Source organism: Arabidopsis lyrata (assembly GCF_000004255.2).
Source record: "Arabidopsis lyrata subsp. lyrata unplaced genomic scaffold ARALYscaffold_4, whole genome shotgun sequence".
Lineage (NCBI taxonomy): Eukaryota > Viridiplantae > Streptophyta > Magnoliopsida > Brassicales > Brassicaceae > Arabidopsis > Arabidopsis lyrata.
Window position 1 is genome coordinate 6,275,299 of NW_003302552.1, and position 70,983 is coordinate 6,346,281.

Sequence of the window (70,983 nt, forward strand, 5' to 3'; positions counted from 1 at the left end):
GAAGCTTCAAGTCCTCTCGCAGCTCGGTCCCGAGACGGACGTACTCATCCTCGGCATCCCCATACTCAGCCGTCCATTGAAGGACCTCGGCCTTCTCATCCTCCACCTTTTTCCCTTCTTCCATCTCGGCTATCAGCTCGGCATTGGCCCGTGCTTGCACCAAGTACATATAGGGCGTGGATACCTTCCCGTACTGATCCATCTTCGCCTCGATAGCCTTGACCTTCTCGGCAAACTCCCTTCTGGCTGCCCTCCGTTCCCTGACAATCTCCTTCTCCCAGAGAGCCTTTTCTTCGGTAAATAACCGATGGAGGCGTGCAATCTCGGCCTCGAGCTTTCTCTGAGTCCGCAGGATATCCTTAGAAGCTTTCAATCGCTCCACCTTCTCGGCCTTGGCTAACGCCTCAGCTTCCTGTTTAGCCGTGATCGCCTCGGAAAACCTAGCCTCGACCTCAGCTCGGGACATCTCCGATCTCTCACGAGCCAGCTCGGACTTCCGAGCTCCAAAATCATAGGCTCGAACCATGGAATTCATCGAGTGGAAGGCCTGAAATGGAACGAGAATCATTAGCAAACAAATATGGAAACGATAGTAAAACACGTCAGGGGCAGATCGATACCTTCAGAAATCCATCAGTGGTTTCACGGTAGTTTTGAGCCTCCAGCAAGGCCTCGGGAGCAAACAGTGGTGGACCCGAGCAAGAAGCAACAAAATTCGCCGAAGCAACCTTGTCCTTGTACACTGGAGTTTCACTACGACTCCTCTTCTCCTTCCTAGAAACTCCCGAGCCATCACCTCGGGGTCTTTTTCCCCTCGGTTTGGATTTCGCCTCGGCGACTGGAGCAACAACAACCAGAGCCCCTACCACCTCGGGGACACCGGTCGTAGGAGAGATATGCCCGGCCACCTCGGGCACGATCGAAGCCATATCCCGAGCTTCATCAGTCGCCTTGGCACCATCGACGACCTCAGGGCTGGCCTCGGGAGGAGTAGGAGGTCTGAAGTTTGCCTCCAAAACCGCTCTTTCCTTAGCCGCCTTCTTTTCGGCAGCTTTCCTGGCTCTCAGAGACTGCGCAACGCCCTGCATTTCAATAAGATGATCTAAACGGTGGTCGGAAGACTCTGAAGACGAACGACAAGGGGCTCCGTGCAACAATCGCAAGGCTCTCTCAATTCTATCTCGGGAGAAATGCTTCGTCCAATCGCACTTCCGAGCTATCAGTTCGTCGTGCAGATCTAGGAAGCCCTCAGGAACGTTCTCGAGAAATGACGGGTTCCGATCTGCATGAACAAAAAAGAATAAGAGTCAGTAAAGGTTGAAATAAAACAAAGTAGCGAGAACGACTTGGGGCGTAAATACCAATTTTTCTACATTTCCCAACAAATTTCCCTAAATAATCCTCATGGACACTATACTCGTCCAAAGCTACGTAGAAGAAGTGATCAGTATACTTCTCATCCTTGCTCGGGAACCCGCCTATAACCCTCCTATTCGGCCTCAAGGATATGTAAAACCTCTCTGCAGGGCCTGGTATGCGACGGACCTCCAGGAGATTCCTTAGGTGACTAAGGTCAACGATATTGACCGTCTCGATACCTCGGACTAAAATCCCCACTAGATGCCGCAGGCCTCGGGTCGTTATCTGGGATAGAGCAATCTTGTACGACCACAGAAACGCCAAAATCGGCCTCGGGATTAGAAGCCAAAGGTAGCAATGGTAGAAGAACCCCTCATAAAGGGTGAAAAACCCCTCGGGCGGATCATCTGCTCGCTCGTTCGGAGTTGGAAGGCTTAGTTCAATCCCCTCGCTAAAACCAAACCAGGCCTTGAGATCCCGAAGGGAATCCTCCGTGCATAAGGTGGAACCCGGGGGATCGGGTTTCCTAGCTTTCTTGGCTCGTTTTCTCTTCTGTTGACCCTTGGCTGCTTGAACTTTAGCTTGAAGCAACCTGGCCGCCTCGTCAGAGTCATAATGAACCTCCTCGGCCTTAATAGGAAGTAGAGGCGCCTCGGGGGCATTTTCCCAGCATGAGACTCCAGCTTCACCAACTGCCGGTGGATGGACCCCCCTCCTATTCAAAATCGCCTCGGGATCATCAGGCAAATCCTGATCCCTAGCCACATCTGCAATCGTGTCTTCTCGAGCAATGAAACGGCTCGGGTCTTCTTCCCGTGAAGCCGACTCTGCATCACTGCCACAGTACAACTCGATCTGACGGTCCGTGGTGTCCGCCTCGGGGTCACTCGAAGAACTCCAGACCATCTTTCTCTTGTAGACAGGGAGAAGAGTGTCGCCTCGGGGCAAATCACTGGAATCAGAAAGAGACATTTTCTGGCTCGGGAAATTGAAGAAGTTGATCGGAGGAACAAGGTTTGGCAGATCGGAAAAATCAACCTAGATCTAATAACGGTGGCGCTACAACGGAAGTATAACGGAAAAAATATAAAATGGAAGAGCTCAAGATCAGAGAGAGAAGAGAACGAACCTTGAAAATTTTCCTTTGCACTTGCGAAATGAGAGAATGAGTCGGAGACTTAACATTTATAGGGATTTAGGGCGCGTCGGGTACGAACGAGCTGAATAAAACACATCGTGTCCGCATCTAAGGCGCGTCGGGCACGCGCGAATTGAATAGGATACTTCACATCCGCACGAATCTCGGGAATCAGCGAAGGACCTTTTCACTTCTTGAGAAGGAATCCCAACCGTCACAGGCCAAGAGAAGATGAAACGACAGAGGAATTCGAATCGCCAAAAACTTTAAAAGGACCGGACTGTCCGAAGTAAACGGCTCGGCCCAATCGTCATAAAGCTCGTCACGCTTGGTTCTCCAAACTAACAAGCTGGGGGGCTAACTGTTGGGGTCGGATTCCATCCTTTGGCGCCGAGCCAGACTTAGAGCACCCTGGGAGTCTTTCAGTGATCACCTCGGGGCATCGCATCATCCACCTCGGGTTATCCATCTAATCAGTTTAGGGTACCCGAGCCCATCGCCTCGGGGATACCCGAACGAGACATCTCGGGGTACCCGAGCCCAGTTGCCTCGGGGGTACCCGAGCCCAGTCGCCTCGGGGTACCCGAGCCCATCGCCTCGGGGACACCCGAACAAGTCATCCTAGAGTACCCGAGCCCAGTCGCCTCGGGGTACCCGAGCCCATCGCCTCGGGGACACCCGAACAAGTCATCCTAGAGTACCCGAGCCAGTCCTTCCTGTGTACCCGAGCCGATTGCACAAGTTTCTCCGAGGCGAAGTCTTCATCATCACCCGAGGTAAAGACTTAGTAAATATTCGTCTTCAAAGTATCATTTCCAAGCAAGGCATCATTTCCGAAAAAGAAGGATCATTTCCGATAAACCCGGAAATGATAAAGAAGAATCACAAAGGATCAACTCAAATCAGGAAATCTTCCAAAAAACTCCGAAGAATAAGGAAACTATCCTAATCCGCGATATTCTACGCCGACTTCAAGATAAATAGAAATCCTCCGAGAATATCGCTGGAGAGGCGGTTTATCACCCCTACATAAAGAGACTCAAGGCTCTCGCAGAAGGCAAGCAATATCGCTCCAGAATTTACTCTACACAAAGCTCATAAGCACAAACACCTTTTCTTTTTACGATCAAACTCTTGTACGATCAAAACCATCTTTTTCTTAATAAAATCAAGAACACCATCTTTGGTTTCAATCCGTTCTGTTGTTCTTTGAGAATTCACGTTTATTGTATCCCTAAAATAAAACCTTAGACAAATTTTGATTGTGTTAGTTTCGACTTCCACAATATTTTCATAAATAATAAACAAATTGCCTTCCATTTTTATTGGTTGACAATAAAAACAGTGAAAATAGAACTAAATCTAAAAAAAATAGATGATAATAACCTTAATTTACAAAGGCCTAGTGGAACTAAACCATGTTCTTTTCAAAAGTTTTTTTAATTATTAAAAAAAAAATTCCATAACAATTCAAATATTCTCGCTTCTTCATTTCTTTTATTTTTTAAATGAAGGAAAATCATTCTAAATAAAAACTGGAAAAATGAAATTCAAAATATTTCAATTCATTTTGAGGCTTTCACTTTTATGAATAAGTTTTTTTTTTCTGTTAGAGAGTTTTAGATTTAAAGCATGAGAACTAAACTTTGTTAGATATATAGTTCACCTCAACCTCATACTTGAAATAAAGCTCTTAAAACTAAGTATAAACTAAGAATAAATTTTGAAAAAACAAAAAAAAATCTAAGCATAAATTAAGTCTCACATAATATATAAATTCCTTCTAAATTCAGGATCTCTATATACTCCCTCTGTTTTTTAAAAGTTGTCGTTTTAACTGTATTTGGACAAATTAAGAAAATGTATACAATGACTATATTAACCTCATAAAAATGACAAGTAATTATTTACAAATAATTTGTGTTCAATAAAATGAGAGTAATTTGGGTAGTTATTGGCATAAATTACATTATTACCTTAAAACGACAACTAATTTAAAACAAAAAAAGCTCTAAAACGACAACTATTCGAAAACGGAGGGAGTATGTAGTATAGTCATTTTAGAATACTTAATTTCTAAAATTTACTGCAACAACTTCACATATTAAATGATTAATTCTTAAATTCACTTAATTTTTATTTTTTTGCTATGTAGTTTTCTATTTTTTTTATTCTAACTCCCAATATATTATTATAGGAAATTTTAATTAATGACATCATTTTCTGTTAGAAATTTCTCAATTGCCCACGAGATTTATTTAGAAATATTATCCATCAGATAAAGAATAACGTAAGAGCAACTCATTAGGAGATTAATTAATGATAACTTAATTTTCATAAAATGATAGAATATATAAGCCCATATTTTCGATTAAATAACAAAAAATCTGAAAACTTAAAAAAAATTAACGCCCCATCCGAAAAGGAAAAGAATTATGCCTTATCTCTTAACCCATTTGTTTTGGGTGGGGGGTGGGGAAGGTTAACGCATTTAGTTTTCTTAGTTCCTTTTATTTTCTTTTTGCAAATAGACTAATCGTACAGTGTGCAACTCTCAAGAAAATGATCCAGAATAATAACAAATAGTATTGCACTACAAATACTAAGAAAAACAAAATTTAACATATCACATATGAATCATTTGAAAAAAAAATAAAAAAACATAACATGATTCTCTATGATCTTCAATCGGCAAAATACAAATAAACTCTCTATTTTTAAATCATATAAGAGTTTTGTTGCTCTTCTCGGATCTTAACCGAAAAAAAGATATAAAGTTTTTGCCAAATTCCAATCACATTTGATTTTTTAGAATTAATCTTATTTATTATGTGTTAATATACAATTACCTTTATGACATTTCTCATATGGTTGAGAGAAGTAACTAAATAGTCTTCCATGATATTGAGTCCGTTCAAATCATTAACTTCATTCGGACTTTCCAAGTTTCTTATCAATTAATAAATAATAGTTTTAGTAAACTTAATAAAAAAAAACTAAAACTAATAAGAAAATTAAAAAAAATGATTTATTGAATCTTCATTAGTGTTTTTCTTAATTATAACTTCAAAATTAACTTCTTCTCTTCATACAATTTCTTGAGTTCTCTCAGTTTAGTGACTTTCTTGTCATCCTAAATTTCAATAATTATAGTATTCAATAAATATTTATTAAAAGTAAACAATATATTTTTTCAAATATTTTTTAATAAATATTTTCGTACATGAATCTCTTCATCTCTGCAATAAATATAGCAAAATTAGATCTAGTATGTTGAATAATCTATAAGTATGTGTTTGAATATAAACAAAATCATACATTTCATGCAAAAATTGATCATTTCTTAGTGAAAATTGATCATTTTCAGACGAAAATTATCGCTTTTAGGCGAAAATTTATCATATTCATTATTGGTCACTTCTGGATTGTTCTTGTTCAACAATTTTATCAGCCTCTATATATACATGTAAAAAATAAATAAATAAAAAAACATTTCATAAAAAAAGAGAAAATTTACTTAGTTGTTCGTTACTAGCTTTTGTTGGCTAAATCTTCTAATATTCTGATAAGTTTTTGTTTTGGTTTTATTTTTTATATTGAAAACTAATAATATCAATCACATAAACTTAGATTTGAATATAGAACCAATAAATATGAAAATAAGTATACATGTTTTATGTTTATTGTCAAAACCGTATCCCCAACTAATCGTGAGAAAGATAATAGAGAATGATAAATCAAACTTTAATTGATAAATATAAAGTGATGAGTAAATCGAACCTTTACTGTGTAGGCTCTCCTGAATGCATACATAAAATACCAAAGTCAGCCAATGTATAAAACAAAAACCATGCCAATGTAGTTATGTAATAATAATATACAAATCTGAAAGATCACACCTTTCTTCCCGTTCTTGTAATGAAAGCATGCAATACCTATCATAGATTTTATTAAAGGACCTACAATTTCAAAAGCATAGTTTTAAGAAAATATTGGTAATTTCAATTCATAACCAACAAATTGACGATTCTATAATAACACTCACTATTGGACATGTAGCCAACTAGTGCATGTTACCATGTCACTCCTAAGTAGCTAAAAAAAAAAGTGAACCTAATTTATAATCGTTGCAAAAATATTTTATGAAAAAACAAGAATAAGTGGAAAATAGTTTAATTTTTTGAAAACTTAGGTTCAAATAATTTATACTTAGAACGAATGTGGAAAAGGGTAGGTTTATCGGTAGGAGAAACAACAATCAAAATTATTTCAAAATCACACAATAGTGCCACTTCTTTTGCCTTCTTGAAAAGACTTTTTTTTTTTACGTTTTGAGTATTTGCTACTTCTCTCTTTTATGCATTCTATTCTATTCAGTTTTATTTTCTTCCTCCCCATTTTTCTACAACTAATTTTGTTTTCCTTGAGTATTTCCCCCATTCCCCTTTATATAATAAGGTTTAGAGAAAGTTTATCTTGGGGGTAATTAAAGACGAGACTAGAGAAGAATCTTTAGATTCTTACCAAAAAAAAAGAGAAGAATCTTTAGATTAATGTGTTATTTAATAGCTATTATTATCTTTGAAAATTCTAGATTTGGTTTCATAGATTTTAATTGATGTCATTAGTATTCCACAAGACAAACAATATTTTTTTTTTCCTTGACACACAAGTAGATGGTTAATCTTAATTGGTTATGCTCATTTTGACTTTTCCAAGTTTACTTGGATTAAAATACTCATAGCAAAAATTAAATATTCATAACATTATATGATCACGTAACACAAAATAAAACAATCATAATAAGTGCAACACTATGATGATATATCTTTAAACTTTAACTAATTTTCTTAAATAAATTTTCATAAATAATAAACAGATTGCCTTGCATTTTTATTGGTTGACTATAAAAACAGTGAAAGTAGAACTAAATCTAAAAGAAATTAGATGATATTTACACATAATTTACAAAGGCCTTGTGAAACAAAACTCCGTTCTTTAAAAAAAAATTAATTATTTTTTAAAAAATATATTCCACAATAATTCAAATATTATCGCTTCTTTATTTTATTTTATTTTTTAAATGAAAAATTCATTCTAAATAAAAACTGAAATAATGAAATTCAAAATATTTAAATTCATTTTGAGGCTTTCACTTTATAATTAAGTTTTTTTTCTGTTAATGAGTTTTACATTTAAAGGATGAGAACTAAACTTTGTTAGATATATAGCTCAGCTCAACCTCATACTTTGAAATAAAGCTCTTAAAAAGAAGTATAAACTAAGGATAAACTTTGAAGAAACAAAAAAAAATCTAAGCATAAACTAAGTCTCACCTAATATAGAAATTCTTTCTAAATTAAAGATCTATATATCGTATAGTCATTTTAATATACCTAATTTCTAAAATTTACCGCAACAACTTCACATATTAAATGATTAATCCTTAAATTCACTTAATTTTTATGTCTTTGCAATGTAGTTTACTATTTTATTATTCTAACTCCCAATATATTATTATAGGAAATTTTTTTTATTGACATAATTTTCTATTAGAAATTTCTTAATTGCCCAAGAGACTTATTTAGAAAGATTATCCATCGGATAAATAATAACATAGGAGCAACCCATTAGGAGAAAAGAAGTACAATATACTAGGGTTCACTAACAAATAAAATCATAAATTTAATATCGAAAAATATAAAACATGATTAGAATGAAATTTTAATTAACGATAACCTAATTTTCATAAAATAATAGAATATATAAGCCCAAATTTTCTTTTAAATAACAACAAAAAATATGAAAACATAAAAAAAAAATTATTAACGCCCCATCCGAAAAAGAAAAGAAATATCCCTTATCTTTTAACCTATTTTTGGGAGGAAAACGGTTAATGTATGTAGTTTTCTTAGTTCCTTTTGTTTTATTTTTTTGCAAATAAAGTAATCATACAGTGTGCAACCCTCAAGAAAATGGTCGAGAAAAATCACATATAGTATTACACTACAAATGATATAAAAAAAAAGGAATTAACATATCACATATGAATCATTTGAAAAAAAAAACAAAAAAACATACCATGATTCCCTATGATCTTCAATCGACAAAATACAAATAAACTCTCCATTTTTAAATCATAGAAGAGTTTTGTTGCTCTCCTCGGATCTTAACCTAAAACAAGATATATTTGTTTTGCAAAATTCCAATCACATTTGATTTTTAGAATAAATCTTATTTATTATATGTTAATATACAATTACCTTTATGACATTTCTCATATGGTTGAGAGAAGTAACGAAATAGTCTTCCATGATATTGAGTCCGTTCAAATCATTAACTTCATTCAGACTTTCCCAGTTTCTTATCAATTAATAAATTATAGTTTTAGTTAACTTAATAGATAAAACTAAAACTAATAAGAAAATTAATAAAAATGATTTATTGAATCTTCATTAGTGTTTTTCTTAATCATTACCTCAAAATTATTGAGTTCTCTCAGTTTAGTTATCTTATTATCATCCTAAATTTCAATAATTATAGTATTAAATAAATATTTATTAACATAAAACAATATATTTCTTCAAATATTTTTTAATAAATATTTTCGTACCTGAATCTCTTCACCTCTGCAAGAAATATAGCAAAATTAGATCTAGTATATTGAATAATCTTTAAGCATGTTTTTGAATATAAACAAAATCATACCTTTCAGGCGAAAATTGATCATTTGCTATGGTCACTTCTCGATTGATCTTGTTCAGCAGTTTTATTAGCGTCTATATATACATGTAAAAAATAAATAAACAAACATTTCATAAAAAAAGAGACAAAATTTACTTAGTTGTTCGTTACTAACTTTAGTTGGTTAAATCTTCTAATATTCTGATAAGTTTTTGTTTTCGGTTTTATTATTTTATTGAAGACTAATAATGTCAATCACATAAACATAGATTTGAATATAGCACAAATAAACTACAAAAATAAGTATACATCTTTTATGCGTAAAATATTGTCAAACCATTTCCCCAACTAATCATGAGAAAGATATTAGATAGTGAAAAATCAAACTTTAAAGTGATGAGTAAATCCAACCTTTATTATGTAGGCTGTCCCGAATGCATACATAAAATACCAAAGTCAGTCTATGTATAAAACAAAAACCATGCCAATGTACTTATGTAATTATAATATAAAAATCTAAAAGATCTTGTAATGAAAGCATGCGATACCTCTCAAAATTTTTATTAAAGGACTTACAATTTCAAAAGCATAGTTTTAAGAAAATATTCGTAATTTCAATTCATAACCAACAAATTAACGATTCTATAATAACATTTCGTGTTGAACATGTAGCCAACTGGTGCATGTTACCATGTCACTCCTAAGTAGTTAAAAAAAATAGTGAACTTAAATTATAATTGTTTAAAAACTATTTTATGAAGAAAAAACAAGAACAAGTGCAAAATAATTGAGATATCCACGATAATTTAGTGCGTCATTATAAATTAATGAATTAATAATTGGCTTATGGATCTAAGTTCAGAAATTTTGTATTAACAAAAAAAACCATAAAGACAACAATAGTTTAAATTTTTGAAAAATCATGTTCAAATCATTTATATTTAGAACGAGTGTGGAAAAGAGTAAGCTTATCGGTGGGAGAAACAACAATGAAGATTATATCACAATCACACAACAATGCTACTTCTTATGCCTTCTTTAAAAACTCTTCAGTTTTATTTTCTTCCTCCCCATTTTTCCTTCAAATATATATATATTTTGGAGTGTTCTCCTCACATCCCCTTTATATTATATGGTTTAGAGGAAGTTTATCTTGAAGGTAATTAAAAATGAGACTAGAGAAGAATCTTCATAATTAGATTAATGTGTTATTTAATAGCAAAATCTTTAAAAAAATCAAGATTTGGTTTCACAGATTTTACTTGATATCATTAGTATCCCACAAGACAAACAATGTTTTTTGTTTTTTGCTGACACACAATTATAAGTTGAATCTTAATTGGTTATGCTCATTTTGACTTATCTAAATTTAGTTGGATTAAAATACACATAGCAAAAAAATTAAGTATTCATAACATTATATAATCACGTAGCATGAAATAATAGAATCATAATTACTATGATACTACGATGATATATCATTAAACATTAATTAATTTTTTAAATATTTTTTCATAAATATTAATCAGATTGCCTTCCATTTTTCTTGATTGACTATAAAAACAGTGAAAGTAGAAATAAATCTAAACAAAATTAGATGATAAGTACCCCTAATTTACAAAGGCGTTATCAAACTAAACTTCGTTCTTTTTAAGTTTGTTTAATTATGTTTTAAAAAATTAAATTCCATAACAATTCAAATATAATCGCTTCTTCATTTTCTTTTGTTTTGTGAATGAAGAAAAATCATTCTACATAAAAACTGGAAAAATGAAATTCAAAATATTTAAATTCATTTTAAGTTTTCACTTTATAAATAAAGTTTTTCTGTTAAAGAGGTTTATATTTAAAGCATGAGAACTAAACTTTGTTAGGTATATAGCTCAGCTCAACCCCATACTTTGAAATAAAACTCTTAAAAAGAAGCATAAACTAAGCATAAACTCTGAAGAAAAAAAAAAAAACTAAGCATAAACTAAGTCTCACCTAATATATAGATTCTTTCTAAATTAAGGATATATATATATATATCATATAGTCATTTTAGAATACCTAATTTCTGAAATTTGCCTCAACAACTTTACATACTAAATAATTAATCATTAAATTCACTTAATTTTTATTTTTTCTGTTATATAGTTTACTATTTTATTATTTTAACTTTCAGCATATTATTATAGGAAATTTTATGAAGTTCCATCATTTTCTGTCAGAAATTTTTCAATAATTTAGCAGTTCATTAGGAGATAAGAGGTACGACATTCTAGGGTTCACTAACTAATGAAATACAAAATTTAATATTGAAAAAATATAAAACATGATTAGAATGAAATTTTAATTAACGATAATCTAATTTCATAAAATAATAGAATACATAAGCCCATATTTCTTTTAAATAACAACAAAAATATGAAAACTTAAAAAAAAAAAATTATTAACGCCCTATCCGAAAAGAATAAAGAAATATCCCTTATCTTTTAACCCATTTTTGGTTTCCTTTTATTTTCTTTTTTACAAACAGACTAATCATACAGTGTGCAACTCTCAAGAAAATGGTCCGAAAAAATCACAAATAGTATTGCACTATAAATGGTAAAAAGAAAAATTAACATATCACATATGAATCATTTGAAAGAAAAAAGAACATAACATTATTTCCTATGATCTCCAATCTCCAAAATACATAATAAACTCTCCATTTTAAATCATATAAGAGTTTTGTTGCTCTTCTCGGATCTTAACCTGAAACAAGATATAATTGTTTTGCAAAATTCCAATCACATTTGATTTTTAGAATAAATCTTATTTATTATATGTTAATATGCAATTACCTTTATGACATTTCTGATATGGTTGAGAGAAGTAACTAAATAGTCTTCCATGATATTGAGTCCGTTCAAATCAATAACTTCATTCGGACTTTCCCAGTTTCTTATCAATTAATAAATAATAGGTTTAGCAAAACTTAATAAAAAAAAAAACTAAAATTAATTAGAAAATTAATAAAAATGATTTATTGAATCTTCATTAGTGTTTTTCTTAATCATTACCTCAAAATTAACTTCTTCTCATCATACAATTCCTTGAGTTCTCTCAGTTTAGTGACCTTATTATCATCCTAAATTTCATTAATTATAGTATTAAATAAACATTTATTAAAAGGAAACAAAATATTTTTTAAGAAATAATTTCGTACCTGAATCTCTTCACTTCTGCAATAAATATATCCAAATTAGATCTAGTATGTTGAATAATCTATAAGCATGTGTTTGAATATAAACAAAATTATACCTTTCTGGCAAAAATTGATCATTTTCAAGCGAAAATTGATCATTTTCAGGCGAAAATTGGTCACTTTCAGCAAAAGATTGATCATTTTCTATAGTCACTTCTGGATTGTTCTTGTTCAATAATTTTATCAGCGTCTATATATACATGTAAAAAATAAATAAATAAACAAACGTTTCATACAAAAAAAAAAAGAAGAGAAAATTTACTTAGTTGTTCGTTATTAGCTTTAGTTGGCTAAATTTTTTAATATTCTGATAATTTTAATTTTTGGTGTTATTTTTTATTGAAAACTAATAATATCAATCACATAAACTTAGATTTGAATATAGCACCAATAAACTATGAAAATAAGTATACATCTTTTATGCTTAAACTATTGTGAAAACCATATATCCAACTAATCGTGAGAAAGATATTGGCGTGTGAAAACTCAAACTTTAATTGATAAATGTAAAGTGATGAATAAATCAAACCTTTATTGTGTAGGCTCTCCTGAATGCATACATAAAACACCAAAGTCAGCCAATGTATAAAACCAAAACCATGCCAATGTACTTATGTAATAATAATATAAAATCTGAAAAATCACACCTTTCTTCCCGTTCTTGTAATGAAAGCATGCAATATCTCTCATAGATTTTATTGAAGGACCTACAATTTCAAAAGCATAGTTTTAAGCAAATATTGGTAATTTCAATTCATAAGCAACAAATTAACGATTCTATGATACCACTTCCTACTAGACATGTAGTCGACTAGTGCATGTTAGCATGTCACTCCTTAGTAGTTAAAAAAAAAAGTGAACCTAGATTATAATCGTTTCAAAACTATTTTATGGAAAAAACAAGATCCAGTGGAAAATAATTGAGATATCTATGATCATTTAGCGCGTTATTGTAAGTTGATGAATTAATAATTGGCTTATGGATCTAAATGTAGAAGTGATCTATTAACAAAAAAAAAAAAAACCATAAACACAACAATATATATTTTTTTTTAGAACTTCTGTTCAAATAATTTATACTTAGAACGGGTGTGGAAAAGGGTAGGCTTATCCGTCGGAGAAACAACAATCAAAATGACTTCACAATCGCATAACAATGCTACTTCTTCTGCCTTCTTGAAAAGCCCTTGTTTACGTTTTGAGTATTTGCTACTTCTCTCTTTTAGGCTTTCTATTCTATTCAATTTTATTTTCTTCCTCCCCATATTTTCTACAATTAATATTTTTTTCTTGAGTGTTCCCCCCATATCCCCTTTATATAATAAGGTTTAGAGGAAGTTTATCTTAGGGGTAATTAAGGATGAGACTAGAGAAGAATCTTAATTAGATTAATGTGTTATTTAATAGCTATTATTATCTTTGAAAGTTCTAGATTTGGTTTCATAGATTTTAATTGATGTCATTAGTATTCCACAAGACAAACAATTTTTTTTTTTTCTGCTTGACACACAAGTAGAAGGTTAATCTTAATTGTTATGCTCATTTTAACTTTTCTAAATTTAGTTGGATTAAAATATTCATAGCAAAAAAATTAAAATAATCATGATTAGTATAACACTATGATGATATATCTTTAAACTTTAATTAATTTTCATAAATAATGAACAGATTGCCTTCCATTTTTATTGGTTGACTATAAAAACAGTGTAAGTAGAACTAAATCTAAAAGAAATTAGTTGAGAATTACCCCTAATTTACAAAGGCCTTGTGAAACTAAATTCCGTTTTTTTTAAGGTTGGCTAATTATTTTTAAGAAAATTAAATTCCATAACAATTGAAATATCACCGCTTCTTCATTTTTCTTTTATCTTGTAAATGAAGAAAAGTCATTCTAAATAAAAACTGTAAAAGTGAAATTCAAAATATTGAAATTCATTTTCTTGCTTTCAATTTACAAAGAAGTATTTTTTGTTAGAGTTTTATATTTAAAGCACGAGAACTAAACTTTGTTAGATATATAGCTCAGTTCAACCACATACTTTGAAACAAAACTCTTAAAAGGAAGAATAAACTAAGCATAAACTTTGCAAAAAAAAAAAAACTAAGCATAAACTTAGTCTCACCCAATAGAAGATATAGATCAAGAAACTTAGTCTCACCCACGAATGAATGGGTACGGTAGATAATCGTACCAACCACACGAGTTTTGTCTTCAGTTCGAGAATCTTTAGATGGAAAGATCTAGAGATCAACGGCTAAAGATATTATAAGGCACTGACCAAGGTTTAGTACTCATTGTTTAACCACCAAGCCAAAATGAAAAATGTAACGCCCCGACATCTTTATCAGTGAGCACTCACATCCTTTATCGGACCCGTGGGCTCCATCCCTGTCTGGCGGTCGGTCTGCTACGTCTGGAAGGCTTTAAAGACTTTGTTTACCGATCATACAAATAACGACATGATCTTTCCACGTGTTTTGTCCTTACTCACCCGGTTCAGATAATCACTTCCCGGAAGGTCACCCATCCTGAAATTGCTCTAACCCAAGCACACTTATCTGTGGAATTCTCTCAGGACAGTTGACCGGAAAGAAAAGTGCATTTTGGTGACATAGGTGGTCAAATCAATTCTTTTAACCTTTACGCATGCCTCACCATCTTCATGAAATCGGGGTGTTATAAGAAAGATTATAGACACGAGAATATTTAGATCCTCCAAACTTAGATGTTTTGTTATATGTGAATAGTTGCATCGATCGAGAGGTTTGGCGATGGAATGGAGGATATCGCTCCAGCCATATCGATTAAATGAAAGACTTCCAAACGAGAATTGACTATATACTTTTTAGCTTACGATCCAAAAATTACTTTGCATGTCTAAGAAAGTAGTGTCCCAAGAACAATGAGGATGCATGTTGTATTTGAGAGATGTTGGTCACGAACCAAATGAGCATTAGTATCCATATGATTACATTATATTAGTATTTCACAAGACAAACAATGTATGTTTTTTGTGTGTCACACAAGTGTATGTGAGTCTTGATTTTTTTTTTTTTTTTACTTTAATCTAATCTAGGTGGATCAAAATACACATAGCCCAAAATTAAATAATCATAACATTATATGATCACCTAGCACAAAACAAAGTTACAATGTGTTTTTTTTGTGCCACACAAGTGTACTTGAGTCTTGATTATGTTCCTTTTGACTTTAAATCTAAATCTAGTTGAATCAAACTACACATAGCCCAAATGAAATAATCATAACAGTATATGATGACCTAGCACAAAACAAGGTTATTCACTTTATGGAACCGATAGAAGACTTCCACTTAACATATATGTTCGATGTGATGTTATGATATAACAACATACAAATCTTAAGGTCTGGATGTTGTAGTTGAGTAAATTTTCAAATCCTACTACATATATATTTAACACGAAGCTCTGAAAAGGAAGCATAAACTAAGTCTCACTCAATAGAAGAATTAGATCAAGAAACAATACTTGAACGAAATAAATCATAACCCACGAATGAATGAGTTGGGTAGATAATCGTAAAACAACCACTTGAGTTTTGTCTTCATTTCGAATATCTTTATATGTAAGGAGATCAATTGATAATGAAATATATAAGGCACAAACTAAGATGTAGTAGTACACACAATGTTTAGCCACCAAACAAAAGTTGAAAAAGATTATAGACAAGAGACAATTTTGATCTTCGAAACTTAGATGTTTTGTTTTACAGGAATAGTTGCATCGACTCATCGGGTAGTTTGGCGATGAATTCGAGGATGTCACTCCAGCCATATCGATTAAATGGAAGACTTCCAAACGAGAATGGACAGTATCTTTTTTAGCTTACGATCCAAAAATTACTTTGCTTGCCTAAGAAAGTAGTGTCCGAAGAACAATGAGGATGCATATTTGAAAGATGTTGGTCTCCAACCAAATGAGGATTAGGATTCAATTGATTGCATTAGCATTTCACAAGACAAACTAGGCCTGGGCAATCGGTTTTATCGGTTTGTTCGGTTCGGTTTATTCGGTTTTTCGGGTTTTTCGGTTTTTAAAATTTCTGCCGAATTGAACCGAATAAAAATTCGGTTCGGTTCGGTCGGTACTCGGTTTGTTCGGTTCGGTTATAGGCCAAAAAATCAATTCCGAAATAAACCGAAATTTTTTCCAATTCGGTTAATTCGAACCAAATTAGACCAAAATAAAGATAATGGGCTTTTAATAAGCAAAATTTTACGGTTACAAACGAGTAAAATAATGGGCCATGACTAATTACAGAGTTAAGCCCAAATAAAACTAAAACCCAAGTTCAAAAAAAAATTAGGGTTGATAGACTCGCCGCTACTCTCTTTCTCCGCTGTGACAGTGACGGCGACGAGATGGCGGTGTCATCAAACAATGCGATCTCTCCGAATAAACCCTCAACGAAAGCTATCATACCATCGTCAAAATCACATGCAGTAAGAATCCAATATCTAAAATTGAGAAAATAGGAAAAGAAAAACAAAATTGAAAATCGATTAGATCTGAAGTTTTACATGCCGTGTGTTTGGTGACGAGGAGGAGCGTAACGGCGACGCCAGCGATAAACGGCCAAAACATTTCGAATCTGAACCACAGACTCGATGTCGGAGAGAATGATTCAAAATAGCCATGGGTTAGGATGATAAGGCCAACAACGTTTCAAATCTCTCTTGAATAACACTTGCCATGGATTGATGTCGAGGCTGAGGAAGAAGAAGAGAAGAAAAGAGATGGAGAAGAAGAAGAAGAAGCTATAAAGTTAACGAAGGAATGAGAAGAGATCGAAGGAGAAAAGAAGAAAGGAGATGGACAGGAAGAAGCTATAGAAAATAGATCTAGGGTTTTTGTTTTTTATATGGGTGTCTATTAACCGAGAAAACCGATCGGTTACCGTCTGCCGAACCGAACCGAACCGAGAACCGAAGTCTAATTATAATTCTGCCGATCGGTTTAGCCTTTCCTTTCTTATCAGTGCCGAAAACCGAAAAAATCGGTTTGTTCGGTTCGGTTAATTCGGTTTATTCCGATTGCCCAGGCCTAAGACAAACAATATATATTTCTTTCTTTATGACACACAAGTGTATGTGACTCTTGATTATGTTTCTTTGACTTTTAATCTAACAGTATATATATGGTTACCAAGCACAAAACAAGATTACTTACATGTGACACTATGATTATCTATTTCTAAACTTTAACTAATTTTATGTAAATTCGTTTTCATAAATAAATAAATGATCAGATTGTCTTCTATTTTTAGCTGTTAAATATAAAGAAGTAAAAATAGCACTAAATCTAAGATAAGTTCAAAGAATAACCTAATTTTTAGAGTTCAAGGCATTTTGTTTTTTCTTTTTTGGTAGGATTTTTGAAATTACAAATAGGAAATAGGATAGAACTTATAAATCATTCCGAAACAGAAATTTAGATAGAAAATAGGAAGTCTAAGTGCCAGTCTGAGGATATATTCACACACTTGTCTAATAATAACAAGGCAGTGCATAATTTTTTTACATGAGACATTAATTTTCTAACAGCCTGCTTAACGCAACAAAACGATACCGTTTTAAAGATTCTCCTCCTAAGAAAAAAGTAATTGACACTACTCACTGTTCTGAGAAATAACTTGTCCAAACCGAAGAAACAGCTGAGCATCAGAAGCACTCATGGAAGAGCAATTGACAGAATGAGGAGTCTTGAGATTTGCATACTCATCGACGTAGCACGAACCAGCCAGCGTTGCTGAGGTGTCTGTCGCAGCAGGTGGTTGTTCCGACAACATGAAGCTGCCGAGGACACGAGTCACTTGGTGCATTGTGGGTCGATCATTAGGTTGTCTTTTGGTGCATAGAAGTGCCAGTTGGAAAACTTTCTTCACCACACCGAGATCCTTACACGTCGATGTGATGTCTGGATCTGCCATCTCCATCACTTCATTGTTCCCCGTCTTTGACATTATCTAATGTGCAAGTGAATCAATGAAAACAAGATTACAACACAAAAAACTTACCGAACCAAGCCGAAGTTCCTCAGATCGAAACTAAAACATTACAACATTTTCATGCTAAATGTCGAACCAAATCAGAAAATACTTTTAACCAAACACAAAAATTTACGGGTGTTTAATTCAGATAAACCGATTCAAGCCAAAATACTTGATCCGAAAATCGAATCCAAATCCAAACCAAACCATAAAAGAAAACACCAATGTATAACCACCAAAGCTTCTTTGGAACATAATGATATATTAGACTCAACCAAAAACCCGAAAAATTATAACAAGAAAACAGATTGGCATGCTGAGAGAAAGAGAGGCAAGAAAGGACAAACCAGATGGTGGAGATTGGATTCGTCATCGACGGCTTTCCTTCGGGTTAACAACTCAAGCAGCACTATTCCATAACTGTAGACATCGGATTTCTCAGTGAGACGTGAAGTGCGAGCATACTCGGGGTCTATGTAACCAATCGTGCCCATTACGTAAGTTGAAGTATGTGACTTTGACACACACAAGCTTTTCGCGATTCCGAAATCTGTTAAACGAGCCTCTAAGTCTTTGTCCAAGAGAATGTTGGACGACTTAACGTCTCTGTGAATGATCCTTGGACTACAGTCATGGTGTAGATAAGCTAAACCTTGTGCTGCACCATATGCTATCTTAAGCCGTGTGTCCCAATCAAGAGTCTTTTTCTTCGTAGGGCCTTTACAAACACACAAGAAAATATGTTATGTAACAGAAGAAACAAATGAAGTTTGTTTTTAGGGCAATGAGACTTACCGTGAAGAAGATCCCAGAGGCTACCATTTTCCAAATAGTCATAGAACAGGAGACTCCCCAATGGAGAGAGAGAATAGGCTTGTAGGCTCACAAGATTTCTGTGCTTGATGCTACTTAGCATCTCGAGTTCGGTCTCAAATTGTTTCATTGACTGTGGGTTGTGAGAGTAAAGCCGCTTAATTGCTACCGGTTTGCAGTTCTTCAAAACACATTTGTATACAGTGCTTGATGCTCCATGCCCAATGATGTACTTCTCACTCAGATTCTCAGTCATTCTCATGATATCCTCGTAAACGTGGAGTGCCATGTTCATATGAAGGATGACGAGCTTCGGGGTTGAATAGGTTACTGATGTCACCAAGAAGTTTAAGGATTAGCTATTGGGTTACATTAGTAGTAGTTGAAGAACATTTGTAAAGTGGTTTGGAGAGTAAACCTGGTTTGTCAAGTGATCCATCAAGAACTGGAGGAGGATTATGCGGCTGGCAAGCTGCTATTAAGACCATGAGAAGGATCACAAGTCCCCCAATAGCTATTCCAAGAATAGCTGCTCTAGAGATTGACACTGCAGACAAAACAAGGATAGAAACATAAGCTTCTATTATCTTAGGTTATGTGAATGGAAGCTTTTAGAAGAATGTAATCACCTCGTACAGTTGGACGAGAATCATGACAGGGTGAGTTTAGCCAACTACCGCAAAGACCAGGATTGCCAATGAAGCTTTATCCAAAACCAAAAAAAACAGAGATCAAACAAACATTAGCCAGCAAAACAAAATACCAAAACTAAATTATTATACCTGTCTGGTGAAAATCTTGAGAAGTTATTGTTCTTAGGGATATCGCCTACAAGGTTGTTGTGAGATACATTCCTATAAAAGTTAGTCAAGATTACAGGTTAGATTCTAAGCACAAGATGCACACAAAGAGACAAAAAGTGTTACAGAACCAATTGTATCTACTTACAATACAGTCAGGCTGAGGCAGTTGGCTAATGAACCAACATTACCAGTTAAGTTATTATTTTCCAGTCTCCTGCAAGAAATTTTAAGAAACACAACATTGGATAAATCACCAACCCAATATCTGTCGCTGGATCACACATAGTGACCACATCAATTATGTTCAGATATTTATCTTTATTTTACTATCATTTAACACAAACTATTTCTCAACAGCTTTGGAGGGGTAAGAAGAAGATTGCTTACAGCAAAACAATATTCTGCAATTGATTAAGCTCTTCTGGAATTGGGCCCGAGATATCATTATTTGAAAGATCTCTGCAACCACAAAACACAAATTCAGAACGGTAATGCGATATTTGGAAAAACTCTAACCAAGGAAATAGAAGATACTTCTTACATTTCCATGATGCTTCTTAGATTTCCAAAGTCGCCTGGAACTACACCGGTTATATGATTTCTGCTCAAGTTCCTAAAACAAGAATGCAAGATTTCACAATCCATTTTCATCTTTTACTAGAACAAAACAATGAATTGGAGGTCGTATGGATGCTCACATCTTGAGAAGATGCTCCAAATCACCAAGGGAAGAAGGAATGATGCCATTTATCTTGTTGTTGGAAAGATCCCTTCAAATATCAGAAAATTAATATCTGTGGGACAAGGCAAATAGAAAGATGTATACTTTACAGAAAACAAGAAACACTCACAATGTATCTAAGTTACCGATACGAGATAGCTCAACCGGGATTGGACCTTTGATATTGTTGTTGGACAGATTACTGGTTGAACCGATAAATCAAAAGCAATAAAAAACTTGGTAGTTAATGGCTTTAAAATCTAAAAACAAAAGCTGCAGAACTATATCATACATTAAGGTATCAGAAAGATTCTCAGCGCCAATACTTACAGGTAAGTCATGCTCTCTAGCTTTTGAAATGCTCGAGGTATGGTGCCGCTAAACTTGTTCCCGTGAACATTTCTACAGTTGCAATAATGAGACAATAATCATAAAGAAGCAAGAATTTTGAACATTCCAGTGTGCAGTTTTAAGAGAAAGAGATACGTACAAGCTATTTAGGTTTGTGCAGGAGCTCAGATGATCAGGTATAGGTCCTTCAAGATCATTGTTGGCCACATTCCTATAGGTAAATAGTTCACATCAATATAAGTACATCAAAACATGTCAAGCATAGGAAGAGCTACTTACAGATCAAACAAGTCAGTAAGCTTTCCAAGCTCCGGTGGTATATGACCCGTGAGATGATTATCGTTGAGTTCCCTGTTGAAATTGTACAAATAGTTGATAATGAAACACAACTTAGCAGTGACTGACTGCGAAAAGAGAAGTAAAGAGAAGGTTGGTCATACAGGTAATGGAGTTTTGACATGTTTCCAAGCTCAGGCGGAATTGAACCAGTCAGCTTGTTACTGTGCAAATACCTAGAGAATAGAGATAAAGCCAAAATCATAATCATTATCATTTACATGGTATGAATCACACATGGCTTCAAACTGAAAACTAAACTCTAATGAGTCATTAGACTTCCATATATAGTAATGAAAAGCCTTATGCATTGCAACCCCATTCTTTATAGACGTCAATGTTTAATTTTCCATTTGAACTTCCACACAATATATAATGAAGGAAATATCAAGGTACAGAATTACAATTTCTCGGTGAAAGTCAGATTTCCCAAAATCGGAGGAATAGGTCCACTCAACAAGTTGCCACTTAGATCTCTGAAAAAAGAAACAAACCGGAACCTTTAAGTTCATGAAAATGTTATAAGTAGCTTCGTTGATTAGAAGAAAATTACTTACAACACTGCAAGGGCTTGCATGAGACCAATCACTGATGGAATCTTCCCAGAAAGCTGATTGCCTTGCAATGATCTAAGATAATAAAATGATCTTCTTAAAAGAAAACAAAGGCTAGCCAAAATTTAAAGCAAAAGATTTTCGCAGATCACGACGATATGGTAACAGTAGAGAGGTTAGGACTAACAATGTTGCAACTTGCAGGAAGCCGATGTCAAAAGGGATCTCACCAGTTAGCTGATTGTAGGACAAGTCCCTGAGTACATAATAAGCAAATCATTAAGTAGATTTTCCCAAGTAACCAAACTAGAATAAGGATGTATAGAAGTAGAGAGAGAGGCACATACAAAACCTGGAAGGCAGTGCAATTTCCTATCGTCTCAGGGATACTACCAGTCAAACTGTTGTTTCTCACGTCACTGATTCAATACAGAAAAACAAATTCAGAAGTTTCATATTGGGGAAAGAACTCATCATACTATTCAGATGTGCAAGAAGAGTATCATAGACTTACAAATACCAAAGACCTGTCAGCTGACACAAATCTGGAGAAATGTTACCGACCAAGTTGTTTCCTCGCAACCCACTGTTCATCATATTACAACAATTATCACCAGGTAATGAAGAGACATTGACATACTTCAAAAAACATTGACACTTACAGATACTGAAGAACTTCATTCCAGTATATAAGTCTTGGTATCTCACCACTGAGTTTATTCTGTGCCAGGTCCCTGCAATCGAAATTTCACATTTTGATCATCTATATGGCTAAAAGTAGTAGACATGTAAGGATTAAAAGGAACATACAGAATTTTCAGGTTTGGAATCTGCGAAAGCGTTGAAGGGATCGGTCCTATCAATTGGTTATTCTTCAGAATCCTGTAAAAAGTAAAATCCATATTCCTCATAGTGAGTATATTTAGCAAATAACATATGAAGACTGGTGTAGAATAACTAGCTACTTACAGCTGCTCAAGTTGCTTCAACTTCGAAATCGAAAACGGTATGTCACCACTTAATTCATTGAAGGACAAGTCCCTGAATAAAAAACAACATCATCCACTGAACTTCTAAGATCAAAATTAATGGTAGTAACACTTATCATGGTTCTTACAAGTTTTGCAAAGAAGAACAGTCTCCAATCTCATCAGGAATTTGCCCAGACAAACGATTACCTCGCAGATCACTACATTAGAAAAACCAGAAGACAAAAGTCACAAATTAGAGAGTGGAATAAAGTAAGATACTTTATCTCATGCTACAGTGAATGTTGAAACAGTTACATTGACAAGAGACTCTTGAGATCTCCAATAGCAGGTGAGATTTCTCCATCAAGATTCAAATCTGACAAATTACTACAAAACATACAAACACACACAAAACAAATTACAACTTTTTCCACAAGCACACCAAAAACCCTTGTAATAAACTTAAGGATGAAACTTACAGAGCAACAACATTGAAGGTGACATTTTCACAAGTCACACCTCTCCATACACAATAGTCCGAAGAAGGTGAAGCTGTCCAGTCATAAAGAACATTGTTCACATCTTTGAATGACTTCTTAATCTCCAGCAACGTTGCTCCTTTTTTTAAAAGGATATTTTATTAACACACGCACAAACAAAAACAAATATTTGTCAGTTCTTGAGAAGAAGAAAAATAAAAGTCCTTAAAAATTCAACTTCCAAGAAAACAAAAATAAACTCAAACCCTAATTTATTCAAAGCTTCTTTGATTCTATAGAAGACCCACAAAGTTAAAAAAAAAAAAAAAAAAAACCATTACAAGTACCCAGATCTCATTTTCACCTCAAAACTCTTTAAGAAACTTCAAAAGCATATAAAAATCTCATCTTTTTAGTTTCTTCCACTTCAAAAAAATCCATTTTCTTACTCAACCAAAAGACGAAATCTTGAACTTAAAGAAACATGCATCAGTATAATAACTTACCCTCGTCAGAATTCACAGTAGCCACTAAGCTCAAACAGATAAGAAAACCCAAAAGAACAACATCTCGAAACAGAGCCATTTTCTCTCAGACACAGTCTCAAAACGACTGCGTTTTCGATACACTAAAAAAAGCTTTTAAGTCTCCATGAAGAAGAAGAAACAGAGGATAGAGAAGAAGAGAACCAAATTATGTACCGACATTAGATTTTTTTTATGATTTCTACTCAAATTTGTTTTCTTTTTTTTACTTTAACCGAGAAGAAAAAGTATTGATTTTTATCGTTCCATCACATCATTTTCTGGCGGAAATTTACAGTGGTTTCATTGAGTGCTCAGACGACAGAAATACAGAGTAAGATAGAGATGGAGAGAGAAAGAGAAAGAGAGAGTCTTTAAATGAGGTTTAAAGAGAGGAAATTGGACAAATGTAGGGACTGTTGTGTAAGAGAGGAGACGAAGGGAAGAAGAATTATTTGGGGAGGATAAAGTTAAAAACCCCATCATCTTTTATCTCTCTGCCAGAGTTCTGAAGCTTTGCAGAAGAGAGAGAGACTTAGTTTTTGCATATTTCTCTCTCTTGAGGGGTAAAATGGTCATAAATGTTGAAGAAGAAGAAGTAGAAGAACATGTTAATGGCAGTGGTGAATAAAGGAGGTCGCTTTCGTTGCCAATACTTACGAGTCTTTGTCTCTCTGTGCCTGTTTCACTGATGACCCATATCAATAAATCCATCATATGGGTACTTTCGTAATATGTCGTTTTATGTATAAACCAGAAATCACAAATAAGTATCTTGAATGATTCCCATTTTTTTTTTTGTTAAGTGTTGTTTGATTACTAAATTTAGAAGTGTTTTACTTATGCAAATGAATTTATTATTTTAAACATGTTTTGTTTGGCGTTTAAAGCAAAAGATATAAAATTTGTTTGGTTTAGATGTTAATGGGATTTCTTTGATCCTGTTGGCTTGTCACAAATGTTTATACTTCGAGGACAAGATCAATTTAACCGAATTTCGACTTAAAATGATTCGATTCATTAGTTGCAAACCAATTAGCTAGTGATGTTAAAACAGACAAATCCGTCCGTTTAGGGCTCCGTATGTTAACGTCCTACCCGTTTAATTCTATCCATTTAAGTCAGTTGAGTTTTTTTTTTTTTTTTTTGTCCATTTAGTTTAATATGAATTTGAGTTTCCTAAACGTTATTAGAAAGTTCAGAAGTAATATGATTACTTTTCCACGTTTTCAAACACAAAAATATGTCCATAATAGTGTTCTAAAAAGCGGTCTAGGCGATCGGCTAGGCCCCAACTAGACGCTACGCTCTTATGCGACGTCTAAATAACCGCTTTGATCGTCTAAAATTACATAGATTTTGTTTAATGTATTTTTTCAATTTCAATTAGAGTTTTATTTATATATATAGTTATAAATATTCATATATTGTTATAAATAAATGTTTTATCTAGTTTTTATTTATAATTTCATAATTTTTAGTTTTATATAGATATTTTATATAACTTTTATATATAATATCATATTTATAATGTTTTCTGTTATAAACGTCTAATCCGCCTAAAAAATCGCCTAGGCCCCGATTAGGCATTCTAGGCGCTAGGCATTGGGTCACCGTCCGCTTAGCGTCTAGCGCTTTCTTGAACACTCTATATGAGAGAGTTAAACAAATTTAACATATTACAACGAAAATAAAAATTACAATTAAAAAAATACAAAGTGATAACTCCTGATATGTTATGTAACCTGGAGTAACCACGTCTTTTTGGTATGATTCATGGAGTAACCTAGGTTATCTCATGGAGAAGCTTGGGGAACGGGGCTGTATTGACCTGGGGATTCCTTTATCAAGTACAGTAAAGGAAGTGCTGACTATGACCCGCAGAAGGAACCATCGACAAAATATCCTTAATCTGGTGGAAGAAGAAATTCGAAAACAAAGGTTAAATCAGAGAACAATGGACCGTGATATAGCATTGTGGAAGGGGAAAAATGGCTGCTTTCGTAAGAAGTTTATAACAGGAGAAACATGCTCGTTGCTACGTATTGCTAAGCCACCGATGGAGGGACATAAGGAGATATGGTTCTCTTACGCAACTCCTAAATATGCATTTCTTACTTGGCTGGTGTTGAAAAACAGAATCTCAACGGGGGAGAGAATGGTGAAATGGAATAGTAATGTGAATCCAAGTTGTGTTTTTTGTAATGTACAGATGGAGACAAGGGAACACCTATTCTTTACATGTCATTACTCCAAACAGATTTGGAGGACTTTGGCAAAGGGGATCCTCTTAAACAGATTCTCGGAGTGTTGGAGAGAGATATTGAAGATCCTAGCAGAAAACGTACTTGACAAAACAAAGAGCTTCTTGCTAAGGTATATTTTCCAGAACTCCATACATTCGATTTGGTGTGAACGGAATAGAAGAAGGCACGGAGAGCAGCCCTCATCGATAGAGGTACTTGTGAAGATGATAGATAAAAATGTCCGAAACCGGTTGTGCACTATCCAAGGAGGTGGCGACTTGAGATTTGAAGGTGGCATCCAAGTTTGGTTTGAATCAAGGCAATAGAGTTTACACGATAAAAAGTTCTATTCAATTTGTTTTTGAAAAAGTTAGCATTCTATATGTATAAACGTTTATTTTTCTTTTGAATATAATTTAACATTAAATTCAAAAAAAAAAAAGTGATTAAATTGATTTTTTTTTTCATCTGGTAGAAGTTTAATAAAAGAGGAACCAAGTTACAAAGTCGGCGATTAAAAACATAATCCCGAAAACTAAGCCAACGGATACAACACATCCCCGGAAACTAAGCCGACGGATAACAGGATATCCTCGGAAACTAAGCCCAAAAAGTGGGATTCTAACAACAATACTAGAAATGAACAACAATGCCAAAACAAAGAAGGCAACGAAGCACAAAGAACATGAAATACAACTCTAACTCAGAATCTAGCACAACACACATTGCCTACCATCAAACCAACAAAGAGTAAAGCTTGAAGTAGTGGCTAACCGATGGAGACAAGAAAATCTACGACACCGGACAACGGCTCCTCCTATAACAATGAAAACTACCTCACAAATTATAGAGAACTAAAGCATATTTACTAGCAAGTAGAGAACAAGAACTCAAACACAACTCCTTGGAACGGCGAATTTGAGGCAAGCGAAATAACCACGAAATGATTACGCCAAGAAAGATAACAATGCAATAGAGACCTCGATCAGGTCTTGACCGTAGAGACAAGGACCGAACCCAAAATCATCCGCATCAAACCGAAAACTGGAGGCGGTAAGAACGCGAACCGGATCAATAAACAAGCATACTTAGCTGAACAGAGAATAGGCAAGAGAACAACAAACTAGACCACAAATACAGATCCAATTCCAAGACAGCACCAAAGAAACCAACGATGAAGGCACAAAGACAAAGACCCAAAAGAGAATTGAAGAGAAAATGTAACCAACGGATACGACAATTCACAAAACGGCATGGAGACAAAACGATTCAGTACACATACACAAGGTTTGAAATTTAAGTAAGGAGACCCGTAGATCGAATAAATCCGGCGTCACCCTCCTCGAACCAAAACAAACCACGATCAGGAGATCCACCGCAAAGCTTCCATCATGAGCGAAGAGGCAGATCCGAAACAGATTCGTCCCTGCAACTTGACAAAGACCAACCCGCCATGAGTCACACCAACGCACAAATAGCAGACCATAGACCAAAGTTTCCGGTGACAAAAGGCCACTTTTAACCAGATCTGAGAATCAAAGACGGCCAAACCATCTCGCCAAAGCCACCGTGCAAACACCGCCAAGGAAACAAAGACCAGAAACAAAAACTAAGGGAAAAAGAGAAACGTGACCGACGCCGGAGCTAAGTAAGCCACCACGCGCCGGTCAAAATTCAGCCAAATACGAAAAGACGAAGGAGGCGACGATTAGGTCACGAGAGGAAAAAATAGAAAACGGTCGTACGTGATTAAATTGATTAGTTAAATAATTTTTATTAATCTATATATAATTATATTTATATTTATAATTTATAATGGATGTACTCTATATAGTTACTAATAATGTTAAAAGGGGTTAAGAGCCTGCAGACCCAAACATGCTTTTTGTAAAACTTTAGGCCTATGCCCGTTTATTTACACTATAGAATAAAGCATTTTTTGCAAAAAATCTCTCCAACTCGCCAATTTTTGCAACTTTACTCTCATTCTCCTAAAAATATGTTGGGGTCGGATCCCACACATCTTCGGTAGGATCCACTTGGATCTGTCCACGTCATTTTTACATAATAATCCTCTTGGATTTCTAGATGTTTCATTGCGAGAATCGAGCTCGACCTGTCGGAAGTTCGATTCAGTTTATTAAAGAGCTCGATCTTTACCAGTACGGAGTTCGCTCTTATTCAACATATAGTTCGCATAAAGGAAGGCCGAAGCGAGGAGAATATTATTCGAGGTTCGCGGCAGCGTCAAGACGCTGGAGTTCGGAGTCAACAAGAAAGAGTTCGGAAGATCCACGCGAAGCCCAAGATAATTCAAATTCAAGCCGTTTCGGTCAAATTGTAACCTACATGATTAATGCGGATCAATGCGATTATGAGCAGTAAATGACCGCATTGATCATGTTTTCTCTATAAAAACAACCTCAAACGCATGTGTTTGGGGGGAGAACAACCTTTTACCTCATACCATCAAGCAATACAACATACTCTTTCTTTTACAATTTCGCAAGGCTTTTTACTATTTTATTCTTGCCAAACTCTTTCGCTTTATTTAGTTTCTTGGTCACTTTCCTTTTCAAATCCTTATTTTCATTTGTTGATTTTAGAGTTTTTCTCCACAAAAATACTTAAAGACAATCGAGTGTGAATCCTACATCCACATTTTGGCGCCGTCTGTGGGGAGTTACCGCAAAACTCTTTAATCTCAGAGTCTTTCTTTTCCAAACCAAGAAACTATGGCTGATCAGCAAGCTTTGAGCAATGCAATTTCCTTGCTTACTCAGTCAACCACCGATCTGACCAATCAAATGGGTACACTCGCTAGTGCCAACGCCACTTTTAGTGAAAGGTTGAACTCAATCGAGCAAACCTTAGCGAGTGTTCAAAATACTCAAACAAATTTGTCAAACGCGCATAACGTTGTTTCAAGCCGTTTAGATAATTTGTCCTCAGCGCAAACGACAGCGTATCAGCGCAGGCTATTCCAGACTCCCACACAAAACAGATCCGGAAGCACTCAAATTCCTCCTACAGGCCGTCTTGCTAGTACTAGCAATCAGACTACCGTAGGAGATGGGTCCAATCCAACCAGGGATGAAAATCCCCAAAATCAGGGCAATCCTGCTATTGACGAAGGACTCCTTATGGAAGAACCTGATGTCATCCTCTCCGATGATTTCGCAAAGTTCGTCAAGAACTTGATGAGATTAAGTCGAAGTTTCATCAGGCGACCAGTTCGGCACCTGAGATCGATCGAGTAATCGAAGAAACTCGACGAACACCCTTCACTTCGAGAATCTCGAACCTTCGGATCAAAGATTCTCGAAAGGTCAAATTACCAACCTACGATGGTAAATGTGATCCTAAAAATCACCTCGCTGCTTTTCAGATCGCCGCTGGCAGAATTGATCTAGAACCAGACGAGGAAGATGCCGGATATTGCAAACTATTCTCTGAAAATCTATCCGGATTGGCTTTATTATGGTTCACTCAGTTGGAGCCTGAATCTATTGATTGTTTTAAGGAATTGTCCTCCGCATTCCTAAAACAGTATTCCATGTTCATGGAAAAGGCAACTTCTGATGCAGATCTATGGAATTTAACCCAAGGTTAGAACGAACCACTTCGCAAATATATCGCAAAATTCAAAGAAGTGATAGCCAAAATTCCTGGGGTATCGCACGCTGCTGCCCTTTCTGCTTTAAGGAACGGACTTTGGCATGAATCTCGATTTCGTGAAGAAATCATCGTCAATCTTCCGAGCACTATCCAAGATGCTTTATTCAGAGCTACTAATTGGATGGAGGCAGAAGAAGAAAAGCTTAGCCTCGCTAAAAAGCATCGGCCAGCAAAATTGGTCATTGGAAATCCAACTAAAAAATTTGAACCAAAAGATCAAAAACGGTTCGGAATTAATCCTGCTACTAATGTCGTAGGAAAACCCTCCCCAAACAAAGGAAGATACAATTCTTCTAATACCTGGGTTAGAGATGAGAGTGCCTATTGCGATATTCATAGAGTAAATGGGCATTCCACCAAAGATTGCAGCGTGCTCAAAAAGCACCTCACCGAACTGTGGGCGGCTGGAGAGCTCGCTAATTTCAATATCGAGGAGTTTGTGGAATCTTATCATAAAGAAAAAGAAGATTCCGAAGCGTCCAATCCTCCTGAAAAGAAACATAAGCCCAATGGGCCCGGAACTCCGAACACTCCTAAGAAAAGGATCGATGTTATAATGGGAGGATCCAAATAATGCCGAGATTCGATCAGATCAATCAAAAGGCACAAAAAATCAGCAGCAATTCAAACCGCTGTGGGTTTCCAATCAAATGAACAAACACATTCTATCTCTTTTGATAATTCGGACACTCAATGATTAACAGGACCTCATGACGATGCTCTTGTGATAACTTTAGATGTTGTGAACTTCGAAGTAACTAGGTGTCTAATTGATACTGGAAGCTCGGTAGATCTCATATTTCTAAGCACTTTGCAAAGAATGGGAATCAGTAAGGCTGACATTATCGGTCCACCGGCACCATTAGTAGCTTTCACGAGTGACACATCTATGTCCTTGGGAAACATAAAACTACCAGTGCTCGCCGCAGGGGTTCCTAAAATTGTAGAATTTATTGTTTTCGACCGTCCGGCCGCTTACAACATAATTTTCGGAACTCTGTGGATTTACCAAATGAAGGCTATACCTTCAACTTATCACCAGTGTGTGAAATTTCTGACTCCTGCAGGAATCGGAACCATTCGAGGAGATCAGGAAATGTCACGATCTTGCTACCTCATGGGACATCGTTTAAAGCTTAAATAGCAATTAATGATAAACGCAAAGCAAGAAATCACTTCGCGTTACCCAAGTGGTCTCAGTTCGAGTGAAGTTACCACAGAAATTGAAATTGATTCCGAATTTCCAGATCGAAAAGTAAAAATCGGTACTACTTTAGATTCAGAAATCAAAGATCAGTTGGTAACATTTCTAAAAGAAAATAAACATACTTTTGCCTGGTCGGCGAAAGATATGCCTGGAATTGACAAAAATATCATTACCCATGATTTAAACGTCGATCCCAGTTTTAAACCAATACAGCAAAAAAGAAGAAAACTTGGTCCAGACCGTGCTCAAGCGGTCAATGACGAAGTTGATAAGCTTTTGAAAATTGGTTCCATCAGAGAAGAGAAATACCCGGACTGGTTAGCAAACCCCGTGGTAGTAAAAAAAAAAACGGAAAGTGGAGAGTATGCGTCGATTTCACCGACATTACCAAAGCTTGCCCAAAAGATAGCTTTCCTCTCCCACATATCGATCGGCTCGTTGAGTCAACAGACGGAAACGAACTCTTAACATTTATGGATGCATTCTCTGGATATAATCAGATCATGATGAATCCCGAAGATGAAGAGAAAACATCCTTCATAACAGATAGAGGAATCTACTGTTACAAAGTTATGCCATTTGGTCTAAAAAATGCCGGTGCAACATACCAATGTTTAGTTAACAAAATGTTTTCAGAACATTTGGGCAAAACGATGGAAGTGTATATTGATGATATGCTCGTGAAATCTCTTAAGAAATATGAGCACATCACTCATCTTGAGCAGTGTTTCAAAATTCTGAATGATTTCGGAATGAAATTAAATCCTGTCAAATATTCTTCTGGTGTGCCTTCCGAAGAATTCCTAGGCTATATAGTCACGGCAAGAGGAATAGAAGCAAATCCTAATCAGATTAACGCTTTCCTTACTATGCTTTCGCCAAGAAACATTAAGGAAGTTCAACGATTGACAGGCAGAATTGCTGCATTAAATCGTTTCATATCGAAGTCTACCGATAAATGTCTCCCCTTTTATCAAATTTTGAAAGGGAACAAAAAATTTCGGTGGAATGATCAATGCGAAGCAGCATTTGGTCAACTCAAAACTTATTTGACAACACCGCCGGTTCTCTCAAAACCTGAATCGGATGAAAAACTTTACCTTTACATCTCGGTTTCTAATCATTCTGTAAGTGGGTTTTTAGTTCGAGAGGACCGAGGTGAGGAAAAGCCGATTTTCTACATAAGTAAATCTCTTACTAGTCCAAAAACGAGATATACCATGATGGAAAAATTAGTTTTAGCAGTGGTCATATCTGCTAGAAAACTCAGACCTTATTTCCAATCTCATCCGATAGAAGTTTTAACTTCTCATCCACTTCGCTCAATTCTTCACGGTCCAAGTCAGTCCGGAAGATTGGCGAAATGGGCAATCGAACTCAGTGTGTACGATATAGAATACAAACTTTGGACTAGCGCAAAAGCACAAGTCCTGGCTGATTTTCTAACCGAACTACCATTAGATGATGGAATCTTTGTTGAAACGGACTCTACATGGAAATTACATGTAGATGGATCTTCTTCTAAACAAGGATCCGTAATCGGCATTAGGCTCGAAACTCTGACAAAGGAAATAATCGAGCAATCATTTCGATTAATGTTTCCAGCTTCGAACAATGAAGCAAAGTACGAAGCTCTTTTAGCAGGACTTCGGCTTGCTCTTGCTATTGGAGCAGAAAAAATAATAGCTTATTGTGATTCGCAGCTAGTTGTAAACCAGTTTGCTGGAGATTACGAAGCTAAGGCTCCTCGAATGGAAGCCTATATTTCGGCTGTCAAAATATTAGCCAGAAAATTCAAAGAATTTGAATTAGTTCGAATACCTAGAGGAGAAAACACTTCGGCAGACGCTTTAGCGGCCCTAGCTTCTACCTCAGATCCTGAACTCAAACGAGTTATCCCAGTTGAATGTATTTCTTCGCGATGTATTTCAGTTGAAGAAACAGAAAACAATAACATTTCGGAGGCCGAATACATCGAAACTCCAAAACAAAGTTCCGGAAATAGTTCACTCGTCATCACCAGATCACGGATAAAGTCTCAAGATGACGAACTTACTCCACCATTGGAACTTCCTAAAAGAAAGTCAAAAAGAAAGTTAAAGGATCAAGAGGTTCCCATTAAAGAACCGTCTCGAACCGAACAGTCACTTCCAGGTGATGTAGAGGTTCAGGAGACAATCGAAGATCCCGATATTCCTTCTGAACCCAAACCAAGGAAGTTTATACTCAAGGATAATACTTCCGCTAATGATTGGGGGGCTGACTGGAGGGTACCCATCAAAATTTTCATTCTTAATAGAGAACTACCATCTAACAAATGGCAAGCTCGCAAATTAAAAATCATCAGCGCTAAGTATTGTATGATTAAAGAGTCATTGTACAAGCGAGGCGTCAGTGATCCTTATCTTTTATGTATTTTCGGACCCGAAGTTGAAATAGTGACAAGCGAGGTCCACGAAGGGCTTTGTGGTAGTCATTCTTCGGGACGAGCAATGGCTTTCAAAATCAAACAGTTAGGATATTTCTGGCCAACTATGATTTCAGACTGCATTGATTACGCCAAACGGTGTAAAGAGTGTCAGATGCACGCTCCTCTTATTCACCAGCCATCTGAAATTTTATCACATATATCCGCTCCATACCCTTTCATGAGGTGGTCAATGGATATAATCGGTCCGATGCATCGTTCAACACGAGGCGTCCAATACTTATTAGTTCTAACGGACTATTTTTCCAAATAGATTGAAGCTGAAGCTTATATAAGCATACAAGATTCCGTAGTAAAGACATTCTTGTGGAAACACATTATTTGTCGCTATGGAATTCCTTACGAAATAGTAACGGACAATGGTCCTCAATTCATTTCAAATGATTTTGAAGATTTTTGTTCCGCTTGGGGAATAAAACTTAGCTACTCAACGCCGAGGTATCCTCAACGAAATAGACAAGCGGAAGCCTCCAATAAAACCATTCTCAGCAATCTTAAAATACGCTTGAGTGCTCGAAAAGGTGGATGGTATGACGAGCTGCAACCTGTGTTGTGGGCTTATCGAACAACCCCGAGGCGAGCAACGGGTGAAACTCCATTCTAATTAGTTTATGGGATGGAAGCCGTAGTCCCAGCCGAGCTGAATATTCCAGGTTTGCGCCGAAGCGAAGCTCCACTTAACGAAGAATCGAATTCTAAATTATTAGAAGACGTTCTTGATACAATCGATGAAAGGCGAGACCAATCCCTTATTCGACTTCAGAATTATCAACAGTTGACCGCACGATACTATAACTAAAAGTTGAAAAACAGACCTTTAAATGTAGGAGACTTTGTTTTAAGGCGAGTGTTCGATAACACAAAAGAAGAAGGAGCTGGAAAACTCGGTATTAACTGGGAAGGCCCTTATCAAATCACTGAAAAAATCCGAAACGGTATATACCGTTTACAAGACCTTGGTGGAAATCCCGTTCAAAGGCCTTGGAACATAATCAACTTGAAAAAGTTCTATTGCTAAAGCAAACACATTCGAACTACGATTTGGCTTTATCCTATTTTGGGTACGTAGGCAGCTCGCTAATCACGAGTCCAGCTATAATATAAAAATAAAAATATTATTCCGGTCATGGAATCTTGTTTTTATATTCGAGCATTAATATAAAAATATATTGCGAACGATGTCTAAATATTTCTAGGTAAGACCGGATCTAGAAAGGTCTTGAGTTACAGAACAACTCCGCTCCTTGACCAGCGAGGTCAACGATGCTAATAATACAACCTGGCATGTTTCCGTACTCCTGAAGTCCTAGTTCGATCCAATCGGAAGGATGGGCTTCGAGGCGATGAAGCTCGCGAGATATATCGAGGCGACGCTTCTCTAGCTCCATTATCCGTTTCCTAATCTTTTTCTTCTCATCTTCGAGCTCGTCATGCCGAGTGATAAGCTGAAGAAAATAAAACGCTACGTTTAGCAATAACAAAAAGAAGTTAATCACTAGGATGGAAAATACCTTATTGATAAACTCCTCAGCCTTAACACGATCTTGAGGCGACAATCTCTCGATTAAAACGATCGGAACCTGAATGCTGGTTCCCTTCTTCAATATTTGTGAATCTTGTGGTTCGCCAGACTCTCCTGCTTTTATAAGCTCGATGTCCGACGTCCTCGAAGGATCAACACTCATCACTTTGAACGAGTCTGAAGGATTCTCTGATGAATTACCTCCCTTGAACATTTTTGTAGAATTGTTGTTGAAATTCAATGACAGACTACACCCACTTTATACTCGAAAATTTATTCGATTGCATTTAAGAGGATTAATTGACGATTTCCCAAATCTGAAATTACGACTTTCATGGAAAATGTAATCGAGTTAATTGCTAATTATATTCCCTAGATATAGCGCATTGAATAAGATTTGAATAATCGGCAAATTTAAAGCGAAATGGGAAATGTAATTAATGTTGCTGGGTTTCAAGACCAGCGACATTTTACAAACATAAATAGAAAAGTGTTCGATCAAAAATCTTCGCCCGATAATGACTCCAGCGAGGTGGAAGATCCCGAACAGCTTTCCGAGGATAGTCCCTCGTCAGAAGATAAATCAGGATTGTCATCGAAGACATCGTCTTCATCACCATCAAAGATTTGTTCTCCCTGTCTTGGCAAATTCGGAGCTCTGTTATGTGTTTGAAGGACCTCTTGGACTGTAGTCTCAACAGTGGCACGCATCGTCTCACGCCAATTCTGCTGGAATTCAGCCATCATTCCTCGAAACGCTTCGTTCTGCTCTTCAAGTTGTTGTTGCAGGGTTCTCTTTGGAGGCATGATTAGGACCGGTTCGTCTCTGATACCAACTAATGCAGGGGCTAAATACGATTGGAGTCTCGAGTATCAATGGATCACGAGGCTAAGCAATCGCAGCTAAGATTCTTCTTTCTACAAATATCAATGGATCTTGAGGAGAAGGAGAATACAAAGACTTGGAGAGAAAACAGAGTTCTCAAAGAAGTTTATTAAATCAAAAGCTGCTGAACTACAAAGGGTTCGAGTCCTTTATAAAGGCTCGACTCTAAACGTGAAGAAGGGGTAAAACACCAAACCCTAGAACTAATCCCCTTAAGACATAATTAATAGTAAAAGCCCAAAACTTAGATAAGAAGTAATAATTGTAATCAAAACAATAAAGCCCACGAAGATATGCTGCATCACTCTCTTTCCATCCTCTTTATGCGCTCATCAAGAGCACGACGTCTCCTTCCGATTCTTTGTCTCTTATCACATAAAGCTTTGTGTCTCCCGACGATCTGTTCACTACAGGAAAAACGGCTTTTCGTAGCATCCGAATAACGCTATCTAACGTTTCTATAGCGTTTTGACAAGCGCTATTTCTGCGCCCGTCATAGTAGGTCAGACACTTTAGATAGCGCTTTTACGTAATGCTATTATATGTTTCTATACAATAGCGCTTTATGAAATGTAATTAAATATATTAGTAATATTATTAACAACGTTTTGGGCAGTGTTATGTGTATTATTAATTTATTATAGCATTATATTAGTGTTTCTATATTTTTATATTATACCAATTTGAATAGATATAAAATATTAAAATCTGGTTATACTTAAAACAAATACTCATTAAATTTTTTGTCCCAAAAGATACAATAAGGTTCTACATTTAAAAACACTTAGTTCAAACTACTTCATAAAAACCAAATCACATGAATACAATCTTGTCATTAGGCCAAGCCACTGTGGTTCCTATTGCATCAGCAATGAATTTAACTTCAGATTTTGCTCTCCACACTCGTGCACCATCAACCTTGGAAACCTCTACCCAGACCTTGCTAGCGTTGGCACCTAAAGGGACGTGATGGACCTTCTCTGTTGGATCAGTTGAAGACACCCGACCTATTGCAACTCTCTGCCCAGAGTTATCAATATCTAATAGAATACACTTATGTTTAGCACCTTTGCTAGTAGCAGTGCTGGGAGTAGTAGCACTGAGAGTAGTAGCACTCTAAAATCAAAAATTATGAACTACATCAGACTAACATCACAGCAACATCAACACATCCAATACAACATGTGACTATCCTAAGATATCCAAGTTTAAGTATTCATACCAATTAAATTAAAAGCTAGTTGCAGAAACTTACTTGAGGTGATTTTCTAGTTGATTCATCAGGTACATCAACCAGCTGTATCCTATCAATAGGCCATGCGATGGTCTCATTTAGTGCATCACTCATCAATGAGATTGGAGGATTTGGTCTCCACAAATAAGCATCAGGTTTAACCACCTCCAGGATCTTAACAACTGCAGCACCATGGCCTAGAGGTCTACCATCCACCAATTCGTTATGGTCAGTTGACAACAACATACCCTCAGCAATCAATTCATCATCTCCACTCCAATATTGATAGATGTGAACTCTTCCTATTGATGCATCTGTTGGCTAATAAGTCATGCAAATATATATCTATATTAGTACTCTAATCAATATTGAATATAAGTGGAACTCAATAGTAGTTGTAATTTACCTGCTCTGATCCGACAGTGTTAGTAGGTTGGGACAAGTTAATATCGTCATCCAATATAATCTTGTCAGCTGGCCATGCAATTTTATGTCCAACAGCCTCACCAAGTGTGAAAATGGTTGGAGTAGGTCTCCAGACAGATGCATTTATAACAGATGTTGACTTCACAAGTACAGCAGCTGCATTGCGACCTAATGGTATTCGACCAATCTTATATATGTGTTCACTGGAGCAAAAATCTCCTTCAGCAACAACCACCTCATCATTTGAACACCAATCTAGAAGCTGGCACCTTACTCCTTCTTTGCTAACATTGCTTAATTCTGACATAGTAACATCGTCATTCTGTCTCTGCAAGGACCAAAACACACATAATTAACCAAAACTTATATAAGTTGGCATTGTGAAACAATGAGTGCCAAAAGTTTTACCTTTTTACTAGCTAAGTCTTTAACCACATTTTGCAAATTTTCAAGCTTGCTTTGCAATTCTGCTTGACTAGCTTCAAGCTTCTGGACATGTGAGTCTCTAGTCTGTAAGAATGCTAACTTAGTAACAGTTGCGCCTCTGCCCATCCCCCTAACTCTTCCTGGTCTGTCTTTTCCTAGTACCTGACTCACAGCATCTTCCCTAACATTATCCGTACATGTGGTGAAGTCCATTTCACTATCAATTGTCTTGATCATTTCCTGTCACCAAATTTTATATTCACAATATAAAGAAATAATATTTAAAGCAACTTGAAGAACAATTTAGTAAGATTTTATGTGTACTTACAATAGTTTCTGCAAATTCTTCTCTCATAGGTCTCCCATCAGAATGTGTATGTCCTGCTATCCACACCTTACTTCTTGTGACTTTTCTAGGATCAGAAATGTTTTTTTTCTACAAGCTCATGCACATATACCATCTCATTAGTAAATTACTAATAGAACTATACAAACTCAAAACAAAATACATACCATCTCGTCAGCTAAGCGAGTCATTCCTTTGCGGCTGGTAGTGTGAGGAATTTGACCCTTCCTCAGCTGCCTGTATTTTTCACTTCGTTCCTATAAACAAAAAGAGTCAGATGACTATAACTACTTAAAGGAAAATTTATCTTAGGACAGTAAACAATAACCTTAAAAGCTGTTGTGCATTTGTTCTTCACCCAACTGTTCCAAGCTGATGTACATTGGATGTTGCTAGGCTTCATTTGCTGTAGAGCAACTTTGCTTTTAGTAGTTCTAACTTTAGTAACAAGCTTAGATTTGGCAGCCCTCCACAGACCACCCATTTGCCTAAATAGTGCTTCTTTCTGCCAATCTTCTTTGATATTGAACCTCCCCTGTCAAACATTACCATGTTTAGACATAAAAAAACACTCCAATATAACTTTTATTCAAGAAAAAAGTTCATAATAACCTGAATTTCTTCCCACATTACGTCTTTTGTCCTTTGATCAAGCTGTCTCCAGTCATCTAGTAGTACAGGCACATGCTCTCTCACTAGAGGACCAAGGAAAGAGGAGAGTGTCACTGATCCCTTACCAACATGCTCACCAAGAGCATTAAACTCCACTTCTACCTTTTCCTCAAGATTCTTTGCCACTTTGCGCATTCTAGTTGGACCTCTTGACTTCCTTTTTTTGGTGTCTGATTGGTGTGTCTGTGTTTCAGAGGCACCTGCAGTGGATGGAGGGATTGGCTGGGGTGAGTGTTCTTCTAGTTCTTCATTACCTCTTTCTTTCTCTTGTGATTGACCATTGTCTTGTTCTTCATTAACTTCTGCTTTATTCTCTTGTTCTCCAATATCTTCTTCTCCAATATCTTCTTCCTCTACACGATCTTCTCCTTCATTAGCCACTTCTATTCTCTCATCAGTCTCATCTCTTTCATTCTCTTCAATGATAGTCTTCTTGTTTCTCTTCTTCTTCTTCAATGACACTACAGGAGTGACATCAAGGCCTGCCTGGCGCTTACTGCGACGGATTTCACCTACAGTTTTCATTGTCTTTGATTACCTGAAACAAAAAGAAAGATTTTAATTAGTCCTCTACTATTACACCTTCACAATCAGACCTAACACAAAAACTCTCGTCATCAGATGATTGATCTCCTAAATCTTCAATTGGCTGGACTGATAATGGTGCAGAAACAAACTCCTCTACTGTTTCTAGCTCATGGTATCCTCTTGGTGGCGCCCTCATACAAACATACCAAGGTGAGCAATCATCTTCTCTAGAGTAAAAAACTTGTTTAGCCTGCGATGCCAGAATGAAAGGATCATTTAAGAATGCTGACTGGTTCATATGGAGATTGACTAGTGTGAAACCATCTTCCTCTTTCACTCCATTCCCTTTGTTAGCCCAAATACACCTAAAAAGTGGAATCTGGAACATTTGGTAGTCCACCATCAAGATCTCTTTTATCACTCCATAAAATGATACTATGTCAGCCATTTGTCTAGTATCTTTAGCACTTGATCTACACATAGAAAATGCTTCATAATTTACTCCACTATTCTAGGTTTTCCTCTTGACATCATCAGTGTGGAACCGCTGACCATTAATTATATACCCCTTGTAAGTTTGAGCAATATGTCTTGGTCCAAAAGCAAGCCATCTCAGCCTACTAGAATGCTCTTTTGAATTACTTGGTATCTAACATGAAACATAGAAAATTTCATTACATGATATAGAAAACAATTCAGTAACAATAAATAAAATAACTACATAATTGACATTCTTCTAACCTTATCTTTGATCCATTGTGGGAACCTTTCTGTGTGATATTTCCACAATAGTGTTTCATTCTTTGCACATCTTGCATCTGTAGCTTGCAGTTCTTCCAAATGCAACCTGTTTTCAATAAAGTTAGTCTCTGTTACACTTTAACCATCAAGTTTTGAAATATAAAATCTCTATCAGCTATGTATTAAATCTCTATCAAATAAATATTGAACAAACATTTTGTCAAATGACCAAAAGAAAAGAAGTGATAGTTTTCTGAGAAGACTAAGAGTTAGAAAATGAACCTTTTCCAGAAAGTCATAACATTTGACCCTTTTCTTCCCTGTTCGGAAATGAAAAAACGTTGGGTGAATAACTCCCTTTGGAGAGAATCCGTCTTCGGACTCAAACAATGGGTTCCCACTTGAAGTTGTTATTCTTGAGCTTGATCTGAAATAAGACAGCGGCATTTTTCAAGTTTTTTTTTTTATAATAAAGTATGGTGATCTTTCGGAATTCCTTTTAAAGGAGAAAGAGGTTCAGTTTTCTAAAAATAATTATATATTGTTGGCCTGTTAGAGCTGGCTTCAGATCCAATTAAAACGCGGCCCAGCGATTCCAAAGCCATCATGGGCAATGATCGAAACCATTGCCTGGTCATATTTATGACAAAATTCTCATGAATTATAAATCTTATCCCTCGATATAAAAAAACTTAAGCCGACCTCCATCCTCGCCTTCGAGAGACCGAGGAAAAATACTTATTAAGATTTTTTCTTTAAAAAAGGCAAGTGAGCCTGATCAGCTCATCTCTCACAATTCGTAAAACCTCTTTGGCGGGCTAGGACTTGCAAACCTAGAATCGTGTCCAAACGTTTTTGCTATAAAAAAAAAAACCATATGCCAGAGCATGTACATGGTTGTGTTCAGTCACATTAATTGAACAAAATATTTCCATCAAACGGAATAATCCTCATGGACTCAACAAAACAATTCTTTAAAAAAAAAAAAGAGCGTTCCTACACCTCTGGAGAACCTTCCCCTACCTCGAATTGAGATGGGGAATCTCCAAATACCAAAGAAAATTGTTTCAGATCGAGAGTAGGACGGGAAGCCGAGGATAACTCGGACTCAACCATAGCGAGTTCAGCAGCAACTTCGCTCCTCTCGTTCTCGAACGAAACTCTTCCAGCCTCTAGTTCCTTAATCAGGTCTAGATTGCTCTTCAGTTCGGCTCGATCTGTTACAAGTTTAGTCTAGACCTCTTCGTCCTTGATGAACTTCGTAACATATTGAATAAGTTGCCTACCGAATCCCCTCATCTCTTCTCGAGCATTATGTTCGGCTTCAGCAATATCGCGAGCCCTGTTCCTGGTTAAAAGCTCGATCTCTTGATTTGCTTCTTCGAACAAAGCCGTATTCTCCTCTAGCTCAGCCTCCAAGCGAAGAGCATTGGACCTCGCAGAATCTCTTTCAGCATTCGCAATTCTGATGTGTTGCTCGTTAGCTGCTAGAGTTTTCTTCATATTTTCAAAAGATGACTCGAGTGCTTTTTCCCGCTCAAGTCGCTCAGATTGGTTGGCTGATCTAAGTTCATCAACCTCCTTCTTAGCCTTTGCGGTCTCTCTCTTCGCTTGATGAAGAAGGTTCTCATAATGGAAGATCATTCCATTAGTCTCCATAAACGGCTTCGGAGTAAAAAAAAGAAAAAACTTGTCATTTAGACAAAAAGCTTTTACTTAAGGAAGGGAGGTTGTCATAATCTAAAAGATCCGAACCTGGGATAGGTAGCAAGCTCGATTGGCGAACATCTGACGGATTTCCGGCCTCCAAACCGAAAAAGGAGGAAGCGACGCCCCTTCCCTGGTTTGGAAACTTCGGAAGATGTCTCCAATGTCTTCTCCGCCTGTGAAGCAGAGGAGAATAACAGATTAATAAAATAGATGCAATCTGTAGCAAGTTTTGCTAATGCTCGCTTTCTAAGTAAAAACTTACCTGAAATCGAAGCGGGTAAAGGATTTTGAGTCCTAACACTCAGTCCTTGAGATAGGGGAGCCTCCGGTCTCGGTTCATCTATCTCCTCTAAAATTACTCTGTCTCCCGGAAGAGGGAGCTTGGAGTTTAAAGGTTCTGAAGAGGGAGAAACAGAACATAGAGAGCTAGAGACTCGTGGCGGAGAACTTAATCTCACGGTTTTAAGTCTCTCGTTTGATAGATTATCGGAATCTGGAGCCTTCCTCTTTATACAAGGAGAAGAGGTTATTTCTCCCTCACACCCTGGTTCGGAAGGGCAAATTGCGGTGGCAACTGGAGGGTCGTTAAGGATCTCGGCTCCATGAGTATCCACCGTGACTGACAGGGCTGCTTTTAATGAACCATCATCAACCAAGAGGGACTTCCTGTGGAAGTTACCAACCCTGGAGATTGCAGCTATCCGTTTCTTTCTCTCGATTTTGGATAGCTGATCCTTAAGAGCCTTGATTTCGGCCTGTATCTTTCTTTTTGTCTCGAGCATTCAGGCTCGAGACGTCTTTCTCCTCGGGAGGAGGATCGAGGGGGTGAGTCTGACCGTCTTTAATGGCGAGCCCCGCTTTATGAATGCGTTGAAGGGTGAAGGAATTCCGATTTGTTTCACCCTCGGAAACAATTCGAAAGAAGGACAAGAAGTCAACGGTCGGGCGGGGGATCGTCTGGTTCCCTGAAACAAAGTATTGAGTTAAGAATTCTATCTCTTTTACATAATACAGTGGAAAGTAATAAAGGTTGGATTTTTAACTAAGTTTAGCCGACCAATTGGCGAGAAGAAGACCGGAAAGACCTTGAACGGAATGGGGATTGACTCGGAAAAAGAACTAGTATTTCCTCCAAGGCCTATCATTCGAGGGCATTCCGTCGATCAGGTTACGGTCAAGGATAGGGTTTATAGAAAAAATACCCGCTGCTGCGGATTCACGGGCTCGAAATAGCCCGAAGAGTTCGCTGGTGGAGAGGGAAAACCCTGCTTCTGCCGAAACAGTCAGGGTGCTCAGAACGTATCGAAGAAAGTTGGGAGCCATTTGGGGAAAGGCAATCCCTAGGTGGAGGAGGTATAAAGAAGAACTTCCGGTACGGGAAAAAACAAACCACAACCTTTGAAATATACTTCGTACGCACAACAGTAACCCTCTCGCACCACTTCCGGAGACTCGTTGGGTCTAGGAAGAGAGAATTCAATTTCATGGGGGATGTTACAAAGGCGGCGAAGAGCGCCAAGGGAAGCAGAGGTCGACTAAGACCTGAAATGCGGACCAAATTTGTCTCCCCTTTGGGTGAAGACTTCATCCCCTCTGGGAACAGGGATTCCTTGACTGTCATCTTCGTTTTCCGAAACATAGACGGCTGGGGAAGACATCTTTTACTAAGAGGTTTCTCTTTTTCTGGTTTGGTAAAAGCTTTTAGAGGTAAATGTACGCTGCTGTAAAAGCCGTTGTTCCATTTAACCTTATTTAGCAGAAAACCGCCTCGAGAATATTGGGAAGTGGGACGATTTTCCCCGTGGTATTAATATAAAATTAGAAAATTAATGATGACGGTTGTCAGGGATATCAAATCATTTAATTATTCGAGATCGGCGTAATAGCGTAAAACATGGAATAATTCCGGAATGTTAAAGATCTCGAGTCATTAATTATAGTTTACTTAAGTCTTCCAAGCCGAGCACTCAGCTCGCAAGACTTGGGGGGCTAAATGTTGGGGCCGGATCCCACACATCTTCGGTAGGATCCACTTGGATCTGTCCACGTCATTATTACATAATAATCCTCTTGGATTTCTAGATATTTCATTGCGAGAATCGAGCTCGACCTGTCGGAAGTTCGATTCAGTTTATTAAAGAGCTCGATCTTTACCAGTACGGAGTTCGCTCTTATTCAACATATAGTGTGCATAAAAAAAAGGCCGAAGCGAGGAGAATATTGTTCGAGGTTCGCGGCAGCGTCAAGACGCAGGAGTTCGGAGTCAACAAGAAAGAGTTCGGAAGATCCACACGAAGCCCAAGATAATTCAAATTCAAGCCGTTTCGGTCAAATTGTAACCTACATGATTAATGCGGATCAATGCGATTATGAGCAGTAAATGACCGCATTGATCATGTTTTCTCTATAAAAACAACCTCAAACGCATGTGTTTGGGGGGAGAACAACCTTTTACCTCTTACCATCAAGCAATACAACATACTCTTTCTTTTACAATTTCGCAAGGCTTTTTACTATTTTATTCTTGCCAAACTCTTTCGCTTTATTTAGTTTCTTGGTCACTTTCCTTTTCAAATCCTTATTTTCATTTGTTGATTTTAGAGTTTTTCTCCACAAATATACTTAAAGACAATCGAGTGTGAATCCTACATCCACAAAATACATATTAATCATACAAAATCTAAAATAATACTTAATTTAACCCTTCTTTGCTGTCAAGTTTTTAAAAGTTTGACAATAAAATATCAAATCGAAGCCCTCGTGACAAAGAGTTTAATTCTACATTTAGAATTTTAAAAATCTAATGTATGTGACCGTGAAAACGTTTACAATATACATATAAAGATTATATTGCGTATTATTTTTGATTTTGTAGGATTAATCTGCATTTTATGGAGGTGAAAGGTAAAGTCGCAAAAATTGGCGAGTTGGAGGATTTTTTTGCACAAAACCCTAGAATAAAAGGATTCTAAACGGGTCAGCTCGTTTAGGGCCGTGAGCATAGCGGGTTTGATCAAAAATAAATGGGTAGTTTGATCTTTTTTAAAGAAAATGATAGCGTTTTAAACTTAAAGATTTTGGTCAGATTAATCCGAGCCTCACCGCTTCTACCTCCGATCACCGCCTTCTCTTCTGAGCCTCACTACATGTCCTTCAAGCCTCTCCTCTTAAGTTAACGAGTTTCGCTAGAACCAAAAATGATAAATCGATGAATGGAATGTCAAACCAAAAATATATAAACAAGGTAATCAAAATAGTGATACGTGAGACGATGTAGAGTGATAGTTCTCGTCTAATCCAGATCCAGTGGAACACCCAACAAATTTCTAATAACATTTATTCATACCGTAAAAATTTAAGGATATTATGACAATCTATGCTTAGAAGAATCGTAAATTAGTTCTCTCTCTCTTCATCACTTTTTTACTTCTACTGTATATGTGTAAAAGACAATCTTATCCTTAGTGTATCTCTCTCTCGTTCCTTTCTCTCTTTTGTTTCACCCATAACCCAAAACCACAAATATTCGACGGAATGATTACAATGGATTCGAAAAAAAAATCATAGAGAGCTAAAGCTGGCTAGAGAAGCAAACTGGTGAGTTGTGTAGTTCACTTATGACAATGGTAAACGAAAACCAAGGGAAGGGAGGAGAATGGGTATCGTTGGTGGAAAACGACCACTGTCACATTTTTTCATGATTCAAGTTGTGTTTCAAAAAGATAATGGTCGATTTGATTTTGTGACAGAGCCAACCGTTTGATAGTGGTTGTTCCGACTTTGCTTCCGTGAAGGTTGAAACCAAGACACGATGGTGGTTTCAAATCTCGATGTAATATCAAAACCCGACTGATTTGTGCAATGAGGAATTTGTCAGTTGAGTTTTGATGAGGTTTATTGAGTAAAAGAGGTGAATTGGAATCGTTGGCGGCAACGACCATTATCACATTCTTCTGGGTTCGGTTCTGTTATATGGGTAACGTACAATATTAATTAGCAACGCATACAAAGATGGTAACATATAATTTACCAGTAATAACTAATTAATTACCAGTATGATAATTTATAAGTTACCTGTAATAATGAAATTATTAGAGTAAATATACAGGTTACATTATAAGTTAGCTATTAGCCTAATACCGTTCATATAATATAAATGATTTAACATGATAAATTTGAGCATATGTTATATAAGTTATATAAGTTACACGTTAATCCTATACTATTATTTGGGGAGTAAAATTTATAATTACCCTTAATTAACCTTCCCCTTTGTAAGAATTTACTTAAGAATGCCATTAGAAATAAAATTTTATAGAGTAAATTAATTCAACTCATTAAAGATAAACAAGTCAAATATATTTTATGAAATTTAATTAATTTAATTAAATTATAAAAACGAAAATCTATTATTAATTTCTTTAAAAAGAATGACCAATCAAAATGAACATATAAGATTTGATATCTAACTTACCAGATTAATTTGTTATTAATCATTATACTTCACCTCTCATCTTTATATGATTCTATTTCTATAAATAAATAAATCATTATATCATCTATATAATAAAAAAAAAAGTAATTTTTTTCCGCATATACCAAGATTTGAGTTTTTAAAAACGAATATAAATTATTCAATGTATGAAAGAACAAATTTAACGGGTCAAAAATTCATATTTGAGTAATATATTTTTTTTTTTTAATATCATCAATACTTAATAGATCAAAAATCTATGAAGTATAAATACTCTAATTTGATTTTTTGAAACAAATATTTATAATAGGCGGTGGTTGAATATAATATATTATATGATGAAATGAGTTATGATCCTTATAAATATTTGAATATTTATATTTAATTTCATACCATTTTTTTTTAATTCATAATTTTACATACTACAATAAAAGTTTTTAAAGATTTTAATTTGGAACATTTTAAAAAAGTTTAATTTAATATATTAAAGAATATCATAAATATTTAATAGATTAAAAAGATTAAAAAAAAATTATAAATACATTAATTTGATTTTCTAAAAAGATATGTTTAAAATATTTATAGTAGGCGGCGGGTTAAATGTAATGTATTATATGGTAGAAAGTGATGATCCTTATAACAGACGGCATTCTAAGATTTTATGATGAAATGAGTTAAATAAGGTTTGACACTTCTAAATATTTGAAAATTTGATTCGGCAAACAATTTTGAAAATAATAAATAATAGATTGTGCCGCAATATTTTTATAGGGATTGTAAAATGAAAATATAGACTCCACACACGGATTGAATTTGGTATTATTATATACCAAATATATGTTCATAACATATTTGATTATGTGAATAATTGGTAAATTCCGTAATTAGTTCAAACAAATCTCTATTTCAACAACCAATGAATCAAAATTAAAAAAATAATTTCCTAAATTAATTCAAAATAATAGCTAATTTTCTTAAGTAATTCAAAATAATCTACGTTTTAGATGCGATTCATTTATGATATTTTGATTTTTGATCTAACTAAATTATATGCACTCTCATTTTGTGGTTGTTAACATAAATTAACTCATTGTTCAAACAATATTAATTTTTTTAAAATAATCTTATTTTTCGTTTTCATATAATAAAAAAAATATCCATAATTGAATACTATAGAAAAAAGAAAAATATATTCATTCTAATATTATGTATAGGGACTGACAAAAAAATATTATTTTTTCACTTACTATTATAATATATCACAACTTTATTCTAAAATATAAAATTTATAAATTTTGTAATAAATAAAATTCAACCAGTACTGTAGTACCAGTACGGGTGATGATCTAGTATAAATATTATCCATGTATCGAATATTTTACCATATTCATACAAATATTATTTAGATATTTAATATGTTAACAAGTTATCATTCTACATAACATGTTGTTATAATTATTATCATGTTAATCATGTAAGAGAAAGACTAATCCATTTTTATTGAACTGATATATACATAAATGAAAATATTGATTCACAATTTTTAATTGATAAACATGCATTTAACACATAATATGTAAATTTCTCGCGATATTATATTATGTGGTATGTTAAACAAATAGTTATACACTAAAATCACAAAAAAATCTACTATATCGTCGATCTCTGATGAACAGTGATATCGACCGGTTATGAAGAGTGTTGCCGGAAAAGAGTTGTTCATATCAATGATATTTTTTGTAATTAAACTAAATGAAAAGGAGATATATTGTGAAAAATGTCATTTAAATCATCAGTGGTCTATTTTCGTTGATTTAAAGCATGAACTATGCACCTGGTGATTAAATGCTTAATTTTATGTCTACTTTCAATTTAATCATGAATTTTCGTTGACAAAAGCCAATTGAAGCACAAAAAATCGAAATCGAAAAAAAGAAATCTTGAGAAACTAAGATTAAGGCCATGAATGGATGCTCTTTTTTTAATTTGGTTTCTAGATTTTGTTTTTAGTTTTTGGATTTTAGATTTTAGTTTTAGATTTTGTAATTGGATTTTTGTTTTCGAAACCCAAAAAAAATGGTTTTTAGTTTTTGAGAAAAATAACGTATAGAGAGTAAAAACTAGATTCCCTTAATTATAGGAGAACTAAAAATCTAAAATCTTGAATGGAAAATCATAACAAAAAAGTTTTTCTAAATTATAGGGAAACCAAAATTTGAAAAACTTGATTGATGCGAAATAAGTTTTTAACTTTGAAGTTCTAATTTTGATATCAATTTTCTTCTTTCGATTCAGATTTTGTGCCTCAATTGGCTTTGTCAACGAGAATTCGTGATTAAATTGAAAGTCAACATAAAATTGAACATTTTAATCATTAGGTATAGAATTCATGCTTTAAATCAACGAAAATGAACAACTGATGATTTAAATGATATTTTTCCCGATATTTATTATGTTTTTCGGGTTTTTTTCCTTCTTACTTAATTTTCAATTTATTAGTGTTATAAAACTAATAAAATATATAATCGTTGTTCCAGCGGACTCCTCCGCAAAATAAATAATCTTGGACACATATTTTCAAATGAAAAAAATAGTATAAATTACACCAAATATTTTTCGATTTCCATTAAAAAGACACAAAGAATTTCGATTTCCATTAAAATACATAAAAATTCAATTTCCGATTAATACACCATCAGTCCATCACTATGTGTATATAGAATTTTTATCACTTATGCCACTTTTCCTAAAAAACTAATCGTTTATGCCTCTTCATGTTTATAATTTTATTTTTCATTTTCTTTTAAATCGAAATTAATAGAAAAAGTCTAAAAACCCTTACCCTAATCTAATATTTACGTATCACTGCCACAACTAAACTACAAAAACATAACTGCCTCATTTTCTTTATCACGCCTCCTTCTTCTTCTTCTTTTTCTCTCCAGATTTTTTTCTCTTTTCTCTCTATCTCTTCTTCTCCATGGATCTCTATTCTTCTTATCTCTTCATCATCATCAAAACTCTAGATTTCTTATTCTCCATTGATTTCTTTTTGCGTTTCTCATCAACCATTATAAACCCTAGATCTCTTTTTCTCCATGGATCTTTCTTCCCTCTCTTCGATCTTCTCATTCTAGTTCCATAGATCTCTTTTTCTCAATGGATCTTTCTTCCCTCTCTTCGATCTTCTCATTCTAGATCCATGGATCTTCGTTTTTTTTCACAGATCTGAGATTAACAACAATCCCGATCTAGATTTCTCCAAATTGGCTTTGTAGTGCGAAGAAGAATCGGCGGTGGAGGAGAATCGGCGGTGGAAGAGAATCGGCGGCGGTGGACAATGAACAAAGCAAGAAGAGACGATGATGGCGCTAGGGTTTATAATTACAAATTGCTTAAATTTTACCATTTGTACCAGTTGTCCCCATTTATGTATTAGTTGTACCAGTTGTCTAGTTGTCCCTATTTATGTATCAGTTTTACCAGTTGTCTAGTTGTCCCTATTCATATGTTAGTTGTACTAATTGTTTCAATTGTACTATTATATTTCAGTTGTACCATTTGTACCAATTATTCCTATTTATATATAGTTGTACCAGTTGTACTATTATATTGCAGTTGTACCATTTGGACCAGTTATCATACAATCTCTCATTTGTACCAGTTGTATTATTATTTCTTAGTTGTACCAAGTTGTACCGAGTTGTACTATTCCGTACCAATTCGCCCTAATTTCATTAAGGGTAATTTGGGGATATCACATTTATGGTGGCACTCAGATTATAAGGTGGCACGCCAGATTAATTTTTTTCAAATAGTGGCATATGTGGCTCGGACTCGTGTATATAGGCATGGCCATTAGCCACCGGGTCGCCTCTAGTGTTATCCTAAATGACATCACTTCACGCTACCGTGAGCCTCCCACTTCGCCACAATCCAAACCGCAAAAAGCTAACTTGCGCAGCTACATTATCACCTCCGCCATGGAAACAGAGCCGGCGAGTTATCTCCGTCTCCTTCTTCCTCTCCCGCCTCCTCCTCCTCCCTCACGGTACACATAAATCTCTCTTCAATTTCACCAATTCGATTTATAAATCATTGATTCAATTTTTATTCTTCTCGAATTTGGTTATTAGATGCTATGGCTGGTAGCTTAATGGATAAATACGTCAAGAGGTAATGTCAAAATCGTCTCCGATGCTTAGTCCTTTGATTATCTCAACTTGGATTTTGAAGTGTTTGATGAAATAGGAAAAAACTTGATCCACTCGAAGCATATGTTCCACCAGTGATTCTAGCTCAGTTACAAATCCAGGATCTTGGTAATTTTCTGCTACACATTCTTCATAAACAGTTGATGATATATATATAACTTACACTGTGTTTATTATCATGTTGAAGAGGAATTTTTGAATGTGGAGAAGCCTGAATTTGAGGCTTGTAGACGCCAATTGCGGTCTGGTCCTGCTAGTTCTTTGCGTGTAAACATTCGAGCTGTAAGTTTATTAAAGCTTACTTGATGTCAATTACAATGTTGTTTTTGTTTCTGTTTGATGATGAAATGTGTAATGGAAATTCTCTCAGGTTGCTCAGTATGCTTCAGATGATGGTTTTTCCAAAACTGCGACTGATGATGTTGATCGATGTTTAAGGTACCGATGTTTCCCAGGACTGTTTAACTTTACAGAGGGAATGATGACCTTTGCTTTTTCTTTGTTTTGGGTGGTATAAAGAGCATTGGAAGAACTGGATTCGTTGTTTCTACGTGCGTCAAGGAAAGATTCAAATGCAACTGTTGAGTTGATGAAGTCACAGCTTGGAACAGCGTTAACCGCACTGGACAGGTAATACGTACATAAAAAGCATACACATACCGGAGAATATTTGCTAACCGAACAGGACTTGCAGTCTTCTACAAACGGTTCCTGCTCAAGTGCTTGATAAAGGGAAAGCTATGGTGGAAGTCTACAGATCAGCATCTGAACAAGAAGCGGGAAGTGATGATTTAGAATCCTCTGAGATAAAGCAGCTTCAGTCCATACTGTGAGAGGGAGGTCATAGGACTATAACTATCCTATAACAATTGTTGATCTTACAACATTGGTATCAAACTCTTCTGATTCCGTGTATATCCTGTATTGTTAACTTCAACTGATGAAGGTTTCTGCATATATTTAAACCAGACCAGTGTGCAGCTAAAGCTGGCGACATGACATGATCCACATGCACTTACCGATTCTACCAATGCAACATAACCGCACATACTGTACTAAGCTTAAACTGTTAACAGCTTATTTTTGACATGCTCATATTTCTCAGTCAATTGATAACCCTTTCATATAAGAAGCTGCAACAGCCAATCTCATTGTCTTTAGAAACAAGCCGAAACAACTAAGATGTAACACATCTTCAGGTTTAAGTTTTCCATCTAGGAGGATTGAACAAATTGTAGAGCAAAATAAGTCTTGAGTTGTTTAGAGTTATTCTCAATATTGATATCTTTCTATATCTCCAAGAAACAGGACTTGTTTGAATCCAATGTTAAGTTATATCATTAACATTTAAAATGGTATTGTGTCTAATATGAGATTTTTGTCATGTAATAGATCTCCAAGTGAGATTATTTTAAATGTGAAAAACCACCTAACATCTCCAACTCTTTTTAATGAAATGTAAAACTCCAAACCTCTGTGGTTTCTGTACTAAATATCATAGAGAAAAAGGTAGGCATGGGATCGAGAATGAAGACTGAAATACATTATTCTGTGTCTTCTCATAACTTGATGATCTTACTCAAAAAGTCTGAAGCCAAAACAGATTCCATTCTTGTACCAGATGCACTGTCCGAAGGTGTCACTTAAGAAGCTTGTGTGGGCTAAGAGGAAACGGAAACTTCTCGAGCTCGTCATCGTCTTAGCTGCTTCGCCTTTCTGCAGTGCGCTGTTCTTGTTGATCCATAGTGCTTAAAAATCAGAATGATACAAACAAACCAAACTTGAATGGGTATTGGGTGTTCGACAAAGAGGACATTCTTGCTTCTCGTTGCACCATTCCATAATGCAGTTCCTGCACATGACAAATGACTCTTTCAACATGAGCACAATGTTTCGGTGTCAATTTTGGATCTTAGGTTCTGTAGTTCGAGTAAATGTTCGTTGTCGATACAAAGTTCATCTTATCAAAGCAGTTTCAAGCAATGGACATCAAGACATTGAAATTCTCTGGATTTTTTAAAACTTATCAAGGTTTGGAAGTAATGCCTTGTAAACTTAATAAGCAATTACGGTAGAGAAAGGTTTATTACCAACAAAACACATGACCACAAGGAGTGGCCGTTGGGTGCTGACGGGTGCTTAAGCAGAGAGTGCATTTCCCTACAGCCTGCAGCCACAGTACATAACAAGGTAAACATCTAACATCGCCAGTGGTAGTCAAAAAATGATTTCACACTTAATTCAGACAAGCAATAGCATAGTCCCAAAAGAGGATTAATATATAACCTCGTCTCACCGGAAACCATATGTAGAGAGCGTGGCTATCTACTCTATCAGATATCACAAGACAAAACCACTAATTTGTTTTCTTAATTACATTTATACAAAATAACCTTCGCGCGAGTGCAAAGATTGTTCTAAGACTTGTGTGCCTCTCTTCCAAGTATATATCTTTTCCAATAATGATCACTATTCAGGATATAAGCCATTTCAAAGTAACAAAGGTTTATAAATACTGTACCTCCAAAGTTGAAGATGAATCGGACGTGGACCAGTTTCCCTTCTCAGCTTCTGAAGTTATCAAATTTCCCTCTTCGTTTAAAACAGGTAATCCTCTCCCTGCAAGAACAATACCAACACCATACTATTGTAAGGTGAAATAGGGTCATACAGAACAAGCTAAATATTTCAGTCTCTGTTACCATCTTCTAAACATTTACAGAAATACTGTGTCTACCATTTTAGACAGTGATCTATTGACATTCTACTATTGAGAATCTAATGTCAAAATCCTTAACAAATATCCAATATTTTCGGAGAAATTCTAGATTATTAACATTCATAGTCGAGGACATGAAAGCCAGACCTCCTGAAGTTTGATAAGATCCTATAGACGCCTGCTGAATTGAACTTGTGATAGATGACAAATTACTCCGACGCAAGCCCTCAGCAGCAAGGATGCACAATTGGACTAGAAGGAAAACCCCAAGAATTTGGTATCTGCTCAACAAGACTTAAGGGAGTTCAGTTACTCTGTGATAGTAAAAGTCAAGAGTTGCAAGTGTAAGAAGACAAAAGAATCATTACCTAGGTCTCTGATTCAGTTGCTTTCCTATGAAAACATAACGAACCCCGGATGCACGTTTCGATATATGATAATACAAACCTGAAAAGAAACAAAGATTACTAGTTCAGAACATTACAAAAAATAAGTCTGCACAGGCTCTAAATGAGTAAAATATATTCTCACAAATTTACCTTCAAAGTAGAAGAGCATCAGATTGGCTCGCAGAACCAGTTGTAAGACTTCACGCGCAACAGGAAGAACCTAAAGGCACAACCTTGAATAAAACATTTGCTAGGTAGATAACAAATGAACCATGGAAATTTAAACGTGAGGGGTATACATTACCACAGGCCATCTCTGAATAGCTCGGTGCCACAATCTCTTAAGTCTATCTTTTAACCTAGGTACTACAGACGCTGAAGTCTCAATTTGAGATGAAGATGGAAGATCTATCATTCTTGGTGAGTGGATATGACTACCACTCTCCAGTGCACTATGACCAAGAAACTCATCAGACTCATCGAAGGTGACTGCTTGCGTGGCAGCTCGAGTGCTGTAGACAATTATATCAATATCAGCAATATTTCACTCACAAGATTCAAATGTTTCCTTGTAAAACAACAATAAGAAAGGCGATGAAACCTAATTCTCTCTGCGATATATGGAACTGCAGTCTGGTACAATATGAATAAAGCACGTCTAGCTGGTGTAGGAGAGAGTCCATACGGTCCTGCAACCTATATTAGATCGTTCTTCATCAGAACAAAAAAAAAACAATCTTTCCACTGAGAACTTCAACGGGAGCATTTGTTATGTATCGATTAAAACATCTTTATCTAATATCGGATATAAATGGCTTCTTCACCTAGGGATAAAAAACAACTAGAACATCGAGAACATAGTCGCATAAGGAAAAATGCGGCTATTAGACCAGTTGTTCCACCAAGAACTTCCAAGGGAACATTGTAGATACAAGAAAAAAAACAACACCATCTATCTATTGATATGAAAATCTTCGTCTATTAGCGGACTTAAACGACGTTCTCCTCAGGATCAAAAACAACTAAAACATCTATAAAAATAGCCTCAGAAGGTAAAATGGTTTGGTGTAAGCACACTCAAAAGAAGATAGAGTAAAGCAATAAAAACCTGTATAATGTCACAATATTCCTCTCCTAAAGTTTGTTGTCCTGAACCTGTCGTAAGAACATAGTAAAGCATCTGTCCAAGTAGCTTCATCTGTCCAAACAAAAAAAAAAAAAACGAATAATCAAAAATCTCATGAAAACTCGAAAGGAACGAGACAAATATAATTTAGTGTATAATTACCTCCTTCTGGTAAGCTAGAGCGATTCTTGTACCTAAGAGTGATCAAAATTAGTGTTTGATTCGACAATAACGATGAAACAATTAGTAGACAGTTGTTGTGTTTGGTTGGTGTCGGAAAATTGTACCGAAAAGGTGTCGGAAGGCATCGCGGCAAGCTTCGTGGATGAAAGAAGCGTATTGGTCGTCTTTCTCAGCAGCTCTCATAATCTCCGGCTGAGCTGCTAACGGGAATCGTCTTATTCCGCCGTGAAACCCGCTCGAACCGGGTTCATCCTGACCCGGACCCGAATCCCCACTAAGCCTCATCGCTTTTTTTTCGTGGATCGATGAACTTGCGAATGATGTTTTTTATTCGGCTTTTGATATTTTTCCAATTTAAAGGAAAAATAAATATTTGCCAAATGTATCAATGTCATTTAAATATGTTGTCAATAATATTTTATTAATTATATGTTTTTTTAAAATTTATTCATATGAACAACTTTTTTTTTTGATAATCTTCTGATATTTTTCATATAATCTTCTGATCCTATGTTTATGTACAAAGTATACTTAGGATCAGAAGATTATAACTGAAATGAGACCACATATTTTTAGGAAAAAATATTAGGTTCAGAAGACATGAGGAGTAGGCTCACACAATGGGAGAGGCAGCGAACCAGCTTTGAAGCAGAGGACATAGTCGGTGACGATTTGAGTAGTTTAGGGAAACAAAAGTATATATACAACAAGAAAATAACGTTTTTCCGACTACGTTACGACAAAAAATATAGTAGTAAATCAATAGTCCTTAAAGATGTATAGTCGTAAAAATAGTCGTTAATTAACGACTACGTTATGACTATTGTGAATAGTCGTAACCTAGTCGTTAAATGTTAACGCTACGACTAGTTTACGATAAATCCGACGAACATGAGTATGTTTGGTGAAACTTTGATGACTATGTTACAACTATTTGCCGACTATTAGATGGTTAATTTAACGACTACTAAAAGACTACATTTGGTGGCAAAATAATAATTTGGTATTTCTTGTTTTTCTGATTGAAATTGGTTTTGTATCTCAAATTGAAACCAAGATTCCCTATAGCCAAAAATATTTACATTTAATGCAACCAAAACCATTTACAAGATAGAAAATTTAACCAAATCAAACTTAAAAATAACATCTGAAATTCTCACAAGTCATAAACAAAGAAACAAACAGTTTAACATACCACATAAAGTTTTACATACAACAGACAAGTTCTTGTTCATGAAAGTTATGAAATAGAGAGTGATAACCTATGAAGCAGCTGGAGTTGTGGTTGGAAATGTTGCATGAAGACCGGTTGAGACAAGCTTTGTGGTTGCTGAAGTGGAATGAGTCTCCATGAAGTCCAGAAAGGCCAGATAAGCTGCTCGCATGTACTTCTCCACCAAGGACAAGTGCTCGACCTTGTCCTTTTGGTCAGCCACAGCTCAGGAATGATCTGCTTCACGGGCAACATTCTCAGCATCACGCCGTTCATTGTCAGTCAGCTGGTTGTTTGCGCTTGCCATTGAGAAGAATCCCCTTGATGCTTCCAACACCATAAAGAGTTCTTCTTGAGTCCTTCACAGTGGACTGTGAAATGACAGAGAAAAAGAATCAAGGTAAGAACTCTATAAAAGTCATAAAACAATCCAAAACTTTGTAAATGTGGATTGTGATAAATTGTACTTTACCTAAAGAAATATGGTTGTATATTCATTTGTTGTGAGCTCCCGAGGTCGTGAAGCGCCGTCTGAAATATATGAAGTCTATACCTCAAGCTCAGAAAACTTCTCTTACACATTCTTCTCATAAGTCTGAGCTATTTTCTCCGTCTTCCGGTCGACATACATTCCATCTGGCTTTGTATGAGTCTTAATGAAGACCTCACCAAGACTCACCGGTCTTTCCAATTCTTCTTCCTGCGATACAAAAGATATAATGATTAGCACAAATGTCAGATTTGCAAAGGTGTAAGAAAAAGACTGATACACTAGCCATTTCTTCTTGGATTTGTTTATGTGACTTTCACCCTGATAAGTGGATGTGAGGACCGTGTACATTAGGTTCAGACATATTAGCATTGGAATATGTCTGACTCCTATGTTGTGCTTTTTCAGTATCCTGGTATGCAACAATTATTATCCAGATATTATCAAAGATCCATTTAGTTGCTCTCGACTCGTCCTCGCGTTGCCATGTCTTTCATCCGGCGTTGACAGATATCTTCTAAGTACCCTTGAATTGTCCATGTTATCAAGGGATCTCAGGCGTGGGTTTTCTATAAAACAAAGACGACATCGAAACCAGAGTTAGTGAAACTACAAACATGCTATAAATGTGAAGGCTATATGACAAAAAAAACTGTACTGCAAACTCGGTGAAGTATCTTTTTGTATCTGACGAGGCACACATGTCCAACTATATTAGGGACCATTAAATTTGTTTGTAAATTTTTTAGTAATCTTCCTCACCAGTCTTCATTTCTTGTCGTGAGTAAACTTTAGACAAGGAGGATATATAAATATAACGGGGACCTCGAGTTCACTGAATGAGACAGCGAAGATGTTAAAAGTTAATGAAGAATAAGAAGAAAGTAAAAAAGCTCTTGAGGGAAGCAGAATAGTTGTGGTTCATGCTTAATCTTCAGTCAAATATCTGAGATGGACCAAGTCAACACGTCGAATTCTAAAAATTGTTGAAAATGAGAAAAAAAACTAATTTACCTATTTCTTTATTCTTTAAAGACTTCAAAATTGTTAAAAGTTGATATTTTTAGAAACATTTTGTAAATTCGAGTTGACTCAAATTTTGGTATTTTGTTTATGTAATTCATTAGGTCATCTTGAATTATCCAAATTATATGAACTATCCATGTAAGTCATTGAGGAATGTTTTTTAAAATCAATTTATGTTTACAAAAGGTTTAAAAAATGTCAGCTTTAAGAAACGTAGAAGTCATTAAAAAGGAGAATAAACAAAAAAAAAATTATCTTCATAAGACTTTTAAGGACTCTACGTTGGTGGCTCAGTCCCTTTCGAATTCTTGGCCCAAGAAAAAGTATGAGCCACAACTACTCCCATTCTCCGAAGAGCTTCTCCACTTTCTTCTTTTTCTTCAGTAACTTTCAACATCCTCTTCATCGCCTTCGGTGAGTTTGATGTCCCTACCCTATACATATCTCCTCCTCCTCCAGGACTAATGATCATTTCCTTCCATAATATGCACTCAACAAATTAATTTAGATATTTCACTACCTCTTTGGTCGATGAACTTGTATTGTTTCTTCTTTTGGACACATAAGACACTTCAAAAGTTAGCAATAAAAAGCGGTTTACCACAAACCATTTTGATGAGAACTCTTGAAGTGGCCTTGATGTGTCTAAAAGAAAAAGCCAACAATCAGTGAGGTAGTGAACGAAATTACAATGTTGAGTACACAATGAGTAAGGAAAGGAATATTAGCCTTAGACAAGGATGATATATGGATAGAATGGGGACATCAAGTTCACCGAATGAGACGGCGAGAATGTTAAAAGTTAATGAAGAAGAATAAGAAAGTAAAGAAGGTCTTGAGAGAAGCAGAGTAGTCGTGGTTCAAGCTTAATCTTCTATCAAATATTCGAGAGTCACTAAGCCAACACGTCGATTCCTTAATATTGTTGAAAATGAAACAACAAATATTTTCCTATTTCTTTATTCTTTAAGTACTTCAAAGTTGTTTAAAGTTGATATTTTTGAGAAACATTTTGTAAACTCTAATTGACTCAAATTTTGGTCATTTGTTTATGTAAGTCATTGGATCAAATTGAATAATCCAAATTACATGAATTATCCATGTAAGTCATTGAGGATTTTTAAAAAAAAAAACAATTTATGTTAAAAAATATAGAAGTCATTAAAGAAGAGAAAATAAACCAATAAAATTTCTCTTCATAAGACTTTTAAGGACTCGGCATTGGTGGCTCAGGCCCTCTCGGATTCATGGGCCAAGAAAAAGCATGAGCCACAACTACTCCCCTTCTATAAATATTTTCTCCACTTTTTTTTTTTCTTCAATAACTTCCAACATCCTTGTCATCTCATTTGGCGAGCTTGATGTTCCTACCCTTTCCATATCTCTGCCTCCTCCAGGACTAAAGATCCTTTCCCTCCATAATATGCACTCAACAAATTAATTTAGATATTTCACTGGCTCGCTGGTCGATGGCTTTGTGTGCGTTTCTTCTTATGGACACATATAAAATACTTCAAAAGTTAGCAATAAAAGATGGTATCTCATACGTTTTGATGAGAACTCTTGAAGTGACCTTTATGTGTCTAGAAAAGTAAACAGACCAACAATCAGCGAGGTAGTGAACGAAATTACAATGTTGAGTACACAATAGGAAAATAACATTAGGCTTGGAAAAAGAGGATATATGGATAGAACGGGGACATCAAGCTCACCGAATGAGATGCTGAGGATGTTAAAGGTTAATGAAGAAGAAGAAGAAAGTAAAGAACCTCTTTACCAAAGCAGAGTAGTCGTTGTTAAGGCTTAATCTTCGGTTAGATATCCGAAAGGGACTAAGCCAACACATCGTTTCCTTCAAAATTGTTGAAACTGAAAAAAAAAATTATTTGCCTATTTCTTTTTTCTTTAATGACATTAAAGTTGTTTAAATTTGATATTTTTAGATTATTTTTGTAACTCTAATTGACACAAGTTTTACTCTTTTGTTTATGGTAGTCATTGTGTAAACTTGAATTATCCAAATTACATGAATTATCCATGTAACATTGAGGAAGTTTTAAGATAATCAATTTATGTTTACAAAACATTTCAAAAATGTCAACTTTCAGAAACATAGAGTCATTATAGAGGAGAAAATAAACAAATAAAAATTCCTTGTTTTTTTTTTGACAGCTAAAATATTTTCTTCATAGGACTTTTAAGGATTCTACGTTAGTGGCTCAGTCCCTCTCGGATTCCTGGCCCAAGAAAAAGCATGAGCCACAACTACTCCCCTTCTCTAAAGAGATTCTCCACTTTCTTCTTTTTCTTCATTAAATTTCAACAGCCTCGTCGTCTAATTAAGTGAGCTTGATGTCCCTACCCTATCCAAATCTCCGTCTCCTCCAGGACTAAAGATCATTTCCCTCCACAATATGCACTCAACAAATTAATTTAGATAGTTCAATACCTCGATGGTCGATGGCCATCTGTGTGTTTCTTCTTTTGGACAAATATAAGACACTTCAAAAGTTAGCAATAAAAGATTGTTTCTCAGAAACCGTTTTGATGAGAATTCTTGTAGTGGACTTTATGTGCCTAAAAGATAAAGCAAACACTAGACCAACAATCAACAAGGTAGTGAACGAAATTACAATGTTGAGTACACAATGCGTAAGGAAAGGAACATTAGGCTTGGAAAAGGAGGATATATAGATAGAACGGGGACATCGAGCTCACCGAATGAGACTGTGAGAATGTTAAATGTTAGTGAAGAAGAAGAAGAAGAGAGTAAAGAACCTTTTTACCAAAGTAGAGTAGTCGTGGTTCAGGCTTAATCTTCCGTCAGATATCCGAAAGGGACTAAGCTAACGCATCATTTTCTTCAAAATTGTTGAAACTGAAAAAACAATTATTTGCCTATTTCTTTTTTCTTTATTGACTTTAAAGTTGTTTAAAGTTGATATTTTTTAGAAACTCTTTGTAAACTCTAATTGACTCTAATTTTGGTATTTTGTTTATGTTAGTTATTGGGTCAATTTGAATTATGCATGTAAGTCATTGAGGAAATTTTTTTTAAAAAAAGCAATTTATGTTTACAAAAGGTTTCAAAAATGTTAACTTTTAGAAACATAGAAGTCATTAAAAAGGAGAATAAACAAAAAAAAAATTATCTTCATAAGACTTTTAAGGACTCTACGTTGGTGGCTCAGTCCCTTTCGAATTCTTGGCCCAAGAAAAAGTATGAGCCACAACTACTCCCATTCTCCGAAGAGCTTCTCCACTTTCTTCTTTTTCTTCAGTAACTTTCAACATCCTCTTCATCGCCTTCGGTGAGTTTGATGTCCCTACCCTATACATATCTCCTCCTCCTCCAGGACTAATGATCATTTCCTTCCATAATATGCACTCAACAAATTAATTTAGATATTTCACTACCTCTTTGGTCGATGAACTTGTATTGTTTCTTCTTTTGGACACATAAGACACTTCAAAAGTTAGCAATAAAAAGCGGTTTACCACAAACCATTTTGATGAGAACTCTTGAAGTGGCCTTGATGTGTCTAAAAGAAAAAGCCAACAATCAGCGAGGTAGTGAACGAAATTACAATGTTGAGTACACAATGAGTAAGGAAAGGAACATTAGCCTTAGACACGGAGAATATATGGATAGAATGGGGACGTCGAGCTCACCGAATGAGACGGCGAGGATGTTAAAAGGTTAATGAAGAAGAAGAAGAGACTAAAAAACCTTTTTATCAAAGCAGAGTTGTCGTGGGTCAGGCTTAATCTTTTGTCAGATATCCGAGAGGGACTAAGTCGATACGTCCTTTCCTTAAAATTGTTGAAAATGAGAAAAAAAATTATTTGCCTATTTCTTTATTCTTTAATGACTTCAAAGTTGTTTAAAATTTATATATTTTTAGACACTTTTTGTATACTCTAATTGACTCAAACTTTTGTCTTTTGTTTATGTTAGTCATTGGGTCAACTTGAATTATCCAAATTACATGAATTATCCATGTAAGTCATTGAGGAATTTTTGTAAAAATCAATTTATGGTTACAAAAGGTTTCAAAAATGTCAACTTTAAGAAACAAATAATTCATTTAAGAAGAGAAGATAAACAGAAAAAAATTATCTTCATAAAACTTTTAAGGACTCGGCGCTGGTGGCTCAGTCCCTCTCGGATTCCTGGCCCAAGAAAAAACATGAGCCACAACTACTCCCCTTCTCTAAAGAGCTTCTCCATTTTCTTCTTTATCTTCATTAACTTTCAACACCCTCGCCGTTTTCATTCGGTGTGCTTGATGTCCCTACCCTAGTTATATCTCAGCCTCCTCCAGGACTAACAATTCTTTTACTCCACAATATGCACTCAACAAATTAATTTAGATATTTCACTACCGAGATGGTCGATGGCCTTGTGTGTGTTTCTTCTTTTGGACACATATTAGACACTTCAAAAGTTAGCAATAAAGGACGGTTTCTCAAATTCCGTTCTGATGAGAATTCTTGAAGTGGCCTTTATGTGTCAAATTTTGGTCTTTCGTTTATGTAAGTCATTGGGTAATCTTGAATTCTCCTAGTGGTGGAAAATTGATTTTGGTTCAGTTATTTTAGTGGTTGGCTTATTTTTTTCCAACAATATGTGAGTTTGGAACCTGGTGATTAGACATCAACGTTTGGCAAAAGCTTTAATCAAGTTTTATCAAGGGAATGTTCGTACAACAAGCTTTTTGTCAGGATCCTAGCTTGTGGGAAAGGGTGCTAAGAAGTAAGTACAAAGTAGGTGATGTTCAGGATCCCAGGTGGCTGAAGCCCAAGAGCAGCTGGTCATCTACTTGGCGGAGTATCGGGGTAGGGATGAGGGAGGTGGTAGCTAGGGGCATTGGCTGGGTTCCTGGAGATGGGAAGACTATTTGATTCTGGGCTGACCGCTGGCTATTAGAGAAACCACTGCTTGAGTTTGTAACGGGCACGCTACCGGATGACGAGAAGGCTAATACAGCGGAGAAGTACTGGATGTTGGGATCGGGTTGGGACATGGTAAAGCTGCGCCATTTCTTGCCACTAAACATCACAAGAAGATTGTTTTCTGTGGTGTTGCATGATTTTCCAGGGACGAGAGATGAGCTGTCTTGGAAGGGTCATCTGGATGGGCAGTTTACAATTAGATCAGCGTACGCGTTACTAAAACCTGAGATGGAGGACAAGCCGTGTATGTAGAGATTCTACAAGAGGTTATGGAGGTTGGTAGCGCCGGAACGGGTTCGGGTATTCATCTGGTTGGTGTCACATCAGGTGATAATGACTAATGTTGAGAGAGTACGGAGACATGTAGGGGAGAGTGCAGTATGTCCGATATGTAATGGGGCGGATGAGTCGATTATACATGTGTTGAGGGACAGTCCGGCGATGTCGGGACTGTGGCGAAGGCTACTTCCCCCGAGGAGACAGGATTTGTTTTTCCAGAAGTCTTTGTTGGAATGGGTCTTTGACAATCTGGATCCTGCTAAGGATAACTGGCCAACGATGTTCAATATGGCGGTTTGGTGGGCCTGGAAGTGGAGGTGTAGGGATGTCTTTGGGGAACGGAAACTATGCAGGGATAGGTTAAAGTTCATTAAAGATTTGGCGGAGGAAGTGCGCAGGGCGCATGCGGGGACCTTGAACAGTTCGCAGCCACATGCACGAGTGGAGAGGTTGATTCGGTGGCTGGCAGCAAATGAGGGATGGGTGAAGATTACGACTGATGGTGCGTCCCGTGGGAACCCTGGACTGGCTACCGCGGGAGGGGCAATCCGGAATGCGGATGGAGAGTGGCTTGGCGGGTTCGCTAAATATTGGCTCATGCTCTGCGCCATTGGCTGAATTATGGGGTGCATATTATGGTTTGCTTATTGCATGGGATAAGGGCTTTCGACGGGTGAAGTTAGACTTGGATTCTGAGTTGGTGGTTGGATTTCTAAAGTCAGGAATGAGTAATGCTCATCCGCTGGCGTTCCTGGTACGTTTGTTTCACGGCTTCTTCACAAGGGACTGGTTAGTCCGGATTAATCACGTGTATAGGGAAGCTAACCGTCTAGCTGACGGGTTAGCGAACTATGCTTTCACACTACCTTTAGGTTTACATTTATTTGAGACGTGTCCAGAGGCGGTCCTTTTGATTTTGTTAGAGGACGCCAATGGGATAGCGTTTCCAAGAACTGTTCGGTTGTAATTTTTTTGTAGTTTTCATTAATAAAATACGGGAGGCAATTGTCTCCCCTCCGCCTACCCAAAAAAAACAAGTTTTTTGTCTGAAAAATGGTCTCCTCTTGGAGTTATTGATCTCATTGGCAGCAATTGTTCTTTAACCCTCAGTATCCCGATTAAGGCATAAATTGCATAGGCATGCAATCACTTGTAATAATTCTAACTTGATCTATAAGCATTTAGATATGTCATGCCTCATTCTTCCTTGTGAATCCATATGGTAAAAACTACATATGATCGTTGTGCACTTGCAGCATCTTAGCATGTCAGAATTAAAATATTTATGTATCTAATTTGTTTGGTAAAAACTATACGCAGATCAAGTATTATAATTTTACTAGGTGATCATCCGCTCTACGCTGCGGATTTTGTCTTGTTTATTTAATGTTATGTTATGAGAAATGTAATTTTTTTTAATTATCTAATCATTCAGTCATGTTAGGTGCGTGAGTTATTGAAAGCAATTTTTTGTGGGAAGGAGATAAATCTTGGTATACAGTACATCTAGACAGCACCAAGATGTATCAGAAACATAAACTTTTTTTATCATCAAATTAAAATAGTATGAAGTGTGATGGTGGAGTGTTTTTATACAAGTGTTTGGTAAGCCAGCAGGTAAACTATAAGCATTACACATTCTAGAGTAGAAGTGGAAAAAGTTTCTACAGATTATATCACTGTACTTGCTCGTCATTACCACCAAGGATGCGACCGTTTGTTCTCTCTTGCCTAGTTTTTTTAAGTAACGTTTATTATTATGCTTACTTTGTATTAATATCTCTGGCTTTTTAATTCGTTTTTTTTTTAATTATAGAAGCTCTCATCCCCATAGCATATGGTAATATTAATATTCTATTTTAGTAATAGAATTTCACATTTTATCAAAGAAAAAAAAAAGAGTATAAAAAAGACTACTAAACCGATATAGTCTTTTATTTTATTTTTTACTTTGATTTTCCATAGAACTAAAAACCAGATTAACCAAAGAGTTTTTATGGTTATCGAATCAAAAATTTATGCATTTCCTAGAGGGAGATAAGCATTTGCTTTAGACCACAACATATATACCAAAAATTAAAGATGTTTAAAGATATTTAAAGCTTGGGGGTTGATTGGTATGGTTGTAGAAGTTATGGGAAGACAAAAAGTTTCTCTTACGGCACCAAAAAAAAAACCTACAGCACCAAAAAAATAAATTATTTCCCTTTTTCTAAGTTAAATCTCTAAAGACAACTTTTTGGTGCTGTATAAATCTCTAAATCTACATCCATTACTGATCAGACCCTTTAGATTCTTTAAAGTATTTAAGCGTATAGAAGGACTTTGGTTTTCCTATGATAAATCAAATGATTTAATCATTAGTAATAAACACTTTTTCATAAATCAGGAATACCCATAGGTGATAGATTTATACAATAAATATTCTCTTTTCTTATTTCAGCAAAATTTTGTTCTTTAAAACAGTTTTATATGTGGTTATATTATATTTTACCAAACCTACATTTTCATCGTTAGATCTTAACATCGTTATATCTTAACATATCATAATTCTTTTAAAATACCTAAAACATTCCAATGAAAAAGAACATATATTCACAAATCAATGATACATGAGCAAAACTAATATTCAAATATTAAAAACTGGTATGAAATCAAACAAATATAAATTTTAAAATTTGTTATTATTCTAAACATACCTTTTGAAAGCATAATTGACGTCATGATATTTTCCTTGAAGCCTCAAAATATCAAGCGAATTTATATAGAATATATCTATGGAGCTTCCAAGTTTCTTATGTTCTAATATTGCAGTGTGGTTGAATTGAGAACCTTATATATAGATGAAAGAAAAGTTAAAATAGATAAAGAACATATTGAATAACATTGAATCATTGATACTGCCTTTTTCGACTATTCAAAATCGTCACTCTGTTTATATAAATTTATCTAATATGAAAATGTTTTAACAAAAAGAGAAAATACACATTATCGAGAAATAATTAAGATCATATCTTATCTGGTTTCAATCCCACTCTTGAACGATGAAAAAATATAATTTGACTGTTGTTCCAAAAACAAAAAAAATCAGATTTTGTAATCGATTTGAAATCTATAGAAAAATCTTTTCGATCTTAATTGTAGCAGGAATCAAATCATAATAAAATGAAAAATTAGTTTTACCAAAGAACAGATTATGAAAGAAAAATGAAAGATTTAATCACAATGATCCCATGAGAAATATTATATCCTAAAAAAATAAACAGCTATTCCAAAATAATGGAAATTGAATGATTAGACTATGTACAATGGTTTTAAATTACAACACACTACTTTTTACCTTTTAACATTCCACATCATCATCTCTTTTCCACATCATAATTCAACACTCATTTTACTTTTATATTTTACAATGATTTTAGAAAAACATGTTGAATAAGCTTGAAGAATTGAAGATAACTTGAAGAGGAAGTCTTTTGTTTAAAACCAAGTTATGGATAATTAGAGATAATATTAAGAATATATTAGGAGTTATCTAATATGTTGTAATTCCTATTAGGGTTAGGAATTGTATCCTCCTATAAATAGAGGTCGAGTTATGACATTAGGAGATATGAGAGTTTATGAGTTGTAGAGAGAACTTGAGAGATTAAGGTTTTGGATGTATGTTTTGAGTTAGTTTCATACAATAAAAGAGAGAGTCTTTTATATTCATAACCTTGATATTGTTCTTAAAGCTTTTGGATACAAGATTTGGTATCAGAGCTAATATTGTTCACGATCACGAGGAAAAACAAAGCACGATCACGAGAAGGTGATCTGTGAAGAAACATGGGAGATTTGATCCCAGTAGGTGATAACAAGGAAGGAGGAGGCTCCTCCTCTATCAAATGTCCGATGCTAACTCCTACAAACTATACGTTCTGGACTATACGCATGACGATGGCTCTAAAGGTTCATAAAGTCTGGGACGCTATAGAACCGGGATCAACGGATGTTGACAAGAACAACATGGCTAGTGCTCTTCTTCTGCAGTCTATCCCTGAAGCACTAACACTGCAAGTCAGGAAACTAAACACTGCAAAGAGGATATGGGATGCGATTAAATCTAGAAACCTAGGAGCTGATAGGGTTAAAGATGCAAGACTATAAACCCTAATGGGTGAGCTTGAGAGAATTAAGATGAAAGAAACAGAGAAGATAGATGATTTTGCAGGACGACTCTCAGAATTATCTACAAAGGCTGCATCACTTGGACATGACATTGAAGAACCAAAACTTGTTAAGAAATTCTTGAATGGTTTGCCAAGGAAAAGATATATACACATAATAGCCGCACTTGAACAAGTTCTTGACCTAAATTCAACTACTTTTGAAGATATAGTTGGTAGGTTAAAAGCCTATGAAGAAAGGATTTGTGATGAAGAAGACAATCAAGAGGACCAAGGTAAATTGTTGTATGCAAACTCTGAAACACAACCCTGGTACTCAAACAGAGGAAGAAGTCAAGGAGGCCGACGTGGTAGAGGAAGAGGACGTTCTGGTTATGTCCAAAATAATAATTACCAACAGAACAATGGAAATTACAGAGATGCAAGTAAGATAACGTGCTATAGGTGTGACAAGCTAGGACACTATGCCTCTGATTGCCCGGACAGGTTACTTAAACTTCAGGAGACTCAAGAAATTAAGAATATTGAAACACAAGAAGCAGACGCACTAATGATGCATGAGATTGTGTATTTGAATGAGAAGAATGTTGTTCCAAACAAATTTGAAGCAAGTTCAGATAATGAGAACGTTTGGTACTTGGATAATGGTGCTAGCAACCATATGTCAGGAATATTAGCCTATTTTTCAACAATTGATGAATCAATTACAGGCAAGGTTAGATTTGGGGATGATTCTCGGATTGATATCAAAGGAAAAGGCTCAATTATGTTTATTGCTAAGAATGGAGATCGAAGAACTCTTAATGATGTATACTACATCCCAGATTTAAAAAGCAACATTGTGAGCCTTGGTCAGGCCACTGAGTCAGGATGTGATGTTAGAATGAGAGATGATCATTTAACACTCTGTGACAGAGAAGGGAAGTTACCAGTTAAAGCTAAAAGATCGAAAAATCGGCTTTACAAAGTCATTTTAAAAGTTGATAATACTAAATGTCTGCAAATTGGTATCTCAAGCATCTCATCCAAGTGGCATGCTAGACTAGGGCATATTGGAACAGAGACCATGAAGACAATGGTAGAAAAGGAACTTGTGTTTGGCATTCCACATATCAAAATAGAAAAGGAAATATGCTCTTCATGTCTCCTTGGAAAGCAGGCAAGGCAGTCTTTTCCACAAGCTTCATCATTCAGAGCAAAAGGTATACTTGAACTCATTCATGGGGATCTTTGTGGACCAATCACACCATCCACACCATCAAAGAACAGGTATATCTTTGTTTTAATTGATGACTATTCAAGATACATGTGGTCAGTACTTCTAAAAGAGAAAAGTGAAGCTTTCAACAAGTTCAAAATTTTCAAAACTAGCGTTGAACAAGAAACCGGAGCTACAATAAAGACATTTCGAACTGATAGAGGGGGTGAATTCTTGTCTGCTGAATTTCAAGCTTTCTGTGATGCATCTGGCATACAGAGACACCTAACCGCACCATACTCTCCTCAACAAAACGGAATCGTTGAAAGGAGGAACAGAACATTAATGGGAATGACTAGAAGCATTTTGAAGCATATGGGGGTTCCAAATTACTTATGGGGAGAAGCCATAAGACATGCTACCTATATAATCAATAGAGTTTCAACAAGAACATTGGCTCATCAGACTCCATATGAAGCATTCAAGAAGAAGAAACCAAACATTGAACATATAAGAGTTTTTGGTTGCATAGGATATGCAAAAACAGAACATGTACATCTCAAGAAGCTTGATGATCGATCAAAAATGCTAGTACACTTAGGAACTGAACCAGGCTCCAAAGCCTATAGGTTGCTTGATCCAGCAAAACAAAGAATTGTAGTCAGCAGAGATGTGGTTTTTGATGAAGATACAAGCTGGAAATGGAACAACTCTGAGAATAATACCAACTTTGAGATCACTTTTGGTGAATATGGGAATAATGGTATAAAAGAAAGTGCCATTAACAGTGAAACAGAGAACATTGAGGACAATGAAGAAAACAGTGAACCAGAGGGAGAACACATTTCACCAAACAAAGTCCCTGATACTCCAGAACAACCAAAACTAAGGAGGTCTGAAAGAGAAATAAAGAAGCCAAGTTACCTGCAGGACTATGTTTTACTTGCAGAATACGAATGTGAGAGACTTCTTCTTGCCATAAATGAAGAACCATGGGACTATAACGAGGCTAAAGAATCAAAAGAATGGAGGGATGCATGTACAGAAGAGATTACTTCTATAGAGAAAAACAGAACATGGGATTTGGTGGATCTTTCCATAGGAGCAAAACCAATAGGTCTAAAGTGGGTGTTCAAGATTAAGAGAAACGCTGATGGGAGCATAAATAAATACAAAGCAAGACTTGTGGCAAAAGGATACGTGCAAAAACATGGGATTGACTTCGATGAAGTCTTTGCTCCAGTGGCCCGTATAGAGACCATTCGATTCATTCTTGCTTTATCTACTTCTAATGGGTGGGAAATACACCATCTTGACGTAAAAACAGCATTTCTCCATGGAGAATTGAAAGAAGTTGTTTATGTCTCACAGCCTGAAGGATTTGTAACAGAAGGAAGTCAAGACAAAGTATACAGATTGAACAAAGCTCTTTATGGATTAAAACAAGCTCCGAGAGCTTGGAATACAAAACTAAATACTATTCTTCTGGAATTAGGCTTTGCTAAATGTTCAAAAGAACCGTCTATATACCGAAAGAAAGAAAGAGAAGAGTTTCTGGTTGTAGCTGTCTATGTGGATGATCTACTTGTTACAGGCTCAGACTTGAAAATAATATTAGAGTTTAAAAAAGGCATGGCAAGAAACTTTGAGATGAGTGATCTAGGAAAGCTCACTTACTACTTAGGAATTGAAGTTACTCAGAGTGAGAATGGTATTCTACTAAACCAAGAAAGATATGCAAAGAAAATCCTGGAGGAAACTAGATTTGCAGACTGCAATGCAGTTCATGTACCAATGTGTGCAAATTTAAAGATAAGTAAAGCACCAGAAGAGAAAAATATTGATGAAAAGGAGTATAGAAGAAGCATTGGTTGTCTCAAATATTTACTTCATACTAGACCAGACCTCTCATACTGTGTTGGAGTTCTGAGCAGGTACATGCACGAGCCTAAGGAGTCTCATGGAGCTGCATTGAAACAAATTCTAAGGTATTTGCAGGGAACTAGATCATATGGACTTTGTTTTGGCAGAGGAAACAAAACAGAATTAATAGGATTCAGTGACAGTAGTCACAATGTTGATGAGGATGATGGAAGAAGTACTACAGGTCACATATTTTATCTCAATGACTGTCCTATAACATGGTGCTCGCAGAAGCAAGAAACTGTTGCACTCTCATCCTGTGAAGCTGAGTTTATGGCTGCTACTGAGGCTGCCAAACAAGCCATTTGGCTCCAAGAACTTTTGAATGAAGTAACTGAGGAACAATGTGATAAAGTACTGATTCTTATTGACAATAAGTCAGCTATAGCACTTACTAGGAACCCAGTTTTCCATGGCCGGAGCAAACACATCCACAAAAGATATCATTTCATTCGGGAGTGCATTCAAAATGAACTAGTTGATGTGGATCATGTTCCCGGAGAAATTCAGAAAGC

General features: G+C 35.7%; 6 protein-coding genes and 1 long non-coding RNA gene across 7 annotated transcripts in view; 1 reads left to right on the forward strand and 6 right to left on the reverse strand.

The window, feature by feature from the left end:
* The window catches only part of LOC110229238 (uncharacterized protein At3g60930, chloroplastic-like), a 1,237-nt gene extending 149 nt beyond the window's left edge, over positions 1-1,088 (reverse strand). The window contains exons 1-2 of the mRNA XM_021028981.1: positions 621-1,088; positions 1-547 (exon numbers count right to left, since the gene is read on the reverse strand). The exon at positions 1-547 is cut by the window's left edge and continues 149 nt beyond it. Of these exons, the coding sequence (XP_020884640.1) occupies positions 1-547; positions 621-1,088 (1,015 nt within the window). The remainder of the gene's footprint in view (positions 548-620) is intronic.
* A 10,591-nt stretch (positions 1,089-11,679) lies between these two features.
* Positions 11,680-13,914, reverse strand: LOC9315022 (agamous-like MADS-box protein AGL66). The gene is made up of 8 exons (XM_021028793.1): positions 13,497-13,914; positions 13,064-13,123; positions 12,946-12,964; positions 12,473-12,606; positions 12,378-12,393; positions 12,232-12,299; positions 12,013-12,112; positions 11,680-11,923 (listed from the first exon to the last, which is right to left on the reverse strand). The coding sequence occupies exons 1-8, from the start codon at positions 13,721-13,723 to the stop codon at positions 11,882-11,884; spliced, it is 666 nt and encodes a 221-aa protein (XP_020884452.1). The 5' UTR covers positions 13,724-13,914; the 3' UTR covers positions 11,680-11,881.
* A 2,725-nt stretch (positions 13,915-16,639) lies between these two features.
* Positions 16,640-17,495, reverse strand: LOC110229207. The gene is made up of 2 exons (XR_002332706.1): positions 16,976-17,495; positions 16,640-16,868 (listed from the first exon to the last, which is right to left on the reverse strand). It is a non-coding gene; the product is annotated as an uncharacterized LOC110229207 (long non-coding RNA).
* Positions 17,496-17,899: 404 nt separating this feature from the next.
* LOC9316844 (LRR receptor-like serine/threonine-protein kinase ERECTA) lies at positions 17,900-24,528 on the reverse strand. The gene is made up of 27 exons (XM_021028784.1): positions 23,979-24,528; positions 23,473-23,611; positions 23,309-23,380; positions 23,140-23,211; positions 22,992-23,063; positions 22,833-22,904; positions 22,685-22,756; positions 22,537-22,608; positions 22,370-22,441; positions 22,210-22,278; positions 22,026-22,097; positions 21,873-21,944; positions 21,573-21,644; positions 21,412-21,483; positions 21,272-21,343; positions 21,112-21,183; positions 20,912-20,983; positions 20,759-20,830; positions 20,602-20,673; positions 20,448-20,519; positions 20,206-20,274; positions 20,040-20,111; positions 19,887-19,960; positions 19,676-19,804; positions 19,240-19,587; positions 18,792-19,162; positions 17,900-18,420 (listed from the first exon to the last, which is right to left on the reverse strand). The coding sequence occupies exons 1-27, from the start codon at positions 24,055-24,057 to the stop codon at positions 18,064-18,066; spliced, it is 2,931 nt and encodes a 976-aa protein (XP_020884443.1). The 5' UTR covers positions 24,058-24,528; the 3' UTR covers positions 17,900-18,063.
* Positions 24,529-41,392: 16,864 nt separating this feature from the next.
* On the reverse strand, positions 41,393-42,888 carry LOC110229239. The gene is made up of 4 exons (XM_021028982.1): positions 42,369-42,888; positions 42,152-42,279; positions 41,683-42,061; positions 41,393-41,613 (listed from the first exon to the last, which is right to left on the reverse strand). Exons 1-4 carry the CDS (start codon positions 42,886-42,888, stop codon positions 41,393-41,395), a joined length of 1,248 nt encoding a protein of 415 aa, XP_020884641.1.
* A 7,553-nt stretch (positions 42,889-50,441) lies between these two features.
* LOC9316845 lies at positions 50,442-51,883 on the forward strand. The gene is made up of 7 exons (XM_002878909.2): positions 50,442-50,631; positions 50,717-50,756; positions 50,832-50,902; positions 50,982-51,076; positions 51,165-51,232; positions 51,314-51,424; positions 51,489-51,883. Exons 1-7 carry the CDS (start codon positions 50,472-50,474, stop codon positions 51,625-51,627), a joined length of 684 nt encoding a protein of 227 aa, XP_002878955.1. The 5' UTR covers positions 50,442-50,471; the 3' UTR covers positions 51,628-51,883.
* A 238-nt stretch (positions 51,884-52,121) lies between these two features.
* LOC9315023 (peroxisome biogenesis factor 10) lies at positions 52,122-55,582 on the reverse strand. The gene is made up of 11 exons (XM_021028770.1): positions 55,316-55,582; positions 55,191-55,222; positions 55,011-55,100; positions 54,504-54,598; positions 54,207-54,414; positions 54,053-54,122; positions 53,882-53,960; positions 53,661-53,794; positions 53,316-53,413; positions 52,885-52,961; positions 52,122-52,646 (listed from the first exon to the last, which is right to left on the reverse strand). Exons 1-11 carry the CDS (start codon positions 55,494-55,496, stop codon positions 52,544-52,546), a joined length of 1,167 nt encoding a protein of 388 aa, XP_020884429.1. The 5' UTR covers positions 55,497-55,582; the 3' UTR covers positions 52,122-52,543.
* Positions 55,583-70,983: the final 15,401 nt, after the last annotated feature.

Bases quoted from the DNA above. Each gene is read 5' to 3' on its own strand.
- LOC9315022 (XM_021028793.1), bottom strand. From the start codon at position 13,723: ATGGGGGGAACACTCAAGAAAAAAATATTAATTGTAGAAAATATGGGG. The intron at 13,124-13,496 runs GTATAAATTATT...TTGAAATTGTAG, and splicing joins CTTTTCCACACCCGTTCTAA to GTCCTTCAATAAAATCTATG. The intron at 12,113-12,231 runs GTAATGATTAAG...TTAATTGATAAG, and splicing joins GAGAAGAAGTTAATTTTGAG to AAACTGGGAAAGTCCGAATG.
- LOC9316844 (XM_021028784.1), bottom strand. From the start codon at position 24,057: ATGGCTCTGTTTCGAGATGTTGTTCTTTTGGGTTTTCTTATCTGTTTG. The intron at 23,064-23,139 runs GTAAGAACCATG...TTTTTTATTCAG, and splicing joins TGTTCTTCTTTGCAAAACTT to GGACTTGTCCTTCAATGAAT. The intron at 21,645-21,872 runs GTAATTCTGTAC...TCTATTCTCTAG, and splicing joins CTGACTTTCACCGAGAAATT to GTATTTGCACAGTAACAAGC.
- LOC110229239 (XM_021028982.1), bottom strand. From the start codon at position 42,888: ATGCTCGAGACAAAAAGAAAGATACAGGCCGAAATCAAGGCTCTTAAG. The intron at 42,280-42,368 runs GTAAGTTTTTAC...TCTGCTTCACAG, and splicing joins TTTACCCGCTTCGATTTCAG to GCGGAGAAGACATTGGAGAC. The intron at 42,062-42,151 runs GTTCGGATCTTT...TTTACTCCGAAG, and splicing joins GAGCTTGCTACCTATCCCAG to CCGTTTATGGAGACTAATGG.
- LOC9316845 (XM_002878909.2), top strand. From the start codon at position 50,472: ATGACATCACTTCACGCTACCGTGAGCCTCCCACTTCGCCACAATCCA. The intron at 50,632-50,716 runs GTACACATAAAT...TTTGGTTATTAG, and splicing joins CCTCCTCCTCCTCCCTCACG to ATGCTATGGCTGGTAGCTTA. The intron at 51,425-51,488 runs GTAATACGTACA...CAGGACTTGCAG, and splicing joins GCGTTAACCGCACTGGACAG to TCTTCTACAAACGGTTCCTG.
- LOC9315023 (XM_021028770.1), bottom strand. From the start codon at position 55,496: ATGAGGCTTAGTGGGGATTCGGGTCCGGGTCAGGATGAACCCGGTTCG. The intron at 54,123-54,206 runs GTAATGTATACC...TTGTGCCTTTAG, and splicing joins CTATTCAGAGATGGCCTGTG to GTTCTTCCTGTTGCGCGTGA. The intron at 53,414-53,660 runs GTCTGGCTTTCA...TTGTTCTTGCAG, and splicing joins ATCTTATCAAACTTCAGGAG to GGAGAGGATTACCTGTTTTA.